The sequence below is a fragment of the Myodes glareolus genome, chromosome 14 (assembly GCF_982192425.1).
Source record: "Myodes glareolus chromosome 14, mMyoGla1.1, whole genome shotgun sequence".
NCBI classification, from domain to species: domain Eukaryota; kingdom Metazoa; phylum Chordata; class Mammalia; order Rodentia; family Cricetidae; genus Myodes; species Myodes glareolus.
Window position 1 is genome coordinate 31,978,318 of NC_142039.1, and position 59,959 is coordinate 32,038,276.

General features: G+C 46.6%; 1 protein-coding gene across 1 annotated transcript; it reads right to left on the bottom strand.

Annotated features, from left to right (window-relative positions):
• Positions 1-3,123: 3,123 nt before the first annotated feature.
• On the bottom strand, positions 3,124-49,865 carry Edaradd (EDAR associated via death domain). The gene is made up of 6 exons (XM_048461140.3): positions 49,303-49,865; positions 38,616-38,674; positions 37,486-37,525; positions 31,408-31,466; positions 14,928-14,973; positions 3,124-10,077 (listed from the first exon to the last, which is right to left on the bottom strand). Exons 1-6 carry the CDS (start codon positions 49,331-49,333, stop codon positions 9,695-9,697), a joined length of 618 nt encoding a protein of 205 aa, XP_048317097.1. The 5' UTR covers positions 49,334-49,865; the 3' UTR covers positions 3,124-9,694.
• Between the last annotated feature and the right edge of the window lie 10,094 nt (positions 49,866-59,959).

Sequence of the window (59,959 nt, forward strand, 5' to 3'; positions counted from 1 at the left end):
GCACACGCCACTTAGATACTTGGAGGTACAGCTTTTAAGATTCCCTTTGAGAGGTAGCCGACATTTTAAAACATTCAGTATAGAGTTAGTATTTGTTGATAACTTTTATTTATTGATTTTACATGTATGCCACAGCATATATGTGCAGGTCTGAGGACAACTTGTGGGAGCTGGTTCTCTCTTTCCACCATGTGGGTCCTGGGGATTGAACTTAGTCTATCAGGCTTGACAGTAAGTACCTGCACCTGAGAAGCCATCTTGCTGTCCTGAGTTAACATATTGGAATGCGTTTTGTAAAGTGTTTCTTTACTCAATGCAATGAGAGGGACCTGGCTCAGTAAACAAACTGCGACTTGAAACTTCTGGGGATAGATTATGAGGCCTGAGAGATCACAGGCCTGGTGGGGCAGCCCTGGGCAGGGACCTCCCTGGACTAGCTCCCCAGAGATCAACAAGGAGCTGCTCTAGTATTGACAGTGGCTTGAAAGAAGTTTGAAGGAATCTGGCCCCATCCCCTCTGAAATCTTCCCAATCTAATATTTAAGTATCAATTCATCATCTCCTTGGTTGTCTTATTATTCCCAGTTAAGGAAGCTTTGCCAGAAAGAGGCAAAACATTGTCCATGATATGCTTCTGTCAAGTGGTGTGTAAGAGAATGGCCTGATCCCATGAATAACACTAAAAGTGAATCCATCATGGACCTGAACAGACTTCTGCTGTGAGGTACCAAGGGCATGTTTTACTTAGACTGCATTTTTTTTCTTAAAAAAAAAAACTAGAAAAATAAAAATAAATAAAAAAAACCTTTTTTCTTTGTTTTGAAACAGAATTTTATATTGAGTTTTGTTTTTTTTTTTAACTGCAATCAGGCAACCGTGATAATTGCTAGTGGGTTTCAAGCTGTGATAGTTTCAAAACAGACACATCTTAGGTTCCTAGACGGATTCACAAGGCGTCCTCCTCATCTAAACGGACAGAGATAATTTTGTTTGGATGGGATGAGAGAATGAGGAGAAGGAAGAATTCAAGCAGGTAACAACTTGTTGGTTTGGATTCTGGGTCGCTCTCGCAGACACCTGAAAGATGAGCTGCAGAGCGGGGAAGGAGTCTAAAGCAGTTCTCAGCCTGTGGGTCACGACCTCTTTGGGTTCCCATATCAGATATTTACATTATGATTCATAACAGTAGCAAAATTACAGTTATGAAGCAGCAGTGAAATAATTGTATGGCTAGAGTCACCACAACATGGAGAACTGTATTAAAGGGCCACAGCATTGGAAAGACTGAGAACCACTGGTCTAAAGAGAGGTGGGCAACTCCCATTATGGAGTAGTTAGATAAACCGCATGGTAAGATGTGGTAATCCTAGTGATTGCCAGGCAGACACAGGGATTTGTTTGTGTGAGGAGGAGGGCGTAGATGTGTGGGGGTGTGGCTTGCTAGACAGCCAGCTCAGTCTAATACCTGAGATTCAGGCCAGGGAGACACCCTGTCTCAACAAGATGTGCTAGGCAGTGGTGGCACAAACCTTTAATCCCAGGACTTGGGAGGCAGAGGTGAGGCCAGCCTGGTCTACAGAGTGAGTTCCAGGACACCCAGAGCTGTTACATAGAGAAATGATGTGGGGCGTCCTTCTGTATGCTGCAAATAGCTGTTGCTTTTATGGGTTGATGAATAAAGCATCTTTGGTCTATGGCAGGGCAGAATATAGCTAGGCAAGAAAGTCAAACTAAATACAGGGAGAAAGAAGGCAAAGTCAAGAGAGATGCCAAAACAGCCACTGAAGGAATAAGATGCATTACTGGTAAGGCATGGGCCATGTAGTGATACACAGATTAATAGAAATGGGTTAACTTAAATGTATGAGCTAGCTAGTAATAAGCCTAAGCCATTGGTCAGACTTTTACAATTAATATTATGCCTCTGAGTGATTATTAGAGAACTGGCAGGTGGGAGAGAAATGTCCAGTTACAAAACTCTGTCTTGAATAAAACCAAAAGACCAAAACCAAAACAAAATATGTCAAGGTGAATGGCACCAGAGGAACGATGCTGGAGAACTGGAGATTGACCTCCACATACATGCATACCTGCATACCATGTATAACTGCAGTCTTATGTGCACATACACAAACACACACACACACACACACACACACACACACACACACACACACATACGAGATCATTGGCCCAGATGGCAGAGGTTGGAGGATTACTTTAGAGTCCAAACAAGACTACATAGTGAGACCCTGTCTAGTTTTAAAAAAACTACCCAAAGAGAAATAGACCAGGAAGAGGATGAGAGTCTTAAGGATGTTAGGAGCTGCTGGTGGATGGTTGACATGGAGAACTCTGGTAGGACACAAAACTATGAGGTAAATCATGGAGCAGGTTGAGTCTGAGGTGTTGATAAGGCACCAATCAGAGATGTCAAGCCCATAGATATTAGAGGACAGACGAGGTCAGAAGAGGCAGGCAGTAACGGTGAAACAGTCCTTCACATACAGACACAGTACAGTGGAGCCCCTCCCGGGAGGCTAACTGCTCACCCTTTATCCTGCTCAGTGCCCCTGGACCACCTTTGCCCACATCCCCAGTCCTCTCAGTCCTCACCTGCAGCAAGTCTACCTGTCGACAGCTCCGGGGTTGCAGGACCGTGTTGTTTATCTTCGCATTTCCAGCATCTGGGACGCATTCCAGAAAACCGCTGGTGTTCAAATAATGGATGATGGGGCTACAAGACATGAGCCAATGACCTACATTGGAATCTATGCAAGTAGGTCTTAAGGGCTGACTCAGTCAGTAAAGTGCTTTTTGTCTGAACATGAGGACCTGAGTTTGATTCTCATAACCTATATAAAAATGCTGGACATTGAGGCACACATTTGTTATTGCCACACTGGGGAGGCAGAAACAGAAAGATCTCTTGGGCTCACTGGCCAACTAGCCTGGCCTAATTTGTGAGCCCCAGGCCAATGAGAGACTCTATCTCAAAGGAGGTGGATGGTATGTGTTCATCAGGCTAACACCCATGGTTGTCCTCCAGCCCCTACATGCATGCACATACATGCAAAACACACCCTTCCCAGAAACACATACACATTAAAAATGAGACATCCATTGGGACAGCGGTTGACATCAGTCTTTAATTTTGTAGCACCCATTATTACAGTAATAAACATCTTTCCTTATCCATAAGAAAACCAGAATCATACAGAAGATGAAAACATAGACAGAGTCAAAAAGATAGTACCAAGGTATACAGATGGTATCCAGGGATGCAGGGATGTCAGAAGCTTTTCCTTCTCGGGATGAAATGTCTTGCATAAACTCCCGAGGGGGTGCTGCAGAAGACAGTGGTCACTGGACTGTCCCGTAGAACGGAAGAGCACAGAGCACTCAGAAAACATTGAGGTGCTTCCTCCTTCTACCCCAAGAGAGCTGGGTGAGTTCATCATTTCACCTCCAGCTGCATCTTTGACTACTTCAGTCCCTTCAGTACATCTGATCACCCGGGGATCCCCTGCCAGACATAATTCCCAAAGACACTCCCCCTGACAGCCCCAGGAAGGAAGACAGCTGGCCTTGCTTCCAGGGTCTTTCAAGTCTAGGTCTTGGGTACCCACAGGTGCTCCATCCTCCAGTACTGAGGCTTCAGTAGCCCCAGCATCTTGGCTTCGATTCTTTCTAAATACAATACAGGCAAGATTCACCCTTCCTTGTGCATACCGAGTACCCCGGAGTCCCAGAGTGGGATTGGTGTCCCAGGCAGCAATGAGACAGCAAATGTTTCTCAGTCGCTGCCTGGGCATATGTAGGTATGTGCCCTCCAAAGGTGTGTGTCTTTCAGTTACAAGAGTTAACATCAGTCTTTGGCTTTGGAGCACCCAGTGGAGAGAGTGGCTGGCATTGCTAGGCCCACAGCATTGCTTCTGTGTGTACACATGAGAAGAAGCAGATTTTGCTGCCAGCTCACAGGAGCAATACTGTTGGTCAGTGGAGGAAGGGGATTTGAGATGTACATGCATTAAAGTCTCTGAACAAGCAGCACAGACAGCAACATCATAGCCTCAAATGAGAGGAAATTCTTAAAGAAGGGACAACAGGATTGATTTCATAATAACAATAATAATAAAAGACAAGGAGGAAAGAAAATCTTTGCTCAAAACCAATGAGATCTGTTTAATCGACTAAAAAGGAGAGGACGGGAGAGAACAATCTGTTCCGTCTTTGTTATTAATCCTTTAGAAGCACATCTTTCTGTGATGCAGATGGTTGAAGACAGATGAGGGGAGGATCACCGCATCGTGCCATCCTTGGGTACCAAATTGGGAGATGAGTGGACCTGACAGACACAACTGTCCCTGTGGAGCTGTCCATCTAAGCGCTGCTAGGTGATTACCAGGCCTCAGAACTCTCGTGCAGCCACTGTGCTGGGCACGTCCTGGATCCAGGAGCCTCCACGTCAGCCACGTCACTCTTAAGAGTGTCTGCGTGTACCAGGTCACGGAACAGTAACACCCTTTCTCTGCCTGACCAAGCCAGGCTCTAACTGGAAACCAATTTAGAGTGTATCAACCAGCAGGGGGCAGCACTGTATTAAAAGTTACTGTTCAGAATGAACCACAAGGTCTTTGCCCAAATTTCCTGTATTACTGAGGAGTTGTATTATTCAGTGCTATAGAAGTAGGTGGTTGGACAGGGTCTTTTAGAATCACAGTTGGGACATCCTAGCACAACTGCAAGCCTGAACTAGTTAAAACCTCGCCATGCTAATATTGTAAGCCATGTTTTTGTCCGCCTCCTCCGGGATGGGTCCCCAGAAGTGTGTAATCTGTCCCTGTGTGTATGACTGTCCAGCATGGCTTTGAGTCCTTCCCTTTTATTTGACCCTTCCCTATTGCAACCAAATAAAATGGACACTATATAAAGCCTCCTCACAGACCACTGCAGATAGGAATTTGGCCTAAGGAAAAATATTTTTTGGAAACACAGCTAAGGGGATTTCGACATTGTAATAGGAAAACAACGTGCGACTTATACTGTGCTCATCTTAACACAGACACCAAGGATAGAAAACTCTTCTGGGTTAACGGTGTCGGGTGGAGAACGACTCATCAGTACGAGCCCATGCTACTCTGGGAGAGCACCTCAGTTCAGCTCCCAACACCCATGTCTGGCGACTCACAGCCATCTGCAACTCCAGCTCCAGGGGATCTGACACCTCCGGTCTTCACAAACACCTATGTAATGTGTACATACTCACACACAGACACGTAACTAAAAATAATAAAAGTAAATATTTAAAAAGTGATGACTAAGCTTTCAAAAGTGATTTACTCAGTCGGCGATAAAATGACCTCCTTCCTCCCGGCTCTCCCTTCTGTGAAGTACCAGGGTATTTATGCTTCTGTTGAATTTGTTGACCATAAGCTAATTTTAAATAAGCTGATTTGTGCTTCAGCTGAGAATATTCCCTGACTTTGAACTTCTGATCCTCTGCTTCCACTTCCAGGTGCTGGAGTTGCAGGCATGCGCCACCACACTGTGGTGCTGAGGATCGAATCCAGGACTTTGGGCTAGGTAAGCACTCTATCAATTGAACTACACTCCCAGCCCTAGCTTGACATTATCTTTTAGAGAGTTACTTCTCTCTCTCTCTCTCTCTCTCTCTCTCTCTCTCTGTGTGTGTGTGTGTGTGTAAATGCATGCCATGTGTGTGTGTGTGAGTGTATGCCTTGTGTGCGTGAGTGCCCCTGGAGACTAGAAGAGGGTGTCAGATCCCCCAGGAGCTGGTGTCACGGGCAGCTGTGAGCCACCCCATGTGTGTGCTGGGAATTAAACTCGGGTCCTCCGGAAGAGCAGCAAGCACTGCTAACTGCTGAGCCATCTCTCCAGCCCTGCCTGACAGTTTTGATCCAACCCTAGAAAGACAAGTTGGTTGGACACTTGCAACCACAGCTGTGCTCCAGAGATGCCGCATGACCAGTTCAGTTTGGTGGCTGAAGTGCTGAAAATTCTTCCTGTGGAAGTGGCGGTCATGCAGATCGGCGGCCCCAGGCCAGACACGAAAAGTATTTGCTCTGAAGTTTGTGGTGTATCGGACTCAAGTTTGACTGGGCATGGTGACCAGTCAACATTCAGGAGGTGAACTCAGTAGGATCAGAAGTTGAAGGCCAGCCTGGGCTACATATCAAGTATGAGGAGGATCTGGGTTTTCTGAAACCCTAATCACCATGAATCAAATTGTGGGGATTTTTATGGGTGGGATTTTTCACCTCAGTTCTTGGTTTAAAATCAGTACCATTAGGAAGATGTTTAAGTTTTAATCGCTTTTGCCACTGTGGCCCATGGGAGGGAGTGAGAAGCCATCATTTCAGCGACTCTGTTCCAAGCCATAGAGACTGGCCTGAAGCTCTCGGTAGAGCAGAGACTCTACTGAGCTAAGGACACGGGTGGAGAGTCAGGAGCTAGCTCATGCCCTTCCTCCTGGGCCTTCTGCTGCAGCTCTCGTCCATCCGGAGTTCCTCCTCTCCCTTCTTTTCTCTAGGAGTGGGAAAGGCAGATTCAGAGGATAGGTATGGGGGAGCAGGCTGATGAAAGGGAACAGAATGGGGGGCTCCCCCTGCACCAATGCCTCAGGGATGCTCACAAATTGGGCCAAAGTGACAAGTCTGCTTGGTGGAGATGGGAGGGAAGGGGCTTTCTGGAAACATGGCTAGACATATGTCAGCCCGGGAACTACCCCTTTCCTCCCCTGCGAGTTCTGGGGTACACTGGGATGCTAGGGCTGGCATCTCCTAATGCTCCAGCCTCCCGCTACCTCTGAGCTTCACCTGCTGAGTTCCGTTTCCTGTAAAGTGATTACCAAAGCCCTCTCATTTCCCTATGGTTGCTTCTGCTGTAAGAAGTGAGAGCAAAACCAGATGTTGTGGTCCAGCACTTGAAAACCAGAGGCAGGCAAATTAGAAGCGTGGGGTCATCCTGTGCTATGCAGTGAGTTTGAGAGTAGCCCGGGCTAGGAGCCTCTGTGAGAATAGCCAGAGCACAGAATGGCCCGTTAATGAGAAAGCTAAGCAACCAATCACATCCGTGAAATAGCAGAAGTTCCCTAGCAAGTTCTGCTGGGAACCTAGGTCAGGACCATGATGCACAAAACATCTGATTTTTCTGAGAAACTGTTTGTAAAAACGTCTGCATTTAGGGGCTGGAGAGATAGGCTCCGCAGTTAAAAGCTGCTATTGCAGAAGTCGTGTTCCCAGGGCTCACATGGAGGCTGAATTCCAGGTCTAGGGTATCTAACACGCTCTTCTGACCTCTGCAGGTACCATGCATGCTTGTGCACAGGCATACATGGAGCAAAACACTCATACAAATAAAACAAATCTGAAAAGCATTTAAATGTCTGCATTTGATCATTAGCTGTCACTTTAAATATAATAAGAGGACATAAATGTGTTAAATCTGAGCAGAGAAGATGTAGGGTGTAATTAAATTCTTAATGAACCAGAAATGATGGGCAAGTCTCACCGTAGACTTGGCTGCTTGGAGGTCACACTCGGTAAGAAGCTGACTTTATTTACCAATAACCTAAGGAAAAACCTATTTGTTATGGGGGAAAAACGGTGGTTTAGAGAATCACCTTTTGAGCTCATCTTAATATCTCTGTCCTATGTCATCAATGTTATTCTTCCTTTTTGTTTATTTTAATTGAACTAGTGTATATGTGTATGGGTCTGTGAGACTATGTGCACATGAACATGTAGAAGCTCCTCAGCACACTTCCACCTTGTGTTTTGAGCAGGATCCCTCACCAGCTTGTAGTTCACCACATACGCTAGACTGGCTGGCAGGTGAGCAACCCCAGGAGCAGCTTAGCTCCACCGTCCCAGCACTGGGATTAATAGTGTGCACCACCATGCCCAGCTCCTGTGCTGGGCTCTCATAAAAATAACAACCAGCCTTGATATGAGGATCTGTGCCTAGTCGTATTGTATCTTGTTATGTCATGTGCGGTTGATATTCCTGGAAGGCCTGCTTTTTTCTGATTTGGAAGTGGAGGAGGAGTGGATCAAGGGGAGAGGAGACATGTGTGGAGGGGAACTGAGAGCAGTGGAGGGAGAGGAAACTGCAATTGGGATGTAGTGTGTGAGAGAAGAATAAAAAATCATGAATAACAGGACTGCAGGTACAGCTCAGTGGTAGAATCCTGGCTGAGCATGCTTAAGGCCCTCAGTTCCATCCCTGGCACCGAAAAAGAAGCATGGATAACAAGCAGGCATTTCTTGTATGTGTATGTGTATGTGTGTGTGTGTGTGTGTGTGTGTGTGTATATATGTTTGTGTGTATGTATATGTGTGTGTATGTGTGTTTGTATGGGTGTGTGTGTTTGCGTGTGTGTATGTATGTGTGTGTTTGTGGGTGTGTATGCGTGTGTATGTGTGTATGTCCGAGGTTGACCTCAGGTGTCTTCCTCAATCACTCTTTACCTTCCTTTATGAGACAATGTCTCATCCTGAACACAAAACTTGCCAACTGGACTCTGTTGGCTAGCCAGTGAGTTCCTGGCTCTGGCTCTCTGGTACTGGGGTCACAGGCACACATTGCTGTGTCTGACTTTCATGCAGGTGCTAGATATTGAACTCAGATTCTCATACTGATAAGCTAAGTACTTTACTCATTGACTGATGTCCTCAGCCTCCCCAAATGGCATTTTAAAAGATTTGTGTGTGTGTGTTGTTGTTGTTGCACGTGGATACAGATGTACATGTACATGTGTGTGCATATAGTTGATGTTGAAATTTTTCTTCAATCAATCTCTACACTGTTCATTGAAAAAGAGTCTCTCAATTGATTCCAGAGCTCACCCATGTGACTAGCCTTGGCTAGTCAGCTTGCTCTGGGAGTCCTGTCTCCCTTCTGAGAGCTGGAATCACAGGTGGGCTGCCACACCATCCCACATTTATGTGGGTTCTGGGGACCAGAATTCTAGTCCTCCTCCTACGCAGTGAGCACTTTAACCACTGAGCCGTCGCCCAGCCCCCAGAGGGGATGTTGAGTACTACTAGTCTTTGCCAATACCATTCCCATGACACTTACTGACCACTCTGCTCACCTACAAACCGTACACTTTGTACTTCTTTTAAAAATACTAAATCCAATGCCAGTATTGATAGCCCATGGATTACAAAAGTGTTTGAATAAAGAAGATGGCTTGTATCCAGGCCATATCATAGAGTATCCTCTCCTAAGCCCTTTATAACAGAAACAGTAACAGTGAACAGGCCAGGGTGACTTCTCCATCCCATCTTCTGCTAGGCTGGGAATGCAAAGGTTCTGCATAGGATGATGTGGAGACGTCCAGAGACATCAACAGTTTGGGATCCCGATGCAATCTTTAGCAGTAACTAAGGAGAGGGTTGTTTTCTTTCCGATTCTGTCCCAACCACAGGCTTTGGTCCTATGCAACCTACAAAATATTCTTCCCCAGTTCCAGATTCGAATATTAAATTAAAACAGATGTGCAAAAAAACACAAATACCTGCCACCAAAACCGAACCCATCCTTCCAGAAGCTGTGAGCTTCAGGGACAACCGCTGCCCATTCCACATCTCATCTGAAAATGAGCAGGTCCACACTCCCTGTGACCCATGCTGGTTTCGCTGCAGAAAGGCCAGCGCCAGAGGGGATCCTAGAAGTGCATGGAACTGTCCGAGGGTCCCCGGTGGGGCCACTCCTCATCCACCCACCTGCGCAGGATCTTCTCCACATCAGCCCTGTGGTAAAGTCGGCAGAGCTCCATCAGCTGGACCACAGTCCTCTGGCTGTTTCGGAACAAGAACTCCAGCGTGGGGCTCTGGGGCCTCTGTTCCAGGAAGCACAGTTCATCATAGGGCATGCCCCACTTGCTGGCAAAATTCCTCCAGTTCTTCACGGTCGGGTGGCACGGATCCAGCTTTATCCTGATCACATCTAGCAAGTCCTGATCATTGAGCAAGTCGCTGATGGTGGGGACCCGGGGTGAACAGGAGAAGCAAGAGCAGCCTTCCTTACACGGCTGGTTTCTGCTGACACCTGCAGGATGACAGAGAAGCCACAGGTTGGCCAGGGGCCCGACATACGCAAGCGACACTCCCTCTATTTTCCTACTGTCTTGGCAACGTCATCGAAGCGTCACACAGCCTTCCCCGGATCATCTAGCACAGTCGTTTCTCACTGCTCACACAATGCTGTTCTGTGCGCATGCACATGTGCACAGATGTGCAGCATGGGTGTGTGGGGGCTAGAGAACAACCTTGCGTGTCACACCCCACCCACACCTTTAATTCAGCATCTCTCACTGGCCTGGAATGGATAGAGTAGGCTAGGCGGGCTGGTTAGCAAGCCTCAGGGATCTACCTGAATCTGGACCCACTTTTCAGGTTACTGCTATGCGTTGTCTCTGAGGTACCTGACTTTTAGATAGGCAACAGCAAGAACTTTGCCCACTGAACCCGTTTTTGTTTGTTTTGTTTTTGAAGACAGCATCTATCTCTGGGCTGGAGGTTATTAAGTAGGATAGACCGGCCAGCAAATCCCGGGGATTTCTTCCTCTTGGGCACTGGAGTCATAGACCTGAGCACCACGACCACAGGGATGCTGGCAATACAGCTCAGGTCCCCATTCTGCAAGGCAAGCACTTTGCTGACTGGGACATCTCGGCAGCCCCTATGGTATTACCTTTTACAGGAAAAGAGAGGCTAGAAGCAGGAGCAAGAGTTGATAAAGCCAACCTCCCTTCCCATCCACGCTTCCCCCATTCCAGCATGCATTTGGAGGGCTCCAGGACCAGATTGAGGGTTCCAGGACCAATTCGTGCTTCTGTGCACGTCCTTCTGCTCATGACAACTTTTAAAATTACATTTATTGTTGTCGGTTGCTGTTGTGTGTGTGCACAGGGGCCTGTGCGCCACATCCCATGAAGGCCAGAGAACAAATTGTGGGACTCGGTGATCTCTTCCATCACATGGGACCTGGGGGTTGAACTCAGGTTGCTAGGCTTGACAACAAGTACCTTTCCCTACTGAGTCATTCCACAGGCCTCCCTGACAGCTTTTAACACCGAACCTAGCACGTGAAGACGGCACTGTGATTGTGCACAGCCCCTCAAAAGTTCTTGAAAAGGAAGAAAACGGGTCCGCCTGCCCCCTGCGTGCATCTGAAAACCAAAAGCATATCTGTCATGGCTAGTGGCAGAAAGATTTCTTGGGGAATTTATAGCCTCCTTATCATTCCTTTGCTTTATCTGTCTTCTTTACTCACAGAGGCTCTGTCTGAAGTGTGGCCAGCAGCCCCCGGGGTGTGCGGGGAGCTGGAGGCGGGCCGAGGAGCACACCAGGCTCTAGCTTGGGCCTCACCCAAAAACCGGTTCCCACCCCAGCTTCAGTCGTCTCAGCCTCCGCGTCATCTATCACCAGGAGGTAAAAGCACGAGTGGGAGGGGAAGTCGGTGGGGAAGAGGTATCGGGAAGTCGCTCACTGAAACCCTCGGTGGTGACACTCTGTGGACACGGCCACTGAGCGGTGTCAACTGCATAATGACGTCTCCAAAATCTGAAATTGGGTTTAAAGGTCACAGGCTTGGAAAGCTGTGGTGGGGGTGACCTTTACTATAGGATGACACATTGTCACACAGGCTGTCACTGAGCAGTGGCTGTAGGAGATTAAGGAATTTGAACAAAGGCGGGGCGAGGAGATGCGCTGTAAGCCTGAGTACTAGGCCAGCCCGGGCTACACAGCATGACTCTGTCTCAAACATAAACGAAACAGCGGCCTAGGGAGAAGGCTCAGCGGTCAAAGCATTCGCCAAACAGGCATGAGGGCTTAAATTCAGAACCCCCACCCTGACCCCAGACCCTCTGTAAATGCTGTGTGAGTGTGATATCCTTAAAGGGAGAGAAGGATTCACAGAGCAAGCGGTCTGGAAAGATTAGAGCCCACCTCGGTGAATAAGGTGGAAAAGCAATACTGGAACCCATGTGAACTGATACATGAGAACATTTTAAACTGCCTGTTAAAATCATAAGCTACGTCAGGCACGGTGGCACACACCTTTAATCCCAGCACTTGGGTGGCAGAGGCAGGTGGATCTCTGTGAGTTCCAGGCCAACCTGGTTAACATGGCGAGTTCTAAGACAGCCAGGACGACATAGAAAGACCCTGTCTAGGAAACTGAAAGGAAAAGCATAAACTTTAGGTAGTAGGAATAATTTCTAAGAAATATATTTAGCCCCCTCCCACACTTCAAATACTTCTCATATCTCATACAGTATTCTATCTGGAAGGACAAACTTTGAGATATCCTGAGGAAGAAAGAGAAACACTGGAGAACAAAGAAATCACTAGTTTTGTAGGAGGACCCGATACCTCTCAAGTGATAGATAGGCCCCAGGTATACAGTAGGCACTGAATAAATGACTTTCTGTAATGACAAGGAACTAGCCCTTACTTCAGTGACAAATTCTCTCTAGAAATTAAAAAAGCAGGGGCTGGCAGGATGGCTCAGCACTTACGAGTGTTTCCAGCCTCCTGTAACTCTGGCTCAGGGGAGCTCATGCCCTTTTCTGTCTCTTTGGACCCTTGCGCTCACATGCACATAGCTCCACCTGCCGCCACACACATACACATAATTAAAAATTAAAAATAAATGATATTTAAGAATAAATTAAATACGTATTTTCCCTAAGGGTGAATAACTGAGGATTCTGCTTCTCCAGGGAAGGAGGTGCAAGCGTATGTGTCGCTTCCCCTGAAGGCATTTCAGAAGTGGAAGGGAGAATTCAGTGAGGGAAGAGGAAACCAGGAAGTACATGTTGCTGGAAAATGGTACCGACTTGGTCTCTAAATAAAAAGATTGTGGGTCAATTCTATATCTGGAAAGAGAGGAGTTGATTGAAAAATATTCATCGCTCTGTAAAAACTCACTTCGATGCTTTAACCACTCTTGTCCTAGGTCACTTCTAGACAAGGGGATGGAGATCAGCTCAGAGTGCAGAGCCCTGGGGGTATACATAGGGCTTGTGCAGCAGACTTGAGGCCTGGATTCAGTTCCTGGCACTGCATAAAACTGGTGCATGCTGGGCAGTGGGGGCACATGCCTTTAATCCCAGCACTCGGGAGGCAGAGGCAGGTGGATCTCTGTGAGTTTGAGGCCAGCCTGGTCTACAAGAGCTGGTTCCAGGATAGGCTTCAAAACTACAGTGAAACCCTGTCTCGAAAAGCCAAATAAATAAGTAAGTAAGTAAGTAAATAAACAAATAAATAAATACTGGTGCATGCATGTCGACCCCCAGTACTCAGGAGGTGGAGATAGGAGGATCAGAAATTCGGAGGCATTCTCAGCCACATAGCTAGCTCAAGACCAACTTGGACCACAGGAACATAGAAAGAAAAAAAAGGTGAGAGAGCATTGCTAGGGAGAAGGCGAGAGAGTGTTGCTAGGGAGAAGGCCCCTGTGGCCAGGCAGGTGGCCTGTTACACAGGTGTGTGCTAAGCCCTTGTCCCACTCTGTGAACACAGGTAATGATGTTGGTCTCAAAAGTGGCTTCAAGGATTAAAGACATCATCCATTCAAGCCTCTTCCTAACACACAACATGGCCCAGTGGAGCTTCACTTGGGATGGAACCCACTGCTCCCCTCCAACCCCTGTGGGAAATCCTCCTCACATCTGGGCCAGCCACCAAGGTCCTATTTTAATTAGTGTGGAGCAGCAGCAGGGCATGGGAGTTTCCCAGCTCCTCCAGAGACTGCAGATGCACAGCTGGGATGGAAGACACAGTCTCGAGGAGTAACTACAGGTCAGTGGCTGTCAGCACAAGAAGTGTGCAGGGTCCACAGACAAAGGAGACCAGATCAAAGAAAAACCTCTCTGAACATTTTCAGGAGTCCTCAGGATATAGGTCAGAGGGAGGGCATTTACCTAACATGTGAGGGTCCTGGGTTCCATCCCCCGAACTGCACTGGGGTGGCGGGGGCCTTAGATGAAGAAACACCTTGCTATGTAGTTGGTTGTGCCAAGGTAGGATGGAAAGTCACGCTATTCTGCACACGGGTTGTGAACAGTTCTGATAGGTTTTCCCCTCCCACAATCCCTTGCCCTCTTCTGCGTAACTTGGACCTTTTAGAAGGGATTCTATAGAGAATGGAAGTGACCGAGAATTCACCATCAAAACACATTCAATAGGTGAGTCCCTCAGGCACTCAAAGGGATTGGGACACGTTCATGAAAGATGGTGTTCCCAGTGTATGTACTGACACCAGGCTCCACGGAGGTGCTTGGATCCCAGGAATAAAGAATGTCCCCTACTGTACCCAGAAGATATAACAGGGTTGAAGAGTCAGTGGGCAAGATCTATGCTTTAGTTACCAAAGCACATGCTATTGTTTAAAAACAGTACAAGTTGGGCTGGAGAGATAGCTCATTCAGTAAAGTAGAGTTGGGGCTGGAGAGAGAGCTCATTCACTAAAGCACTTGCTATGCAAGTCCAAGCATCTGAGTTTGGTTCTCATAATCTACATAAAAAAGCCAGGGGTAGTAACACACATCTGTAGTCCCCGTGATGGGAAGGCGGAGGGAGGAATCCCTAGCCAGATAGCTCAGTCTTATCAGAGACCTCCAGGGCCTGGTGAGAGTTTGTCTCAAAAACTAAGGTATACACACACACACACACACACACACACACACACACACATATATGCATGCACACACACAAGCATGCACACATGCACATAATTATAATCAACATGGATGAATGCTAACTGCTGATTGTCAGAAAGTTATAAAGCCACACGCACAACACAAGGCAATGATACACATATTCACTGAATAACTTTCATGAATCTGCCCAGCTATTCCCGATGCCCAGGAACCTTTATCAATCCTTTACCTGAAAGGGGATCTCCAGTGCTGTCTGGAAAGTCATTTTCTTCTTCCTAAAACAAAAATGAACCTTCATTAAAATCATGGCCACAGGAAAATGACAATGTCAACCTTGCTTGTTAGTTAAATTTCTACCAAGTAAGTATGAGGGTCTGACTGATGTTCAGAGATGGTCCTTCAGTGATGGTGAGCTACAAGAATCATCCCAGAATGTGGAACAAGCCCAGGATGCAACTGCCCCAGGAGACACTGGACAAAGGTGAAGCAAGCCAGGGTCCTATCTCAAATGTCTGAAGGCATACAACCATGGCAGCATGTAACCATGGCTCCTATTATATTTTATCCTTATTATAAGCTGTTTTCTTTGTTTTGTGTAAGCAGAAGTTTTTGTTCTGCCTAGTCCCACAGTCGCTCAATCCCAAAAAACCACACAGAGGCCTACATTAATTATAAACTGGTTGGCCTATTAGCTCAGGATTATTAATAACTAGCTCTTAAAACTTAAATTAACCCATAATTCTTATCTACGTTTAGTCACGTGGCTTGGTACCTTTTATCAGTGCAGAATTTTCATCTTGCTTCCTCTGCATCTAGCTGGTGACTGTGTCTCTGCCTTTGCTCTTCCCAGAATTCTCCTAGCCTGGTCGCCTTGCCTATTGTACTTCATGCCTGGCTACTGGCCAACCAGCATTTTATTAAACCAATACAAGTGACAAATCTTTACAGGGTGCAAGAGCATTATCTCACAGTAGTTTTGTTTTCATTCTGTCTTGGATTAGACCTGCCAGCCTAGGATAAAATGTGTGTGTGTGTGTGTGTGTGTGTGTGTGTGTGTGTGTGTGTGTGTGTGTGATGTGATTGTACATGTGTATGGAGGCCAGGGGTTGATGTTGGTGTCTCCCACCGTCCTTCTATATCTTCCTTCCTTTTTTTTTTTTAGATTTATTTCTTTATTATGTATACAGTATTCTGCCCGCATGTATGCCTTGCAGGTCAGAAGAGGGCACCAGATCTCGTTACAGATGGTTGTGAGCCACCACGTGGTTGCTGGGAATTGAACTCAGGACCTCTGGAAGAGCAGCCAGAGCTCTTAACCTCTGAGTCCTCTCTCCAGCTGCCCTATACATGTTTCTTATCTTTTGAACAGTGTCTCTTACCTCTAACTAGACTGGCTTGTCAGTGAACTCCAGGAGTCTGTCTGTCTCTATACTCTGTCCCAGTCAGTGCTGAGGTTACAGATGTATCAGCCACACCCACCTTTCATGTGGGTGTAGGGATCTGAACTCAGGTTCAGTGCTTGTTGAGCAGGCGCTTGACCCAAGCAAGGATCCATTTCCCCAGCACCCACTCCAGGCCACAATTCTCTGCCTTCCCTATGGATTTTTTTAAGTTCATTTTTATGTGTATTTTGTGTGCATGTATGTCTGTGCACCACATGTGTGCCTGGTGCCTGCAGAGGTTGGAAGAGGGCAAGGAATCCTAAGGAAATGGTGTGACAGATGGTTATAAGCCGCGAGTGCAGCCCGTACTCAGCCATCTCCCAAGCCTCTCTATGAATGTCTTTTGAGTTTTCTTGCAAAGCAGCTAAAACCAAATACGAAACAGTAATGGGAAGCCCTGGATGAGTAGACAGTGCCCTGCCTGTACGACTGGGATTCTGTGTCTACTACCAGGGTCGTGTTGTCTTAGGATGACAATGGCCTTCAGTACGGTTTCCTTTGAGCAAGGGACATGTGCTGTCCATAAAGCCATCAGGGAGGACCAATCCCAGCACACTTTGCCTTTGGGAACTGCATCTTTGTACAACTACAGTCTCTCCATCACCCAGTGTTGCCCCTCCATCCATCATGGGAGTGGGGTCTGCAGTTAGGGCTTTGTCGCTCCAGGCAGACATCACCTTCACTAATCTCCCGTATACATGAGGTTCTGTTGGATTCACACAGCTCCATGGGGCTTTTAATTACCAGGTGTCTGAATTTTGTTTGCAAAGAAGCGCTAACTTGGCCAGACACTGTGGCACATACCCGTAATCCCAGCATTCAGGAGGCAGAGGCAGGAGGATTACAAACTCAAGATGAAGGTTTGATTTAAACAACACACTGTCTTAGGGACAATGGCAGTGTCACTGTTTAGCATATTTTAAGCATTTGCTACTTTTCTCTTAATCCTCCAAGAAGCCATTTTCCTTGCCTGAACTCACCAATCCCAGCTCTGCAGTATGCATAGGTCTGTTAATCCCAGGACTAGCTTTCCACCCACCGTAGGAACATTCCTATTCCTGCCAGCCAGACCTGCCCCTAGGAACTGAGACAATCTTTGCTTTGGCTTTTCTGCTTTCTTGCCTTCCCTGACGCTCCAGGACAACAAAGCCAGCATGCTTGGGAGCCATGGGATCTCTGCAGTGCTTTTTTTCTCCCTTCTCTCTCTCTCTGTGTGTGTGTGTGTGTGTGTGTGTGTGTGTGTGTGTGTGTGTGTATGTGTGTGTAAGAACTAGAAGAAGCCCCTGGAGGGGCCTGAATGCCTCATCACAGCCCTACACAGTAATAAGGTGGAGCCCTGGGAGCCCCATCCCCACAAGTCTACCCTCACCGCCTTGAAGGCCTTGTGGAGACCTGCCCTTTCCTATCTGTAGAGTTTCCACAGGCCTGGGCAGGCCTGCTCCCTCTTATATCAACACAGTCGGCTCTGCTCACTGAATCGGAAGTGTGGTCTGCAAGGACAGAACAGAAACTGCAAGTCATAGAGAGAGACGGGAATGTTAAAGGTTTGTAGATTTTGTGGTCTAGAGGTCCCTGATAAAACACAGTGTTTCCCAGAAGTCAAAACTGCGTGGCCTGGCTCATTCTACTTGAGTTCTCCTCAACTAGAGAATAACAGGCCAATACCAGCTGGTCACATTCACCCTCAGGATATGGGCAGGGAGCACAACTCAGAATTATTGTGCAATGGTTGAAGGCAGAAGAGTGTCCAAGGTGGCCAGGTATAGTAGCCCATGCCCCTAGTCCTACCACTGTGAGAACTTCCAGACCAGCCCAGGCTACATAGCAAGATTTTGCCTCCAAGAATAAAATGAAACAAAAGATAAGCCAGGACCTTCATTTCTAGGCCTGGGAACTGTGCCGCTTGAACGTGAAACTTCCCACAGTGAAACCAGAACAGAGTCGTTTTGTACCTTATCTATTCCTTTTGGTCTTGTTGAAACAACGCTCCTGCCTTTATTCCTCATGTGGTTACTGAGCTGTTCATGTGTTGAAACTGCAGGCAGGAACCCATATCCACAGGTCCAAGGATCTGAACCCTTGACCTGAGGCACAGGAGAAAGAATCACAGGCCTAACCGAAAGGCCAGACTGAATATGGCAAACACTCAAGGAGATGCGATAGAGTCCTCCAGGAAGAGGGCTCCACAGACTGAAAATGCCACAGGGGGCTGGGGATGTAGCTCAGTGAGGGAGTGTGTGCCTGGTTTGTGCAGGCCCCAGGTTCAAGCCCCAGCGTCACAGAAAAGTTAAATAAAACCCAAAACAGGGTGTGGGGATTCACAGCTGTCATCCCAGCACTTGGGAAGCTGAGACAGGAGGATTTGCTGATTGTAGACATCGGTCTGAGCTACAGTGAGAACTTAAAACACACAAACACAAATCAGGGGTGGTGGTGCGTACCTCTATGATCCCAGCTCTTGGGAGCTGAAGGCAGGAGGATCAGGAGTTCAAAGCCAGCCCCTGAGCAGTGACTGCTGGAGGAGCAGAAGTTCAAGGCCAGCCTGGGCTACACGAGACCCTGTCTCTGAAAAACAAGCCAAACAACAAAAACACAAATAATCATACCACAATAAAGCTATAAATAATAAAATAAATCAGAGGTCATTTCCCAGACACAAAGGTGGCTGAGACTGGTCCTGCTGAAGGTCTGTCACAGTGGATAGTTGCAGAATGGGGCATTTGCCTAGAGCCCTCAGAAGCTGACAGGGACACAGAAAAGCAGGGAAAGACTCGGAGTCACGGGGTCTTAGATATGAGGAGCAAGATAACAGGAAGAAGGGAATGGTTGATGCCCTTGTAAGTGCTGGACTTTATCTCCAGACAGTAGGGCTCACCGTGGGATTTCACTGGAAGAAGGACATGTCCACCCAAAACAGTGAGAAATTAGCAGCGGAGATACCTGACTGGCTGTAGGCACAGGAGACATGGAAGGCAGGGGCTGAGTCTGGGATACAGACTCTCTCTCTGGGAGGGAGAAGGAAGCAAGAAGACTAGAGGTGAAGAAGTCACTCAGAGATGGCAAAGTAGGTGGAGAGAAGGCAGAGAAGGCTCTGAAGGGGTTACAGACAAGGAAGAGGTCAAGTCTACATGTGATAGCCCCTAGAAGCTGAGAGCAGCAGAAATACCGCTTCCTGAAAGGAGAGTGCAGCAAGTGATGGGACCAGGGATGCTGAGCAGAGAGCAAGCTGGAAGGTCCCAAGCTCCAGCAGTGCCCAGATCCCACACAGTGATGGTAGTGGGAGGAAAGCAGAGTCAGGGCCGGAGAGAAGGACCCTCAGGAGTGCTGGAGAGGCAGCCAGGTCTGGGGGCCTCACTTGGCCACAAGCAGTGGAAAGGAAAACGTCTCTCTGGGTGGGCCGTACTGCCACAGATATGGCTGGAAAACACGGCCACGTCTGTCTGGAATGCTCCAAGGTACCTATATCTCTGTCAGGTTCCCATCCTGCCCCCATCAGGCCTCAGCTGACACATCACTTCCTCATGGGGGCCTTCTCCAAATGCCCCATGTGGGTTCTGTGACCTGGGTCCTCCCACAGTATCCTGTACTATCACCCACAGCGCTGGTGGCATTGGGTTTGGAGTTTGTCTTCAGTCTTAGGCTGCATGCCGCATGGCAAGGACATTGTGTGTGTTGTACAGGGGGGGGGGGTGTCACTGGGCTCTGGAGCATCAAATGTCTGTGGAGGGAGGGGGAGAAAAGGAAGGAGGTCACTGTGGACACAGAATGCAGCCCACGTCTTCAAGCCCATCCCACAAGTTGCCCTTCAACACGAGTCTTCTTACTTCTCCTCCATCCCCACCCGCTCTGTGGCATCAACCCCATAAGGCCCCTTGTTTCTCACCTCCATTCCTATACACTTAGTCATCGCCCGAGTGCTATGTTTTCTCTTGTGACAACTTAGAAGTGACCCTCAAGATCAGGCCTATCGATCTTCCCCATAGCAGGAAGCGGTGGGAAGGTCCTTAGACTCTCACCTAAGACCGAACCAGGCACTCTGCCCTGCATGCCCTGGCAGCTGTATGTAATTCTGCCCCAGGACATGATGGATCATATAGAGTGTGGGAGCTTAACTGAGGGGGGCTCCATCTGTGCAGCTTTGAGGATGTTGTCATTCATGTTGGGGTGAGACTTTTCAGTGATCAGAAGCTTTGGGGTCACCCACACTCCTGCAAACAAGCCCTCATTCACGTTCTCATCGGTAAATCCAATCTCCTCACTTTACCAAGCTACTCTCGGATGAAGACATTGCTTTGGTCAGTCTTTGCTGCCCTATCTGGAGCGAGCAGATGTTTGTCTATGTCTCCCCAGGACAAGCTCACACGACAGCCCTCATTCCTAGATAAGTGCGGGCCCCTGGTCAATCCGCGGAGTCTCCTACACTCCAATCCAGCTTGCTCTAAGCTGCTATGCTTTGCTGGAGAAAGGAAAGCTACAAACCTCATACACTCATGTTATCTGATCTCGCTGTTCCCTGTTAGTCCTAGGATCCTCCTATGTGATGGCTAACACTGTCAACGTGACAGGATCTAGACCACCCATGAGGCAAGCCTCTGGGCACACCTGTAAGGGATCTTTTTGATTAGGTGATTTGAAACAGAAAGGCTCACCCTTCATGTGGGCAGGACCTTCCACCTGTGGTCCAAATAGAAGCAGGATTAAGGGAAACGCTTTTGTTTCTCACCTGCTGGCTTCGTATCTCGTCGGCAAGTTCATCCACTGTGCTGTTGCTCCTACTGGGCACGCTACCTGTGGCCATCTTTCGCGGACTTCAATCAATGACTTCTTTCAACAAGAAGCCCTGGGCCTCTCCAGGTATCCTTCAGGCCCTCAGTACCAGATGGGGACTGCTGAGGCCTCCAGCCATTGCTGAACTACCCAGACCATTTCCTGTAAGTCAATCTGCTAAATCTCCTTTTGCTATGTATTCATTCTGCCAGTTCTCTTCCTCTGGAGAACCCTAACTAATACACCTACTGACTATCCTGAGTCTTAGCGGGTCCTGATGCAGACCCTGCACTCACCACTGAGGTCCCTGTGTCCCTCTCTCCCCTGACTTCCTAAGGTACAAGCTGAGCCAGTGGATTCCTTTCATCCTCAGGAGTCTCTGCATTTGCCCTAAGTCATGGTCCTCTTCACTCCAATCTCCAGAGAGATGGCATCATTGTCTCCAGTGCTCCTTGGGCTATGAATTCTGTGCACACTTCTGTTATAGCGCCACCATGAAGGGTGGCAACTGTGTCTTATTCATCTTTATATCTCTAGGGTTGGAACACAAAGGCTATGTTCAAAACAGGTTTAACTGAGTGCTGAGGATGTAGCTCAGGGGGTAGAGTGCTTGCCCAGCACGCACACGGCCCAGAGTTTGATCCCCATCCCTGCATAAAATGAGCATTAGCAACGCGCGCGTCTGTCTGTAATCTAAGCACTCAGGAAGTGGAAGAGAAGAATCAGAAGTCTGAGGCTAGCCTGGGTTACACAGAGAATTCCAGGCAAGACAGAGTCTGTCTCAAAATAAAATAAAATGAAAAAAATAAAAAAGTTGGCTAGCTAAGAGCGGAGGTGCTGGGAGGTTAGAGGCACAGACGTGGAAGAGCTCCTCAGCAGAGTGGGAAGGTCTAGAGTGAATGCCCCCCAATAAAGCAGGAGAGAGGATAGTGGGGAACGCAAGAAGGGGCCCGTTGGGTTCAGACAACTAGAAAGACAAAAATGATGCATTCAAGAAAAAGAATTAAGTAAACGTATTTAAAAATTAAATAATAATATATACCTAATTTTAGTCTCCTGCTGGTGGAGGTTCAGTTTTACCAACACCATTTATTAAATAGGCTATCTCCCCCCGCCACTGTGCATGTTTGCCTGTTAAGAATTAGGTGGGCATAGCTTTGTTGGTTTATTTCTGGGCTCTCTATTCTTCTCCATTGGTCAATCTGTTCTTGCACCACCAATCCCAGACTGATTTTGTCACTCTAGCTCTACAGTGTAATTTGAAGTCGGATATTGTGGTACCCCCTGCTGTATTCTTACTCCTTGGGGCTGCCTGGATATCTGTAGTCTTTTGTGGTTCCATGTGAATTCTTGTATTTTTTTTCTTGATCTGTGCAATGTAACATCAGAAATTTGATAGGTATTTAATTAAATCTGTGGGTTAATTTTAATAGTATAGTCATTTTCACAATATTAATTCTGACAATCCATGAACATGGAAGGTCTTCCCACCATTTAGTATTTTATTTGATTTCCTTTTTCAGTGTCTTGAAATTTTCATTGGGAAGGTCTTTTTCTTTAGCTGGGTCTTTTTTTTTAATTTGAGTGGGATATTTTTCCTGATTTTTTTTCTTGGTGATATATTGTTTTAACATATAAAGGATATTGCCTTTATTTTTATATTGGTTTTGTATCTTGCAACTTTACTGTGTTTATTAGACATAGGAGCTTTCTAGTAGATTTTATAGGGTCACCGAAGTAATGTCATGCCATCTGTAAATAGGGAGAGTTTGAATTCTTTCCCATTTTCATTCCCTTTATGCCTCTCTCTTATGTATTCGCTAAGACTGAGCACCATATTAGCCAAGAGAGGGAGCGTGGAGTCTTGGTTCTGATTTTAAAGGAAGTGCTCTCGGTGTGTCTCCACTGAACATACTGTTGACTGTACATGTAAAGACCAACATCTCAGGAGTCCTGTGCTAAAGGCTCAGATACAGCAAAGACCACACAAAGGTGAGCAGGGATTCAAGGGAGGCCGGGGCCAGGGGTCTCTTCCCTGTGGATGTAAAGCTAAATACAGAAGTACAAAAACTTGAAAGAAATGCCACGGTTGTTGCTCAGATGAGAACAAACCTACAGATTTGCGTACACTTAGCTCTTTCTTCTCCTCAGTGGGTTTTCTAAGCAATGGCATAGGCCTGCCCCAGCGGGGGTTGAAGTGTGGGTCAAAAACCTTCGCTATTGCTAGAACTGGGAGGCTGGGGAGCTGAGTGTGATTCCAAACCCACGCTACAAAGACTGCGGGTTTTCCCTTTATATACGGAGTAGAGATGGTTTTGTTCAGAAATATCACAGAACAACACTTCACAGACGATTATGGTCGGTGCACGCAAACACAGGTAGACCACAGGACATGGAAATTACAGGGTGGTGGGAGCTGCTCCTTGGTCTTTTCATTCACAAACCCCAGGCTTGAGTCCCAGTGATGCTGGGAACAGGCTGGTCAGCCATGCAGTGACTTTTCTGAGATGCATAGCAGTATGTGAGCCCAAGAAAGGTCATGCCACTCCACATGTTAACATGGAAAAGTTTACATGTGAATAACTATTTCAATGTATTTTATTATTTAAAACATTTCCTTTTTTTAATTTGTTTTTGTTGTTGTTTTGGTGTGTGTGGGGATGGATTTTTTTTTCCTTTTTGAGACAGTGTTTGTCTGTTTCTGTAGCTTTGGAGCCTGTCCTGGAATTAGCTCTTGTAGACCAGGTTGGCTTCGAACTCACAGAGATCCGCCTGCCTCTGCCTCCTGAGTGCTAGGATTAAAGGGGTGTGCCACCACCTGGTTTAAAACATTTCTCATATTTAACCCATTCATGAAACCCAAGAGCGTTACAGTCAGCAGAGCTCTGAAGAGTGACAAGAAGAGAAGCCTTGACATTACTAAGGAAAAAAATTTGAGTGTCAAAGGAAAACAGCTAAGTTATAGAAACCTTTGACTTGCCCATGCCTTTCCATGAATATATGCCTGTATACATACATGCATACATATACATGTATATATGTGTATATGCACAAAATATGTTTGAATATGTACATGTATACATACATACATTTATACACACATGCATATATGCACATGTGTAAACACACAATACATGTGTGTATGATATATGCGTATGTACATCTGTCCACATATTTGCATAATTTTGAGAACAAAGGGATGAACCTAAGGCCTTACACATGCTAGGTAAGTGCTCTACCATTGAGAAATATTCTCAGTATTATTTTCTTCACTTTTAAAACATTTTAAGGGTCTCACCAAGTTGCCTAGGCTGGCTTTGAATTCATCCTGTAGCTCAGGCCAAGCTCTGACCTTTCATCCTCCTGCACCAGCCTCCCAGTTAGCCAGGATTACAGGCCCTAACAAGGCCACAAATATTTACCTTGACTTGGTTAAAAAAAAAACGGTAATAAGTCAAAGCCATTGGCTTTAATATGCCATATCAAGTCAAAATAATACAATTTTCTTTTAGATGTTTTTTTCTGGAGAGATTCATTCCAGAAAAAAGTTATCACAGCCTCAAATGTGAGGGACATTGGAGAGCATGGGTTTGCTGTGGCACCAATGGCAACCAAGGTTGACACTCCATTATTCCTAATCATCAAACATAGGGGCAGTACGCCACAGAAGTGACAAGGCAGATCCCTCAGAAACGTTAGTGAAATTATCACCAAAACGCCTGATCAGGACGTTAACCTGGCTCAGCACCAGGGCATCTATCATAGGGTTGTAGGGGTCAGGAATGACAAGAACATCTTTCTACAGCCGCGAGAAAGCCCAGCAGGGCAAACAAGAAGATGTAGGGAGGGGAACCTGCAGAGAGAGGCAAAGTTGGGGCAGAGAGGAAAACCTCATCATATGGGCTGCAGGGTTTGTTCCCAGTAGGGACACAATCCAGGACAAGACCCTCCAGTGGGCAGTACACAGGGCGGTGTGTGTGTGTGTGTGTGTGTGTGTGTGTGTGTGTGTGTGTTATGTAGGAACTGCAAAGTCAGGGTCTGGGATGCACACCTGCAGCCTAGAAAAAGTAAGCTGGTGTTCTGAGGGAGTCAAGTCCTGGCAGGAGATAGAATCAGATGGCTACTGGTTTGAGAAGGATTGTCTCTGCCTATCAGAAGATGAAAAGAGGAACTCTATTATTCATTTTTTTTTCTTTTCAAGACAGGTTTCTCTGTGTAGCCCTGGCTGTCCTGGAACTTACTCTGTAAAACAGGCTGTTCTGGAACTCACAGAGATCCAGCTGCCTCTGCCTCCTGAGTGCTGGGATTAAAGGTGTGCGCCACCACCCCCTGGAGTGTTATTCACTTTTAGTTGCTTTTTTTTGAACAAAGAGTTATTTTTATTGTTTTTATTTACATGTATGTGCATGCGTGTCTGTGAATGTATGCTGCATGTGTATGCCCACAGAAACCAGAAGAAGTCATATGATCCCCTGTAATTGGAGTTACAGATGGTTGGGAAGCATCATGTGAGTGCTGAGAATCAAATTAAGTCCTCTGGAAGGGCAGCCAGTGCTCCTAACCACTGAGCTGCCTCTCCAGCCTCTATTTCCTTTCTTTCCTTGTTTTGTAAAGACAAGGTTTCGGGTAGCTTAGGCTAGCCTTGAATTGACTATGTGTCTGAGGGTGACCATGAACTGAACATCCTACCTTTACCTCCCCGGTGCTAGGATGTCAGGTGTGAACCATCACACCAGCTTTGAGAATTTTTATTTATTTAATTTTTAAAAGTATCAATAGTTATATGTATTTGTGTGTGTGTGTGTGTGTGTGTACCTGTGTGTGTCTGTGTGTTCACAAATGCCATAGTATGAGTGTGGGTGTCAGAGGACGATGTCTGGGTTCTCTCCTATCATGTGGGTGCCAGGAATTGAACTCAACTCATTAGGGCTGGCAGCAAGTGCCGTGCCTACTGAGCCATCCTCCCATCTCAGCCCAAGTATTCTTAACATCGAAGTGTCTATTCAAAGGTAGCATCTTCGATCTGGCATGAACTGCTTGTCAACCCCAAACAACTGTTACAGGGAGATGTCAACACCATGAGCATAGGACCCAGCAGGTGACTTCCAACCCCTTGAAATTCGTTCCAAGATTGCCCAGACAACTGCATGTTAAGAGACCATTTGGGGCCGGCTTAAGGAAAAGTGTGGTCTATTTGGAGTGACAGGCTACAGCAGGCATCTCTCTTATAAGAGTCAAAAATACCGTATGTGCATGCTAAGGAAATCTGAAGTCTTACCTGGCAGTGCTGGTTCCTTGTCCAATAAACTTTACACTAGGGGTAAAGTAAGAAATTGCCAAATACACCAGAGCTATCTGCTTTTCCCTCAGAGAAGAAAGCTCAAGGACCTGCCAATCTATGAAACAGGTCTTGTTGGAGCTTGTAAGGATTGCTGCGTGTCCAGAATCGCAGGCAGGGGCCTGCCAGGCTGACTAATGGCAGATAGCATCTGCAACCCTGCCGGTCCCTGACATGCCCTGTTATTACCATGCACTTAATGACTTCGGATCTACATATCTTCTGGTGAGCCCATTGCTCTGCCAAGACAACGAGGCTGCTGGTTAACATCCTACCCAATGCCTCACAAGCCAGCGCAAAGAAAGGAGCAAGCCCTGAGTAAGGGCATTCAGTCTGAAATGTCGCCTCCAGGCTCATGTGTTTGAACACTTGGTCCCCAGAGGCTGGCACTGTTTGGGAAGGTCATGGAATCTCTGGGGTGTGAGGCCTAGCTTGAAGGACTGAGGTCACTAAGGGCAGGCCTTTGTCCACCCACCTCTGCTGCCGGGTCTTTGCTTTCTGGTCTACCGCGATGTGAGGAACCACCACCGTGTGCTCCCACCACAAGGAAGTCCACCACGTCTTCCCCACCACAATGGACTGTATCTCTGAAACTGTGAGCCCAGACGAATTCTTCCTCTCTTAAGATGCTTCTGACGGGCTTTGAATCACAACCAGGAAGGAAACTCACAAACTCCACATTTACCGGGAGAGTTCTGGTAGCACCCACAAAGGTCGTGCTTTCAGCCCAGGGCCCCTCAATCCTCTAGGTTGATGTGCACGGTACACCAGCTGCTACCAACTGGGAAACGTCAGGCCTCTGGGGGCAGCATGGGAATGGCCAAGACAATCAGGACGGCCATCTCTAAAGAGCTCAGGTCAATCACAGGGCATTGCTAACTCTTTGGGTCATATCTACAGAAAACGGGTGATGTGCTCAGGTAAAGAGCAAAGAGGTGCCGCTGTCCCCTTCCTTAAGGAAGAGAGGAGGGTAACAGGACACGTGGGATGAAAGTAGAAGGGGAAGACTGGGGTGGGGAGGCACAAAGGGGTAAAAAGGGATGGGGGAGAAAGAAGGAGGATCAGCAGAAACAAATCATGTTTTAAAATGCCTTCCTAATCCTACCATTTTGTATACTAACTAAAAAATAAACAAAATATTAATTAATCCAAATGGCCTGGCAAGCACCTAGATATGTAAATGCCCTCCAGGAAAGCTGTATGTTCTAGAGGCTTTTTAAATAAGATCATAAAGTAAGTCTACCTCAACGTGGAGGTTGGCACGGTGGTCTCCCTGGCCATGTCCACTGCCACACTGTAAGAACATTTGCCTACTCAGTGGTTCCTAGGGACTTCGTTAAACATAATGTCTGTCCTGTTATAGGCCCTGTCAAAAAAACAAAAACAAAAAACAAAAAACAAACAAAAAAAGAAAAAAGGAGATGACCCACAAGCCAGGAGAGAATTGTTTGCAAAAGATACTTTGAATTAGGAACTACCTAAAATATGCTGAGGACTCTAAAAACTCAATAAAAAGGACACAAAGAACCAATTTAAAAACAGGCAAAAATGGGCTAGAGAAATGACTCAACGATTAAAAGCACTGGCTGCTCTCGCAGAGAACCACATGGAACAACTCAGAACTGTAACTCCAGTCCAGGGAATCCTACGCTATCCTCTGACCTTTGCAGGGACCAGGCATGCCTATGGTACCCTTACATACATGTAGGCAATACACACATAAAGTAAAAATAAATACATCAATATATCTTTGAAATATAAACAAAATCCCTAAACACTCCTTGTAAATAAAATATTCAAGTAGAAAGTTAGCATGTTAAAAGACACTCCATCCAATCACCTGCCAACACAGAGATGGAAATTAAAGCAACCACTATACACCTATCAGGAAAGCCAAAAAAATCCAAACAGAGAGAGCACCAACTGCTGGAGGGAGCGTGGTGCAGGCGGCTCCTGGTGAGAACTCAGAATGGAGCCGCCACTCTGGAAGTCACACTGCGCTGTCAGCTTCTTACAAAGCTGAACCTTCTCACCCTGTGAGCCGGCAGGCGTGCTCCCGGACACTTACGCATGCCCAAACCTGCACACGGGTGCTTAGAGCTGTTTTTTCTTAAGTGCCAGAAAGTTGAGGCAGCCATCGTAACACACAAGACCCAATTCTGCAGAAACTGACATCAGCCTAGAGAAAAGGCAAAAGTGGCTAGCACCGCTGACCGAGGACACACGTGGTTTTACACACGTGGTTTTTACAGTCCCCGATCTCCAAACCTTCCTGCCTCTTTTGTCCCAGAGTCTGGGATGTCGGAGAGCTACAGTCTCCATGCTCACTTAGCATACTCCCCACTAAATTTTCCACCCTGGAAGTTCAGCATGCAAAGCTTCATCTAACGTATACCCACAGGTTTAAAATTCCTCCCTTTTTTGATTATGGCTCAGCCATACAGCAGGCTCCCTGTAACTTTTCAACCCAAGATAAACTGCCACCATCTAGACAAGCTGGCACCAGTGGCCAACTAGAGGAAAGAAGGGCCGAATGCCTCCTACTGATCTTTGATTCTTTGATGAGCTCTGAACATACCCCATATTGAAAATGGATCAAAATGAGTTGTTTCTTCCAATCATGATATCCTTCAGTAGATTATCGGTGGTATATCCAGATAGTGAAATATTACTCAGCACAAAAAAAAAGCAATGAAATGCCAACCATTGAGAGACACAGAGGCTTAAATACATATAACTAAAGAAGTCCTGTGGTATGATCCCAACCCTGACATTCTAGAAATGACAGAACTATAGAAATGATAAAAAGATAAGATTGCCAGGGGCTGGGGGAGGGAGGGGTGAGCAGGAAGCCTTTTTAGCACAGCAGCGCTACCCTGTGTGAGTCTCTCATGGCGGGCGCATGGCATTGACTATTTGGTCAAAGCCGCAGAATGTACGCCACCCAGAAGGAGACTAAATGAACACATGGCCTGTGGCTGATGATGTACCAATGTGGGCACACCAGCAGTAATATCTGTGCCACTGTGGTCGAGGATGCTGGCAACGTAGGAGGCTGTGTTCGTGAGGAAGGTGTTAGGTGGGAAATCTCCGCACCTCCAACTCGATTCTCCTGTGAACCTAAAACTACTCTGTCAACAAATGATTCAGTTCTAGAAAAAGAATTGATCGTGGGTTATTTCTAAGAATGGAAAAAAATGCCAGAGTTAGCTAATCCACCAATCAGGTCCTCCATTCTCAGAGTGTAGGAGGCCTCAAAGTCTTCAATTCCTCTAACACTTCCTTTTCCCACTACCAAGAGAAGCCACTTCCCTGTCTAACGGTGGCCCCATCAGCAGCCCGAACTCTAACACACATCTTCAGTCTATCTGAACTGAACCTTTAGTCCTTCACTCGACAGGTCCTTTTCCACTTCTGCCTCCAAACATAGTCTTGTTTTTAAAGGATTCCTAAGCAGAACTTGCTAGGAATCAGCTTGGTGTGCGAAGGCATAGGCATTAATCAGCCTGTCTTAAAGGTATGCTTTCTGAGACACTTAATGCTCTAACTGTAGCTTAGGAGATTTGATGTGGGATTCCCCTCTGTATACTGTGCATATGTTTTATTACCATTGATTAATAAAGAAGCTGCTTTGGCCTGTGGCAGGGCAGAATAGAGCTAGGTGGGAAAACTAAACTGAATGCGGGGAGAAAGAAGGCAGAATCAGGAGACGCCATTTAGCTGCCAAAGAAGACGCCAGAATCTTACCGGTAGGTCACTGCCTCGTGGTGATACATAGATTTATAGAAGTGGGTTAATTTAAGATGTAAGAGCTAGCTAGAAATATGCCTGAGCCACCAGCCAAACAGTGTTATAATTAGTATAGTTTCTGTGTGGTTATTTGGGTCTGGGCAGCTGGGAAACTAACGTACAGTCTCCTTTTACAGAGATTGAACTGTAAGCAGTGTTGCTAGTGAGCACTGAGAAAGTGAGCAGATGTGGACCTGATAGGACCCGGCCCTCCCCACCTTAGTTTCAATGACAGGGTCTCTCACTGAACCTGGAGCTATCCCATCCACATGCTTCTGCCTCCCAGAACCGGGACTGTGGGCACACATTTCTGTGCTTGGCTTTTTCCATGGGTGCTGGGGTCTGAATTTGGGTCCTCAAACTTGCATGACAAGCACTTTACTGACCAAGTTTTCTCCCCAGCTCCTGTTTTTTGATTTTTGTTATTAAAATGTTTAATATTTTAAAGTTTAGCTTGTATGTACAAGACAAGGAAAGCAGAGGAATGGCAGAGAAGTACCTGTCACTCCCTGTTTACCTTTAGACACTCACCCTTGTGTTGTTATAAGGCGGCTTGTGTTGTTATAAGGCCCGTTTGGCAGCTCAGATCCGAAATAACCACACAGAAACTGTATCAATTAAATTACTGCTTGGCCCATCAGCTCTAGCTTCTTATTGGCTAGCTCTTACATATTAATTTAACCTATCTCTATTAATCTGTGTATAGCCACATGGCTGTGGCTTATCAGGTAAAGTTCCCAGTAACTGTCTCCGGCAGGGCTACACGGCTTCTCCCCGACTCTGCCCTTCTTCCCACAGCATTCAGTTTAGTTTTTCCCACCTAGCTAAGTTCTGCCCTATCGACAGGCTAAGGCAGTTTCTTTACTCATTAGTGGTAATCACAGCATACAGAGGGGACTCCCACATCACCCTTGTGGAGCATTATTGAGTGTGTGTGCAGGTCAGAGTCTGACATTCAGTGTCTCCCAACCGTCACTTGTACTCAGAGCTTCCACTAGTCCATCTAGCTGCTCCTGGGACCCCTGTTCCTGCCTCCCGATTGCTGCAATTACAGGCAGGCCACCCCACATGCGCCTGCATCTACATGAGTGCTGGGAATCTGAACTCAGATCCTCATGTTTGCACAGCAAGCATCTCCCAAACCAATTCTTGTCTTTTGAGAAGGGTCTCACACAGCACAGTCTGGTCTTGAAGCCATGATTCTTGTGTCTCCGCCCTCTGGATGGAGGGATTCCAGGCATGCACAGCTGTACATGTGTTCATTTTTATTTTTAAAGCTCTTTCTTAATAAAGAAAGAGCTTAATAAAGCTCTTTCATTCTTACAAAAGTCCTGGGTATTTGAAGTTGAACAAATAGCTAATATTATTCTTACCCGATGTTGCTCATCAGAATTTGGTGGACAGTTGGAAACGACTGTATCACACTCCTTGGCTGGGGAGCAAAAAGAACAATGAACAGTTTGGTAAAGAAAGTACACACTCCAGTCTAAGACCTAAAATTAGAACTCGGAATTAAGAGCTGCCTTGACATCTGGTAAAATTGGGATGGATTTGAATGAGGACAAGTTCAGGTCCCAACTCTTCTCTCCGGCCATGTTCTTCTTGGGAGGGGGAAGGGATTAAGCATGGTTTTGTTGATTTTGGAGAACCAGGGTCTCTTTCACTGCCAACAAATAGAATTATTCAAACAAGGCTATAGCCTTACCAGGGGATCCAGAGACACCTCACCCTGTAAAGACACCTCACCCTGTAGTTCCCACAGAAGCTGTACTCTTTCAAGTGCTCCATTTTCCTAAATGCATCCTGGTGTGGCTCTGTACACTATGAGGTTCCCCAGGGTAGAGGTGTAGGTGACTCTATAGCTGCACCCCTATTTCATCTGTTCAGGACTAAACACCATGTGTTTGGCCAGCCCCATCACCTTAGGGTAGCATCCTGTCTTCATCAACAGGATATAGAGATGGCCATCAAAACTACTTCCTGATCAATGCAGTGGCCAGGCCATGGTCAAGGCCATTTGATGAGAATGAATTATCTGTTCTTGGCTAACTAACTTCACTGGTGACAGCTGCCTGGGGTGGACTTGAACTTGGCCTATGTGGCTCAATGAGCCCCCCCCCTTTGGTTTTTCGAGATAGAGTTTCTATGTGTAGCTTTGGGGCCTGTCCTGGAACTCTCTCTCTGTAGACCAGGTTGACCTTGAACTCGCAGAGATCTGCCTGCCTCTGCCTCCCAAGTGCTGGAATTAAAAGCTTGAGTCACCATCGCCTAGCATGAAGCCATCTCTTGTCCCAGGATGAAACCACTGTTAAGTGGCTGGAGAGGATGGTGGCAGGTTAGTCTCTGGACACACACTTGTCCCAGCAGTGAGAGCACAGTACCTTGGCTGACTGTTGCTTGGGTTCCACTGACTAAGGGGATTCTCTGGTGCTTTGTGTGCACAGTGACCATGTGAGCCTCCTGTGCTTGGGTCTGTTCTAAACATGATCTGTGCATGTACAGCAGCAGCACAGATGATGTGTGGCTCTTCTTGGGCTGGCAGAAGGAAAGGGGCTTTCCACTCAGGGAGAACCCTGTTCGGCACCTTGGTTGATGCAATTCAGGGTAGTGACCTGCCTGCCCCTTCATGGCCTTTTCCCTTACCACTGCCTATCTTTCTCTTGACCCCTAAGGGCAATGAAGTGGTCAGGCAGGGCAGGGCTGAGGACCCTGTGCTGATCAGTAAAGACAGGAGGCAGAGCATTGACTACCATTGCTCCCCCAGCCAGTGCACCTGCACTTTGCTCAGCATTGCTGCTTCCTGTACCCGAAGAGTAAATCTTGCCACTGGGGAGTTGGAGGGCCCCACCCAGGCTACAAACAAGAGCACTCAACTGGATGGAGTCCAGACCCCCAGGAGATCCATGACTAGTCCCTGGAGGAAGGGCCATCAAGGGTTTGTGTAATTTGAACATTCCATACAGCAGGCTATGTGCAGGTGATGCTGAAGTTGTAAAATGAACATTCCAGAAGCTGGGAGAAAGTAACTCAGCACCAGAGTGTTCGCCTAGCATACACAATGGTCTGGGTTTGATCTCCAGCATCACAATTAAAAAAAAATTGAAGTGAAATGTGTATTCTGGGTGCTTAAAATAACAGCAAAGTTCAAATTCCTGGGGCTAGGACTATATCTCAACATTAAAGCAATTCCCCAGCATGCATGAATGCTCAGATTCATACAAAGATGAACAGGATCAATCTATATCACTTTTCTTTGCATTTTAAATATTTTAAAATATTTTATTTTATTTTAATTAATATGTGTATATGTGGGTGCCCTTAGAGGCCAGAAGAGGGCACCGGATCCCCTGGAGCTGGAGTTACAGGCTGTATATGGGTGCTGGGAGCCAAACTCAGGTCCTCTGGAGGAGCAGCACGTATTCATAAACCTTGAGCCATCTCTCCGGCCCCTGCAGCTTAAATTTACTATGAGATGTTTTTGAATCTCATAGTAGGAGAGAGGCACTCCAAAGGAAATTTAGGTTTTTGTATGTATGTGTGTATGTATGTATGTATGTTTGTGTTTTCAGGACTGGGTGTTGAACTAAGCTCCTCACACATACATAACAGATGATCTACCACTGAGCTCGTCTCTGGGTTCCTTTTTGACTGTCTGGTGTCAGGGTCTTGCCTAGTTGCTTAGGATAGCCTCATTCTGTAACCCAGGTAGGCTCTGAACTCCCCATCCTCCTGCCTCAGCCTTCCCAGTAACAGGCCTGTACCACCAGGACAGGCAAAGATGAAATGTTTCTTTAATTTACATGAGGGCTCTCCTCTGTGTACAGTTGCCTCCTGCCGTGAACGCTCACTCAAAAACCAGCACTGTTTTCCCCAAGCACATTCGCAAATGTGACAGGAAGACACATCCTCTTCAGGATGCTCAAGCTAGCAGCTGCTGGGAGAAGTCAGGAGATTCGTGATGGAAGTGTACTGAGCCCCTGCAAGGTAGCATAACAGCTTCATCAGCAGCAATCACCATGGCAACACACCTTTAAGTGTGTTTATGAGAATTTGTCTAGAAAGGTCTGAGGAGGGAAGAACAACCTTGAATGTCAGCACCACCACCCATGAATTGGGGTCCTGAACCAAAATGAAACGAGAAAAGAAGCAGGCTAAGAGCCAGAAGGTCTCTCTCTCTCTCTCTCTCTCTCTCTCTCTCTCTCTCTCTGCTTCCTGACTGCAGATGTCATGTGACCAGCTGCCTTGCGTCCCTCTGAAAGGACGGATTCTGAAACTTTAAGTAAGATAAGTCCTTCCTTAAGCTGCTTTGTTTGTTTGTTTGTTTTGTTTTGTTTTTGGTTGGGGACTTGGTCTCAGTAACTAGAAAAGTAACTAATCCATGCCCATCTCACGCCCCCCAAGCACCTGCAGGGTCACAAAGGAGCTGCTGGGGAAGATGCCCTGCAGAATGCCCCCAGAAACCCCTGAGCCTAGGGACAGGGACTGGCTCCAGAGGAAGCGATGCTTTTGCCCCTGATGAGAAGCAGGTGTGATAAATCATATGCAGACCACTGAAATTACCCTAGATTTCCACATGACTTACAGCAAAACCACATTGTCCAAAAGCGCTCGAGCTTGCCCCGCACTAAAAAAGACCTCCAAGCCGCGCACAAATAACGTAGGGTTCTCACGACAGAAGGGCAGAGGCTAGGAAGCTTGCCTAACCTATTTAAGAAAATGAGCCTGGAGTCCTTTCTCAACCATTGGGAAACTGTGAAAGCTAATTACCCATGACTACTATATTAAGTAAACTAGACAGCCCAGTTCACAGGAATGCTGGAATTCTAGCTGATACTTAATATAATTAGATTGCAGCTTAGATTATTTTTAGTTCCACAAATTAGCCTCTTAAATTATCTTATATGGATTTTATATTCCTAAAATAACTGTTGCTAAATATTCATTTGTTTGTTTGTCTATGTACTTATTTATATATTTGTGGAGGCCCAAGGTCAATGTGAAGTGTCTTCTATCCACCTTACTGCTTTTGAGACAAGTTCTCTCACTGTTTCAGCAAGGTTGGCTGACCACTGAGCTCACTCCACCCCCAGAACGAGGTTTGCAGACCCAATCCCCATGCCTGTCTTATACACAGTGCTGGGGATCCGAACTCTGGTCCTCGCGTTTATGCAGCAGGCACTATGTGAACTGAGCCATCTCCCCATCCCCATTCAGGAACTCCTTCAGTCAGCATATAAAGTAACAGGTTACAGTGTGGCACATTTTCAGACACAGCATCATTATTCTTTGTTCTTATTCCCCTCAGGCTGGCCGCCTCCACTCCCCCGTCTTAAAGCACAAATTCCACGAGAAAACTATCCAGTGATGGATACATCCTCTTCAAGAAGGTGAAGGAAAACACTATCAGACATTAAATCACCTTATTATTGAATTCAAATTTTAAAACTTCTAACCAAGATTCATTTGCCTATAAAACGGTGCATTTATTTGGAGTTTTAAAAATGATGGACTTTATCCTATCCCCTGGGACACAGGACAACGGGAAGGCCTGCTGCATGGTTTCCAAGTCATGCTTCTTATATTGGACTTGGAGGAAAGACGTGCAAAGCTCGGGTTCTAGGAGCGAGCTGACCACGTTTCCAGCGCAGGATCAGGTCGCTTAGCAGCAATCTTTTCCTTTCAAAACAGGAAATCACATTCAAGGGCAAAGAAGAAAACATCTTAATGACATGTATCCAAAGTGTCCCCCTTGGCCAATCTACTTAGAAGTTTTTGACCGTTCCCAAACTGATTTCTGTGGGGTTTGGGCCAGCCTTCCCTCCATCCCCGGGGGATAAAAGGATGAATGAAATACGTGTGACATGAAATTGGGAGGGAATATCTAGGGGAAGAAGGTGAATTAGCCAGAGGGAGCAGGGGCTGAGACTGCAGAGAGGGGACAATTAGAGTAAAGGATAATGACACGTGTGCAAGGCAAGGCCAGGATGGCAGGCATCACTTTGGATGCTAACTTTAAAATGCAGTTAAAGAGGCTAGAAAAGAGGAACTCTAGATGAGGGACAATTTACCTGTGGAAAGGGTTCAGGGAAAGGCAGCTTGCTGGAAATCTCCCAAGCACAGGCATGGTTTACACTCAAGCCAGGCTCTGGCCTCCTCCTCAATCCCACAGTCCCTCCAGGAACATGCAGAAGACTGACATGTTAATGACATCACTCTAAGGGACAGGAGAGTCTGGGGCCAGGGACGGGACAGAGCAATGCCTTGGCTAAAACCTGAACTTATCCACTGATGGCCCTGGGACTCTCTCCCCCATTCCCACCACCGGGGGCATGTCGGGAAACCCACCCGGGCAGGGGCTCCACCCCTCGGCACAGAAACCAGACAGCCGCGTGCCCTGCCTTCTCCATAGACTGCCCCTGTGCCCTCATCTCTGGGCTGCCCACAGGGTACAAGGTCAACGTTGTGATATAACAAACAGCGTGCTGGCTTTGCAGACACCACACAGGGCCAACGAAGGCTAGGATTTGACCACTTTTGACCCTTACCTTGTTTAAACTTGAGGCTACGGGATATAAAAGATAACTGTTGGGTTGACTTTGGAGCCTGACAAGAATCCCTTGCTGTTTGGCCGCAAAACACTGCTGGGTTTTAATGAAACCTACTCCAAGCCTTCCCAGCCAGAGCTCAGGGCTCACTCATTCCCCATCTTCTTGATGACAACTGATTCAGGGCTGGCCATGTGACCCATACTGCCTGCATCATGGTGCTGGGGAGGCTCCTTGCCCGCCACCATCTTGAACAGCATGGTGGGATGCTGGCAGTGCTGAGACCCTCTTTCCTTTCTCAGCAGAAAGTCTCACCCAGGAACAAGGGCGGTACTAAGGACAGCAGAGACACAGGTCAAAGGCTTGAGCCAAAATCACCCCTAAATGTGTGGATCCAGAGCCCCTTGAGAGCCCTGAGCTAATCAATCGTTTCTTTCCTTCTTTCTCTCTTTCTCTATTTTTTTCCTCTTGGTTTTCTTGAAGCCAAGTTTCATCCTATAGCTCAGGCTGGCCTAGAACTTATTGTGTAGCTCAGGCTGGACTTAAATTCCTACCAGTCTTCCTGGCCTGGCCTTCCAGATCCTAGGATTCTAGGCATGAGCCATGACACCCAATTCTTCCCCTCCTTCTTAAACACATTTGATTCAGTTCAGATACTTGAACACAGAACCCGGCTAGCTTTATTTCATGCCTGGTCAAATACAGTTTATAAGCTGGCATGAAATGATTGGCACATTTTAATAAGGAAACTCATTTCTGAGGACAATTGTGTAGCCAGTCTCGAGCCAAGTTATTGGCCTCTTTCTGTTTTACCATCTTCAGTAAGGAGAACTGTGTTCTGAGTGGCACTTTGTTCCAGAGCTCCAATTAGTCACAAGCTGAAGCCCTTACACCAACTGCTCTTACCTTTAGGGAGGCCGGTGTCTTGAATGGGATACTTGTCTGACTGCAGAAACGGACAAAAGGAGAGAGTTGTTTTTAAATGTCAGTTCTGAGATCAAAGTGAGAAGAGAGCTTTGTGTTGGGTTTCAGTTTAAAACCTTGGGAGCAGGCTGGGGTGTAGCTAGCTCATCGGCAAAGTGCTTGCCTAGCATGCAGAAGGCCCCAGGTTCCATCCCCAGGGTTGGGATATAAAGCAAAATGAAACCTTCCAGGTCTTTAGCCTCAGGCTTATCAGCAGGCCTGACTCACTGCTTTTCTTCTGAGCTGATAGGAACGAAATCAGAGTCGACAGGTTAATGTTGGAACTTGAAACAGAATAACCCCCTCTTAACTTCCTTGGCTCTGACCGCTAAACCACACTTCCTCCCTCTGGGCTGGGCTGTTTTCCCTCTCGACTTCCTGCAGCCTTATGCTCAGATTTTGTCTTTGTGCATTCTGGGAGTGCATGCTTCTTCTCGTCATTTCTGTGACAGTCGTTTGGGTCAACATGTACATGTTCTAGGCAATATTCACTGTTGTAGGACTCTGTCCTGGGCTTGAATCCTGGGACAGGACTCCATGTCAAATATTTTGAATGTTAAAAGAAGGTTAACTAAAAATAGATAAAAGTTAAAAAGTTGACACTCAGCAAAGACCTAGGAACATCTAAGAAGGTCTCTTTGGTATGCATGAAGCAGGAAGAGGACCTAATGCCACTTTGTTGCTATTTCAGAGAAGGTCTCATGTAGCCCAGGCTAGCTTCAAGCTTGCTATATAGTTGAAGATGACTTTAAAGTCCTGATCCTCCTGCCTCTACCTACAGAGTGCTAGGATTACAAGTGTGCACCCCCTTACTCAGTTTATGTGGTACTGGGGATCAAATCCAGGGCTTCATGTATGCTGGGCAGGCACTCTATCCACTGAGCCACATCCCCAGCTCAGGATCTAACACTGTTTTTAGTCTGAGGATTGATGACGCCACAGAGGAGCCCAAGAGAAAGAAGTGTATCTTTGGAAAACCTTGCTTTGGGGTTTCTGGGATTTCCTGGAAATGCTTGGTGACTACAGTGTCATATAAGAAGACCTGGAGAGGCAAAATAAAATGTGCCACCTACCATGGCAAAGGATAAAGTGCTGGGGTCTGTGTCCTCCACTGGCTCCTTGGCCATGTGATCTGGGGAGAGACAAAGAGACAGGGCTGTCTTTGAGACAAAAGCACAAATAAGGCCTCCCCTGTCATCTTCACATCTGAATAGGCTTTCTTTTCCAGGCAATATAAATGGACCTCAACTATTCCTGTGACCTAAAGACCTCTGCAAGTTACTTCAAGGAAGACAGCAAGGGAGAGAAACAGAAAAACAAAACCATGATACTCAGGACTTCAAAACAAACACAAGTTATTTATACATATGTTCAAATACTGGGAGTTATAATCGATCACAAATCATACAAACATATGATCCCCGCAAGTGTGTGCTATGTATTTAGGCCAAGGGACAACCTGAGGTGTTGTCTGCAATAGTCATCTGCCTTCTGTTTATGAGGCGCGTTCTCTCATCAGCCTGGAGCTCACCAAACAGGTGAGGCTGACTGGATAGCAAATCCCAGGGATATGCCTGTCTCTGCCTCCCTGTGCTTAGATGGCAAGTGTGCGCTACCACACCTGGCTTTGTACAGTGGTTTTGGAGAGCCAGTTCAAGTTCCCATGCTTACAAGGCAAGCACTTGCTGACTGAACTATCTCCCAGCTACTAACAACTCTACCTGTTTGATTAGGTATAACTTTATTTAAGGACTTTATTCTGAGTCCTGTATATTTACTTATTTCCTAGTCTCTGTATGTGTGTGTGTGTATACACACACATATATGTATATACGTATACGTATGTATATATGTATATATACATATATATGTATATACACACGTATATATATAACCAAGGCTGGAGAGATGGCTCAGTACTTAGGAGCACTTGGGGCTCTTAGAGTTTGGTTCCCAGCACCCACTTGGAGGTTCACAGCCATCTAAAACCTCCAGTTCCAGGGGATTTGACATACTCTTCTGACTTAGGCAGGCACCAGGCACACACAGGGTGAACATACATACATGTCTTAAAAACACTCACACACATAAAATAAATCTAAATTTTTTTTAAAAAATCACTTAAAAATAATAAGATTCTTGGACTGGAGAGGTGGCTCAGTAGATCAGTCATTTGTCATGCAAGCATGGGGACCAGCATCTGAAGCCCCCTCACCCGATAAGCCAATCAGGTGTGACTGCTGGCTAACTAGACTTACTGGAACCGGCAGTCTGCAGGTGCAGCAAGAGACTGCCTGCCAATGAGGAGACGGGAGACCCTCCCTCAGAGAATACTGTTGAAGAACAAAGGAGGACAGCTCTTGGCATCCACCTTGAGCCTCCATATGCATACATGTGCACATGTACCTGTGCTCACACATGAAAAAAAAAAAACATGGATACACACAAATACCACATACACATGGGAGAAAACAGCTTGCTTCTGAGAGAGGCTAAAATGGCCTAGACGACGCATGCATCAACACCTGCACAAGGATTCTCCTATAACTAAACCAAAAAAATTAGATGAGGAAAAGAACCAACTTTTGATACTGGTGGTGTGTGCCTATGATTCCAACATTTGAGAACTGAGAAAGGAGGATGTAAGATTGAGGCTAGTCTGGGCTAAATAGTGAAAAATAAAAGTACAAGAAAAGAGAAAAGAAAAGACATAAGAGGGGGCAATGGCTGTGACGGCCGGGAAAGGACCAGTGTCACCACCACAGCAGCAGCAAGCAGCCATGTTAGAGCATCAGTCAGTTGTGGCAAAGGTCTGGGCCCTCATCTGTGTGCCTGCTAAACGTGGGCAAACCTTAAGGTGTGGCCTTGGGGGAGTCTCTAACTGCCCTCGGGTGAGATGCTGCCATTAGAAGGGCTTTCAGATGCTTACGCCTTAGAATGTCCTCTGAGACGTGAGATCAAATCCAGCCCCTCCGTCCCTGGATGCCACATGGCTGCTAATCACTAGCTGTGCTAGCTGTGGAGGTCACCTGGGCAGCTGCTCCTCAGAACCTCACTGCCAGCTGGGATACCAGAAGGCAGGTCCGGGAGAGCTAGGGGGCGGCCGGCAGGGCTTTTGATGGTTTGCTTTCTGAAGCACAACCAGGTTCCAGCAAACTCGGGAAAGTCGTGTTGAGAACTGGCCCAAGAGGCGTGCTTAGGTCTTTATTGCTATTATTTTTGTTTTGTTTTTGAGACAGGCCTCCATGGAATCCAAGCCGGCCTTGAACTTTTGCTGTAAGGGAAAATGGCCTTGAACTTCTGATCCCCCCCCCTGCCTCTGCCTCCCCCATGCTGGGATAACACGTGTTTCTGGTTTCTGAGGTGCTGAGGAGGAAACTCGGGGCCTCATGTGTGCCCGGCACTCTCTCCCGGCTGAGCTACACCCTCGCCTCTGCGTGTTGAGTCTGTTTTCACCCTAAACACTTGACTGCCCTGGCCTTTGCTACTCATGAGCTTTAGATTAAGTTCTTACTCGTCTGTCTGTCAAATGCGTTCACAGACCTGGGTCCGTGGCGGTGCCCCACATGCTACCTCTGATCCAGTGCCTTCTCCTGGCAGCTGTTTTAGGTCAGGCCCAGCTGCTTTTGTTCGCACAGGCCCAGAGCTGTGTGTGCCAAGGAGGTTGTAGCGGGGCGGGCTGTTCCTGCTCACCAGAGACAGAGCTAGAAGTAGAAAGTTTTCTACAAGCCTTACCTGGGGGCCTTGAAGTTGAATGTTTACAATACGATTAAGTATAAAATCAAATCATTTATCTAAAGCTTGAAAATGTTTGTTTTTACAAGCCCCAGGTATCAGCAGGTTGAGCCCACAGGCAAAGTTCCAGTGCCAGGTGGGATGCAGGGCAGCAAGGGGCCTGAAACAGAAACAGGAGGGGCATGTGAGCCCCAAAGAGGGCAGAGCCAGCAGCTCTTATCTGGGGTGATGGGGACATTCCCCTGCCCCCAGCGGTCGCCCACCGTTGGACCAAGTTTCCCTCCCGAGAGCTGCCTCCACCGCCCCAAACGGGTTCAGCTCACCGTACATCAGCTGGCAGCTGCCTAATGCAATAACTGATGCCCCGCCCTCACAAGCACCTTCTAGAGAGTTCTCCCTGGTGAAGCCATGGGGGTCCCTGACAGGGTACCAGCAGGCTCTCAGCACCCTGACTCAGATCAGAATGAGCAGGCTACACCATCATCCAGATCTCTGGACCACATTAACCTGTAATGCTAGGAGCTAAAGAGAGCCAGGTGTGATGGCACACATCTGTACTCCCAGCATTCGGAGGAGCATTCTGGAAATGGAGACAGAAGGTTCACAAGTTCAAGGCCCGCTCAGACCAGTGAGTTACGTGCCACCCTGGGCTACAGAAAAAAAGATTCAACAGTGACAACTTAAGGACACCTTTGTCTCCTTCACACATCGGTCTGCGACAGTGACTACGGGAGCCCCACAGTGACAAAGTCCCCAGCGCTGGCACCCAAAGTGAGAGTTACAATTTCTCCTTCCCTCACGTTCACTCTGCAGGGCACACATGTACAGCCTCTGTGATATCTTGACATACCTGTGTCGCTTTCTCTCCTCGGCACCTGCTTCAAAGTCCCTTCCCGAGGCAGGCCATCCAACCCCAACCTCCCCTACCTCTGTCTGGGGGTTGTGCATCAAAAACTCTCTGAGATACCTCATCTTGTTTGTGTTTGAGAAGGGTTCCATATTGGAGAGGGGATGGGGAAGGTCCAGGAAGATGTGAGCTGAAGCCTCACTGGGACCCTTTCTGGCTCTTTGTCTGGTCATATTTTCTACACGCCGGGTCACTCGGGCTTCAATCAAACCCGCAATGAAACCTCCACATGCACTTAGAATAAGGAGTTGGAGGCGATGTCTCAGCTGGTAGAGCACTTGCCTAGCAAGCGTTCGCAAACCCCTGGGTTCAGTTTCCAGCACTACATAAACCCTGTATAGTGGTGCACGACTACAATCGCAACACTCAGGAGGTGGGAGCAGGAGTTCAAGGCCATCCTACATACCTAGCTGACTGGAGGGTGACGTGACCTGGGCTACTTGAGATAGTATCTCAGTTTAAAAGAAAAATAAAAAAGGGACTATGTTCAAGGAGCTTCTGGTCAGCCGAGCGCGGGAACACCTGGGTGGTGGCACCCAGAGAGGGCTAGGAAGCTTCATAGCCTCATGCCCCTTCTTTGCCCACCCCTAACTCTGAGCCTCTGTTTCTTTATGTGTCTCCTTTGTAGAACGCTTTAAGGGCTGAAGGGGAAGGATAACTCTGTGCTGGCGCCCTGGGTTCCACCCTCAGCACCACAGAAACAAACAGAAAAACGAGTAAAGGTCAGTAAACATTTTCCTAAGCCGATTGTCAGACGCACAGGCTCACCGGCACAGACATGCAATCTTAGGGGAGGTGGCAGTACAGGGGCAGGCGCTCAAACCTTGAGATCTTCCACCACCTCCTTGTAGTATCAGATGAGGGGAACCCCTGCTGGCGCCTGCTTGCTGAGGAAGAGACCCCATTAGTGACTCCTGCAACAGAACCTAAAGCCTTGTGACCATCCTGAGAAAGGTCTGAGGACCCCTCTCCACAGTGTGTACTCAGGCTCATGAATACATGTGAGAGGCAGGCTTGAGTCTGCCGGGTTCCTAGCCCCAGAGGCTTCTAGAAATGGCTCAGGCCTAGCTCACCAGGCAGACTCAGCTGGGGACGCCATCCTGCCCAGACTTGTCCTATTTGTTTATTTTCAATCACGCTTTTCATTTTAAACATTTCATTTATTTGGGGTATGTGTGTGTGTGTGTGGGTGCAGATGTGAAGGTCAGAGGACAGCTTTGTGGAGTGGTCCTCCCTTTTTCTGTGGGCTTAGGGGGTCACACTCAGATGGTCAGGCTTGTGCAGGGAGCTCCTTCGGCCCCTAAGCCTATATGTCACTGGCCCCATTTTCCCTTTCTATGAAGACGTCTTCATATTGGTTAGCAATCTGCTCTTAGGACCTCAGTTTAACAAGATTACCTTACAAAAAAACTCTGTTTTCAGAAAAGGCCACATTCTGAAGAACTGGCTATTAAGACTTCAACATAACGTTTTCCGAGGTGTTGGGGGTTCGAGCACTATTCATCCATAGTCCCCTCCCCATTTCTGTTCTTCCTACTTGCAGAATACTCACCGTCCCCTTACCCTTAATCCTGTGACATCAACTCTAAATCCGAACCCTCACCTTCTCAGCCTCAGCTCAGAGATCCACCCTTCTCCCTCCAGAGTCAGCTTGAAGGGGGAGCATTCAGCACCCTGGAGCCTCTGCACGATGAACCAGCTGCAGGGCTCCAGCAGGACAAATTGACATCTCCCTTTACCTAGCACATTCTGGTCCGAAGCAGCAGTTTAACCCAGAAAGTTTAAATATCCCCAAAGATGTCTGTTCAGAGGAAATAAAGAGGGAATCGTGTTCCGCTCCCAGTTCCCCAGGCAAGAGTGGGGCCCTTTGTGTGTTTAGAGCCGAACTGAAGGAGACTCTTTGAACTTGCGATTTCAGAGGTAAGTTGTTTTTCTTCTTTTCTTTCTTTCTTTTTTAACAACCCCCCCCTCAACTTTCTCTCACCCACAGCTGTTTTCCTTCCTCCTTGCAAAACTTCAGGATCACAGACACTCTCAAAGCCGCAGAAAGGCTGCCGTTGGCATGGACGGCTTCTTTCTCTCCTGTCATGTGACTGAACTAGCTGGGGAAGGGGCCTGTGTCAAACAGGTGTGTTCCTATGGGGTCCTGGGAGAAGGCCTTCCCTGCAGACCCGGTGGCAAGAATCAAAACAATCAGGGAAGAGATGAGAGGGTATGAGGGGAGACGCAGAAGCAGGAGAGGATAAGGAAGTTAGGAAGCATTCTACATAAGAAAAGCAGGCCTCGTAGCACAGGCTTGTCATCCAAGGCTGAGGCAGGAGGGTGGGAAATGAAGGCCCTCCTGAGCTACAGCGTGAATTCAAGGCCAGTGTGTAACTTAGTGAGCCCCTGCCCCAAAACAAAATGTAAGCAGAGGACTGGGGTGTAGTTCAGTGATAAAGCACATGCCCAGGAGAAGCAAGGCCCCAAGTTCCATTTCTAGTATCCCAGTATTATAACAAAAAGAAAATAAGATGGAGGGCACATTGGGAAATGGCACAGAGAAGGAGATGGGAAATTACAGATGCCCACCCCCTCTGCTCTTGCTCCTATGGTAGTCACGCAGACATAGCAGGCTGGACCAGCTTTGCTGCAAGTGGTTTGCCCTGGATTTGGCCTATAGGAGGGTAAGGGAGGCTGAGGACAGGTGAGGCACTTTCAAAAGCACAGTCCTAGAGTCCTAGGCTGATGACTAGGACCTGGACAAGGGCTTCCACAAAACATCCAGGTTCTGCAGAGAAAATGGGACCTTGAAACAAAGGGAAAGTCACATGATTGTACTAAGCCACCAGGGGGCTTAGGTAACAAGGTATCCACCTCCTCACTTGGTCATTCTTTGTTAGGTTTTGGTATCCAAATAAACAGGAATAGCCAGATTTTAGCCGCATTTGGCAGACAGTGGTAGGTCAGTGAGGGAGGCCGAGAATGACGGCTGGGTATCCCCTCACCATCACTGCCATGTCTTCCCTGTGACCTCAAGCATTATGTGAAGTTTCTTAATATGCAAGTTTTTTTTTTTAAAAAAAATTAACTTCATGGAAACTGGAGAGATGGTTCCGTGGTTAAGAGTGCCAGTTGTTCTTCCAAAGGACCTGGGTTCAATTCTCAGCACTCACATGGTGGTTCACAACCATCTGTAACTCCTGTTCCAGAGGACCCAATGCCTACTTCTGGCTTCTGGGTACACCAAGCACACAAGTGGTACCCATAAACAAAAGCAAAACACCCATACACATATACATAAAACACAAGTTGAAAATTAACTTCATGGCCTGGGGAGATGGCTCAGTGGTGAAGAACACTTGTTGTTTTTGTAGAGGACCCAGGTTCAGTCCCTAGCATCCACATGGTGGCTCACAATTATCCATAACTCCAGTGGCAGGGCATTTGATATTCTCTTCTGACCTCCACCAGTGATAGGCACATACATACATGCAGGCAAAACCATTTATACACATAGACTAAAATTAGTAAGTCTAAAAAAACTTCAGTTAACTTCACAATGCAACATAATGTGTGTGTGTGTGCGCGCGTGCGTGTGTGCGTGCGTGCGTGTGTGTGTGTGTGTGTGTGTGTGTGTGTGTGTGTGTGCAGGAGAGGGAACAGAGAGAGAGAGAGAGAGAGAGAGAGAGAGAGAGAGAGAAATAATTGGACCTTGAGTCTCATGCATACCAGGCAAGTACACTCTACCACTGAGCTATGTCTTCATTATGTGTGTGAGGGATGAGGGAACAGGTCTCTCCCTGCCCCCTTTGCAAGATGAACTTGGTTGACATGTTTCACTTGATGAATAAACTCCTCAGGAACCAACACAGGAAGAATTTTTTTCTCTCACAGTTTGAAGCAATTTCATTAAATTCTGTGTCATCCATTCATCCATTCACTTCCACATTCGCTGAGGTAAAATATATTTACACAGGGCTTTGTGTATACCGAGTACTGTAGTGGCTGTTAGGGAGGAGCTGCGGGCAAGACAGACTCGGGTTCTAGCTGGAGCTCACTTGCCAATGGAGAGAGTGATGCTGGCCAGATGGAATCTAGAAACAGCTGAAAGAAGGTTCCAGGAGAGCTGAGAGAGTGATCGTGGACTGGGCTGGTTCTTTGAAGTCTGGAGAAATGGGGGGATCGGGAAGGAAGGATGCACTCTTCCCTGGTGGAGGGGGTGTACAGCAGAAGGCACAGAATAGGGAATTTTCAAAGGAAAGAAAGAAGGTAGTGTGGCCATCATGCCAAAAGCAAATGACCAAAGATGCTGAAGGGACAGGTAAAGGTAAAGATGGATGACTCAGAAGAAACCTTCCAGGGTCTGAGAATTTGTGGAGAAGTGAGCCTAAGCAGGAGGGTGACAGACATGACTGATCAAGAATTCGCTCTGACCACCTTTTGGAGGACCCTCGACAGGAAGTCTGCATCAGTGTGGAAACCCCAGTCGGGAGGTGGGGGCAGAGAGCCAGGAGGAAGAGCGTGGTCTAAGTTGGAGAGCTGAAATTTTCAGTCAACCGGCTGTACCCATCAACACCACCTGTGTTTGCACTTCAGAAACGGAAGGGCCAGGTGGGGTGTCTGGATGGAAGTGCTCATGTGTCAAGACATGTATTACATAGAGGAACGTCTTTGATTGACAGATTGCCAGGATAGGAAAGGATATTCTTAATATCTCCCAGGCCCGAATATGATCTTCACCATTCCCTGCCAACAGGATCCCTGAAGGAGGCCTCCTTCCCCTTTGTGGGGAGCCCCAGTCCATCTCTCCCCGAAGAGTTCACATAGAGGTTTGGGTTCTACCTCGTGAAGTGAGAGACAGACTGACTACAGGACACGCTCCGTTCATACCATTCCACACATACAGAGATCTGATGGTTCCTTTACTGCAGTTTTAGGCATCTATTCTATATGTACCAAGCTAATTAAGACCATAGCTACAATACTAATCCTATAATACTGTAACTGTCTCCTAAGATCATTTATCTACCTCCACATACACGCAGCTTTGTGTAGGGGTATACATTCATGTTCATGGGGGTATGTGCACGTGTGTACAGACCAGAAGTCAACTTGGGTGTCTTCATTAATTACTCTCTGTCGTGTGTGTGTGTGAGTGTGCACATTGTATACACACGTGTGTGCAGGCATATGCACCTGTGTATGTATGCACATAGGCCAGAGGAGGATGGGAGCACCCTACTCTCTCACTCTCTACCCACTTGAGACAGGGCCTCTCCTTGAACCTGGAGCTAAGCTGGTGGCCCACAGGCCCCAGGGATCTTCCTGTCTCCATCCCTTCTCCACAGCTGTAGGGTTACAGGCATGGGTGCCATGACTAGGTTGAGAATTTAGAATCCAGGTTCTCACACTTGAGCTGCCAGCTCTTTACCCACACAGCCTTTTCCCTAACCTCTCTCCATATTTTCTTCGAGACAGGGTCTCTCTGAACCTGGAACACATCCATCTGCCTTGGCTGATTGGTCAGTGAGCTCCTGGAATCTATCCTCTGTCTGTCTCAAACAGTCCGTCCAGCCCTGAGGTTACAGGTGGATGACACCGTGCCTGGCTTTTAATATGAGTGCTGGAGATCAGAATGTACGTCCTCATGTTTGCTTGGTAGGCATTTTACCTGAAGCTTCTTACACTCATATTACTGCTGAACTGGCTTCCAGCTTCCCTACACACACACACACACACACACACACACACACACACTTACACACCTTCTCTGGTGCCAGTGATGTTGGGGTGCAGCTCAGGCAAATGTTACCTGTATCCTCATTCAGTGAATTCCCTCTCTCCATCTTTTAAGTCCCCTGCCAGTACCATTTAATAAGTCTGGAACCATTACGACTAAAATTAGCCCCAAACACCCCTTGGCATCTTATCAATGAGGTTCTCAACATAGGAGGGGTAGTGCTAGGAGTAGGACCAAGATGAGAGAATTGTTTCCTTCATTTCTCATTCTGTTCTTGCAAACAATGGGAGGGATGGCCAATTCATTTCAACTGATAGCCGGTTGACCATGCCACACTTGAATAACTTAGTTCTCTCTTCGATGTCACCAGTAAACAGCCTCCTCCCCAAATCAGTCCTTCAAGATGTCAACGTAGTCATTGGTCTTAATCTTCTGGCCACTGCCAGGAACACAGTATCACCTCAGCCAGGTCAAGCCGCTAGTCGGGGCTGAACAACCGAACCCTGTCCCTGCTCCAGCTCGAGAAATGAAATATGAAACACAAGCAGTCACATCCAACCCAGCAGCCCAGACCGACCTGGTTCTGGGTGGCTCTCATCAGAGCTTCCAACCTCAACAAAACCAGAGAGACCCAGTGCATTCCGAGGGACACACCATCCATTCATCCTGCGAGTCCCGCAAACACCCAGGAAGTTTTTAGCTAGGTTGCAGGAGGACAGAGGGAATTCCTGGAAGATGAAGTTTAAAGAGAATTTTACTTACATGTATGCGGGGAGAAGCGATAGAAAAATCTAGATGCTGGCCTCAGATACAAAAGCACAACGTTTTTATGTACTAATGGGACTAGGGGGCCTCCACAGGTGGGGACTGCGAAGGTGGGCTCGGCTTCCTGGCTCTGCCGAGAGTATAATAGTTTATAGAATGGCTCGGGGAGAGGTAAGACTTAACCAGAAGCAAAATCGTCTCTGCAAAGTGGAGCCAGGGAGGAAGAAGGGGAAGCAAGAAGGCGAGTGAGTGGGAGCAAGGGAGAGTCTGCGAGGGGATGCAAAATCCTATGTTCTTTTCTGCCAAAGGTTGACTAACTTGTTTCAACCTGGCACCCGCGTGGCTCAGAACAAAAGCGCTCGGCTGGGCCTCCGCGTGGGGAGAGGGACCACGCATACCTTGCAGTGTGTAGGAGGAGAGCAGGTCAGCTGCCGCTCACAGAGGGGAGGAAGCACAGAGGTGGGATTGGGAAAGGTTGAACAGTGTACCACCACTGTCCCCATCCAGCCTGGCACACATCTGACACAGGCCCTGGTGTCCTGAAACACTCTCAGGGGTGACTGAGGTTCAGTCACAAGAATCCAGCTGGTAGTCACGCTCCAAGTGCGGGCGCTGCACGGTACCACTTTACCTGAGCGCAGAGGGTCATCCGGAGAAGCCATGAAGACCGGGAGAGGACAGACGAGTGTCTGAGCGGGGTTGGGCAGCCTCTGGGACCCCAGAGAACAGCAGGATCGCCGAGATCCAACCTCTTGCTGTAGCAATGCGCGACTCTACAGCTCTGCAGTCTGCCCTGCCGCTGCTGCTCCTCCTCCCTTCCCTCCTCTTCTTGATCTCTGCCACTTCTTCCTCGTGCTCACTTCCTGCAATTAGCAAAGCCCCTGCCCGGCGCGAGCGTCTCTCCAGAACTTTGGAGAGGATTCCGTGGTTGCGGTTGGGCACTAGAGGACCCGGGGGGGCCCAGAGCACGTGTCCTGCCAGTACCTAGAGCCTAGTGCACACGTCCCACCACGGGGACACACGCGATCGCAGCTGAAGGGTCTTTCAGTCAGCCTGGCATCCGCTGCCGCACGCGCGGATGGCTTTCCTGGTTCCTAATCTCGCCCTCAGCTAGGACACCAAAGCGCTCCCAGCGTGCTCCTTGCACAGGCCCGGGCTGAGACGCCTGCCGGCGATCTGATGTTTGAACAGTTTCCTAATCTTCAGGCAGCCTGAAAGGCTGCATGACCGCACACGCTAGCACTTTCTATTTTGATGTTTCTTTGGCATGAGTTACTGCCTGGCCTCCTGAGTGAGCGCTACACAAAGGAGAGGGAGGAAAAGTCAGTCGCAAAGTCTCTTGCTCTCTCCTCTGGTGGAAAAAAAAAAAAAAAACCCACAAAGTAGGGTTCTGTCAGAAATGAAGAACCCATTGACCTTTGAGCAAATTAAATTTTACTTTAAGTGGGATTTGATGCTAAGTGAGCAGAGAACGTGATCGTTTAAAATGGCTATATTTTATTTTATTTCAAATTTTTAAAAAGTTATTTTTATTATTTTTAAACGGTCTGGGTGGTTGTATACACGTGAGTGCAGTGCCTGCAGAATCAAGAAGAGGGCATTGGGTCCCCAGGAGTCGTAGGTGGTTGTGCCATTCTAGGAACTGAACTTGGGTCCTCCGCAAGAGCAATAAGCACTCTTAATGCTAAGCCACCTCTCCAGCTCAAGCGGCTATATTTTCACTAACTATATCTGCCTTATACAAAGGCTACAGATAACTTAAACTTAACAGGAATCTCTGAAAGGTATCACATAATCGATATGTGCCCTTGGGCATAATCATAGACCCATAAAAAGGAGTTTAAAGGAGACAGCAGCCAGGGATGTGGTTCAGTAGCAGAGCGCATGCCCGGCTTGTGTAGGCCCTGGGTTTAAAACCTAGTACGGCAAAAATAAAAATTTTAAATTAAAAGTTTATTTTAAGCCCTGCCTGATGACGTACACTTGTAATCCCAGCACACAAGAGTTTGAAACCAGCCTGAACTTTATAGTGTGATACTATCTTAAAAAGGAAAAAAAAATGTGTGTGTGTGTGTGTGTGTGTGTGTGTGTGTGTGTGTGTGTGTGTGTGTGAGGGGGTGGGAAAACCCGGTCTTCAGAGAGTTCAGAGATAAGGCTACAACGTGGGACTGTGTGGAAGGGAGGGATCACAGTCCTCGTCAGAGCTCACGTAGGAAGGAAGTTATTTTAGAAAGGGTATTTTCTCAGGGAATCTATTTTGAGGTTTGGTTTGTGGCTCCTTCTGTACTTCACGTAGAGATGGAATTTGTTTCTGAGGTTTGATTGTCGGGAACCACATATCAAGTTGGGCTGTCTTGTTAACACAAGATCAAGTGGTTAGTTTTTTCCCAGATGAAACTGTAAATAAGTCTTCTGATGTCACCCACCCTTCATTGAATGGAAGACGATTCTAGAAATGTGTGTTGTCTTCTCCCTTTCTCTGTGTGTGCACGTGGGTGAGTGTGTGCCTGGGAGCCAATGTAGAGGTCAGAGGGTAACTTGTCCAAGTCAGTTCTCTCCTTCCACCATATGGGTCATGGGGATCAAACTCAGGTCATGAGGCAGGGCAGCGAGCATCTTCCTTTACCTGCTGAGCCTAGCTCATTGTTTCTTCTTCCTCCTCCTCTTCTTCTTCTTCTTCCTCTTCCTCCTCCTCCTCTTCTTCTTCTTCTTCCTCCTCTTCCTCTTCCTCTTCTTCCCCTTCCCCTTCCCCTTCCCCCCTCTTCCTCTTCCTCTTCTTCCCCTTCCCCTTCCCCTTCCCCTTCCCCTTCCCCTTCCCCTTCCCCTTCCCCTTCCCCTTCCCTTCCCCTTCCCCTTCCCCTTCCCCTTCCCCTTCCCCTTCCCCTTCCCCTTCCCCTTCCCCTTCCCCTTCCCCTTCTTCTTCTTCTTCTTCTTCTTCTTCTTCTTCTTCTTCTTCTTCTTCTTCTTCTTCTTCTTCTCTCTCTCTCTCCCTCTTCTCCCCTCCTTTTTCTTCCTCCTCCTCTTTCTTTTTTGAAAAGGTCTCACTCTGTAGATTAGACTAGCCTCAAACCCATGATAATCTTCCCAAACTCTTAAGCCTCAAGAAACCCGGGATTGCAATGAGCTTCCACATCAGACTAAAGTTAATTTAAATTATTTTAAACTGTATGTGAGGGGTATTTTGCCTGTAAGTATGTCTGTGTACAACACGTATATAGTGTGTTCAGAGGCCAAATGAGGGCATCTGATCCCCTGGTACTCCAGTCATAGTTGTGAACTACCATGGGGAGCTGAGACTCAAACTTGGTCTTCCGGGAGAGCAGTCAGTGCTCTTAACTGAGTCATCTCCAGTCCAGAGGGTTTTTTGTTTTTTTAAAGAAAGACGGATCTGATATTTTGGTGTGACTGACTCTTCAGCTTCCTTTCCTATGAACTGCAACTGCTGCCATCATCCTTTACCCTTCCTGACACGATTTATGATCAATGAAGTATAACACAAAAGGATCTATTATTGTTTTAGTATACAACATAGTAATTAACAATCTTTCTCATCCTCCGAAGTTCCCATGCAATCCATTTGTTGTCATATTAGACTTCTCCTGGAGAATGCTATGCTTGGTAGTGGTGCTGGTAGGGCAGGAATCACAGGACCCTTTCAAAAGTATTCAAGACTTAGTTTTTATAATTAAATTTATTTTTTATTTATCCATTGCACACTAATCCCAGTTCTTAAGACGTATGTCTATGTGTGGGTAAGTGTATGTGAGTGCAGGTACCCCCAAGTGCCAAAAGAGGTATCTGATTCTTCAGAACTGGAGTTGTAGGCGATTGTGAGCCACCCAACCTGGAGGCCTGTGAGCCAAACTCAAGTCCTTTGTAAGAGTAACAAGTGTTCATCACTGCTAAGCTACCTCTGCAGCTCTTAAAATAATAGTTTGTTACATTTGCTGATTTGTTATGTGTGTGTGAGCTTGCATGTATGTGTGCACATGTGGAGGCCAGAGGACAGTTTCCAGGAGTCAGCCAGTGCATCAGAACTCAGGGCATCAGACTCAGCAGGAAACATCTCCATCACTGAACCATCTTGGTGGCCCCTACCCTTGTAAAATTGGGCATTGTTGACATTTTCTTATAATGCCCCAAACCAAATCAATCTTGAAGTATCATATTTCCCTTACTTTAATACTTTTTGTTTTGTTTTTGGTTTCATGTGTGTATGGTTTATTTATTTGGGGGTTGACATTGCATGTGTCTTAAGTGCTTGGACATGACAGACCAGAGAAAGAAGTCAGGTTTCTTCCTCTATTGCTCTCTCTTCCTTCCTTCTTCCTTCCTTTCCTAAGATAGTATTGTGTCTGACTGGTCAGCAGGCTCCAGGATCTGCCTGTTTCCATGGTACTTGTCGCATGCCCAGCTTCTACGGGAGGGCTGGAGGTTTGAATTCAAGCCCTTTTGTTTTCATGGCAAGTGCTCTTAGCCACTGAACCCATCACTCCAGCTCTTGGGTTTTCTAAGACAGGGTTTCTTTGTTTAACCTTGGCTGTCCTGGAACTAGCTCTGTAGACCAAGCTGGCCTCAGACTCATAGATATCTGCTTGCGTCTGCTTCCCAAGTGCTGGGATTAAAGGTGTGCACCCCCACTGCCCAGTTATGTTTTGGGGGGAGAGTTGTTTGTTTGCTTATACATAGAGAAAGGGTCTCATGTAGCCCAGGCGGCCTTGAACTCTCTGTGTAGTTGAGGATGGCTTTGAGTTTCCAGTCCTCCTGCCTCCTCCTCTGAGATCACAGGTACAGGCTACTATGTCCAATGCTGTTGATTTGGAGCTTTTCATTTGACCTCCATCTGTCCTGTTCTGACTTGGTCATCTCAGAGCCAAACCAGCGGGCTTTGACTCTTGGGCATGAAACCACAAGCAAGAAACCTACTCTGAGGTGGTTTGTACAACTGTGAACATTTACCAAAATAACAAACATAAGAAAATATCTAAGGACAGTGGATGTGACTCAGTGGGAGGACATTTGCTTAGCATATTGTAGGCTGTTGGTTTGATGTCAGCATTGCGTGAAAAAGAAAGGAAAGACGGAGGTAGAGAGAGGTAAAGGGAGAGCGAGAGAAGGGAAGAACAGCAGAATAAGGAAGATGGAGGAGTAACCAGTGACTGTCACACAAGGAGGTGACCGACATACCATGCGTGTTTTCCTTACAATTTAGACTACTCTGAGCAGCTTTTGTTTTCCTCATTTTAAAAAAATTAAATATAAATATATTATTTTCCCTTCCTTCTCCTCCCTACAATCTCTCCCCTTCCCATTCTCCCTTTGCTTCCTTCCAAATTCATGCCTCCAATTATTATTGTCACATATATATGTGTGTACGTATGTATGTACATATGTACATATGTATGTATTACCAGACGAGTCCTTTCAGTGTTGCTTGAATGTATGTGATTTCATGGGTAACCAATTAATGCACTTATCCCTGGGGAAGACTATTTCTCCTAATCTAACCATTTCTTAGTCGCTAACAGTTCTTTATCTAGGGGTGGAACCCTGTGAGATTTTCCCCTTCTATATTAGCAGATCTGTTGGCGTTATCTTTGTTCAGGTCTTGGTTAGGCAGCCATGTTGTTGAGGTATCAAGGGTGTAGCTTCTTTGCCATTTTTAGGAGATACAAGCTTACAACAGACTTAAGCTTTTATTGTCCTTTTCCAATAAATGCTTCTGTATATTTTGTTTTTACATGGCAGGGACCAGAGGCGTAGATGATAGCATTCATTTTGAGATTTTGAGAGAGACTGAGCCTAGGGCCTTACACTGAACTTGTACCTCCAGTCCTCATCCGAGTTTTTATTTTGAGATAGGACCCTGCTGAGTTTCCCAGGCTGGCCCTGAACTAATGCTGCAGCCCAGGCAATGGTCCTAAACTCGCTGTTCTACTGCTTCAGCCCTCAGAGGAGCTGGGGTTCTGGGATGACAGTCCTATGCCACCAGACCTGCAAATATTGTCTTAAATATTCCTTGATTCCATGCACCAAGCAAAATGCCAAGCCCTGAGGCTAAAGATATGGCTCACGATTTAATAACATGTGTCGCCATTTTGGAGAAACCAAAGTTGGTTCCTAGCACCCATGTTGGGGTAGCTCACAGTTGACTGTAGCTCCAGCTCCACTAGGACCCAATATCTCTGGGTGCATGAACTCTCTCTCTCTCTCACACACACACACACACACACACACACACACACAAACACAAACACACACACAGGGAGAGGGGGAGAGAGAGAGAGAGAGAGATTAAAAAAAAACAACAAAACAAAGCAAAAATCCAAGAACCAAGATGGTATTTTGTGGCAGAGCACTTGCCTGCCAAATGCAAGATTTGCGATTCAGTTCTTAGCACTGTCAAATAAGTATCTACACTTTAAATTCTAATTCATTATAAGATGGAAGTGTTCCAGCCCCGAAGGGAAAGGCTTCCTCTCCAGAAATGTTGCCGCTCTGCTGTAGCTGGGAAGGTTTCCCCAGTGGAAGTGTCCCAGCTCTGAAAGAGGTAACCTGGCAATCAGGAGCCCAGGATACCACAAAGTCACACCGCACAACAAAGGGTCTTGGTGATGGTGTTCTATCACAGCAACCGAAAAATAACAAATTCAGCCACCTCCTAACTGATCTAAATAAATGTATCTTGGGCTGTAAAAGGCAGCATATGACTAGAGGGACATAGAGACTTCCCTGTATCCTACAAGGGGGAAAGGCTTGGGACACCCTCCTGGAGTCAGATAGAGTGGGAAATACTCCAACAAGAGGGTGCAGTGTCTCCTCATTTGGGGGGCATTCATCCGCTCAGTCTCACCTGGAGCACTTCACAGCACGCAGAGAGTCCCCTGTCACCTCGCCACCTGGCTTTTCATCACAGTGGCCCAGTTTCCTCCTGAAGAGTCTCTGTCCCGTTCAGCTCACGGCTTTGATAGTCCAGATGTCACTTGTCAATTACCACAGCCTTGAGTCACCTGGGGAGAGCTAGCTAGATCAGGTTGGCCCGTGGCATGTCCATGAGGGCTTTTCTTAGCAGGGTTAGTTGATGGGAGAGGGCCCAGCTCACTGTGGGTAGCACCATTTCCTCGGCAGGTCATCCTGGACTGTAAGAAAGGAGAAAGCTAGCTGAACACCAGCATCTAAGCAGGCAGGCGTTCGTTTTCCTCTGCCAGCTGCTGAAATCAACCCCTTCTCCCCTAAGTTGTGAATTTTGTTTTGTTTTGGTCAGGGCATTTTATATCACAGCAGCAGAAATGAAAGTAGGAAGGACACTGCTGGACAGTATCACCTCCGACCACTGACCCTAAAAAGTGGTAGTTGACTTTGTCATTGCCTCTTAGAACATGGCTATGGAAGACATCTGTGGGGAACTGGGGATGACTTTTTGGTTAATCAGTCCAGGACATGGAGCTGGTGGTGGAAAAAAATGAAAAAGAAGGGAACATTTGGGAGGATCTATGCTCTAGAGAGCCTTGAGCACCAGCCAGAAGCATGCAGGCCTAGTTTTTAGACAACAGGAAGTCAGGGAGCTGGGACTGGAGTGGCAGAAGAAAATTGATGTTTTGGAAAGATTAGTTTGGCAGCTGTGCGTAGGGGGAACAGAGAAGAGAAGGTAGGTGGGGAACTCATCTTTCAGTACACTGTAATTTTAAAAAATTGTGTGTGTGTGGTATCTGTGCCTGTGTGTAAGTGCGTGTGCACACAGGGTGCATGCAGAGGCCAGAAGGCTCTGCCTTAGAGTCTCACACTGACCCTAAAGACAGGCAGGTCACCAGCAAGCTTCGGTGGTCCCACTGTCTCCACCCAACACAGTCCTGAGGGTACAGGTCAGCACACAACTATATGTGGCCACACCACACCTGACTTTTTTTTTTTTAATAGGGGTACTGGTATCTCAGGTCCTCATGCTTATGCAACAGATGCTCCTACCCACTGAGCCATACTATCTCCAGACCCTCAGGACACTATAGTTTCTTAAAGCAAATTTATACCTTACCTAAATGGGGCTGTTAGGATCTGAACGTGGGATGTCCCTCACAGGTTCATGTTTTGATCACTCGGTCCCTAATCTGTGGCACTATTTGGGGAGGCTGTGGAACCTTTGGGACATGGCATCTGGCTGGCATATGGAGGCAGCTGGTCTCTGAGGTATACAATCCCACCCACTTCCAGTGCAGTTCAACCTGTGTGGTTGTGAACAAGCCACGGCAGAAGCTCCTGTTCTCGTGGATAGAGCCACCCCAGCCGCTGTGCCTTCCCTGGCCTGACGGAGCATACCTGGTGAAGCCAGGAGCCAAGATCAGGCTGCCCTCTCTGAGGCTGCTTCTTCAAAGAGTTCTGGAGAGTGGGTTCTGAGAATAGGTGCTGGTGTATGGTGGGAACTCATCTGAAAACCCCAGGTGTCCTGCTGTTTCTGTAAGCAGCCATAACTATATACCAATTTGCACATACCCATAAAAGTAATCTGGAAAATCTATATTCTAAAATGTTAACCAAGGACTAAAAACTTTAAACTTATCTGCTTTGCTGGTTTAATTTCTGACTGGGAGAAAGCACACTATCATTTTAGCATAAATAATTTTCTCATTTTTATTTTTTTTAGTGACTTTTTGTTTTCTTTTTATTTGTTTGTCCAAGATAGGGTTTCCCTGTGTAGACCTGGCTGTCCCAGAACTCATCCTGTAGACGAGACTGACTTACAACTCAGAGATCTACTTGCCTCTGCCTTAAATGCTCAGATTAAAGGCGTACGTTGCCACCACCTGGCTTCTTATTTTTCTAGCATACAAAATAATTGGTTTCAGTATGACATTTTCTTAAATGTCTGTCACTGTACTTCGTTCATTGTGCTCCCCATTATCCTTTCTGGTCACACTCCCAAGTCCCATTCTTTCCCCATAGTATTCCTTCTGTGTTCATGTCATGTATGTGTGCATGTATGCCACATATAAAAGAAAATATGTAATATTTGACTCCATTCTCTCCATTGCCGTCAGTTATTCCCTCTCTTTAGATCCTTTTTTCTGTTTTTTAAAGTTTTATTTTATCATTTATTTTGTGTGTCCATATGTGTGATTGTGTGAATGTGTGTGTGCATATAAACTACATGCATGCAGAGCCCAGAGAGAATGGTGGATCCCCTGGAACTGGAATTACAGGTGGTTATGAGCTCCTGATGTGGGTACTAGAAACCAAACTCAGATGAAAAAGACCTCTAAATGGGTCACAGTGTTGGATAAATGTACGTAGGCTTGGGGGAAAAAAGGAAAAAAAGTATAGACAATTATAAAAGGAAGTAAATGGTTTTAAAAAACAAAACAAAGTCTTTAAAGAGACAAAGTACAGACAGTCATAGATTAAAGGAGTAAAAAAATAAATATTAAGAAGTAATAGAGTAAAAGTAAATAAGCCACAAAAGATGTGATATACATAGAGAGTCTGAATTATATATATTATTGTATTTTCTTTGAATTTTTTGACTGTGAAAGAGCTAAGTACAGAGAGACATTTCATTGTACAGGCTGCTAAGCTAAACCAAGGTAAAGGTATCTTGACTTTAAAATTTGAGTCTAAGGATATGTTACTTTGGAAAAGAGGTTCTTCTTTTGTTTCCATAGAGGATGAGAACCTGTGGAATCCTTCCAGACTAATGTGGTTTGATAGACCAAGACCCCCCCAAAGGTCACCATGAACACTCCCCAAAATTACTTTGCCCAACAAAAAAACAGGAAGCAATTTGGAGAGAACTATGCCCAAATTCCCTAAATGATTGTTTATAAATGTTTGTTTATATTTAAAGGGGGATACGCTATAGAGATTTGCATTGGTATGGATCTTGGTTTATTGATACAAATTTAAGGTCAATTTTGTTATACTGTATTAAGGTAGTGTGTTTGTATAACTCATTTAAAAATGCAATGTATAATTGAGAAATATAAGTTAATAGATAATCATTTCTAATAGTCAAGCTTGTAGTCATGTTAGTTAGGTTTTCTAATGGACAGATATGTATTTAAAATGGGTAGGCATTCTTTTAACCTTTCAAAGACTACAGAATATGGCATTTAAATGTTTTAAGAAATTAGGACTTTTCATAACAGTGAGACACATCTGCTCCTAGCAGCAGCAATTCTTTCAAGAGTAAGATGGGCACCGAAGAGGCTCCTCATGGAGTTTGTTAGCCATTTGGGTAAGAAACTGCACTTGCCTAGGCTGCTTGATGCTGCGCTATATGAACTGGACATGCAGGACCCACAGAGAAATGACTGCTGAACTTGCCTAAAAGTGAGACGATCCTTCAGGGTTCCTGCTTCATGAAAGAGTCTAACAGACATTCTGCAGGACACAGAAGAAAGTGACTAACAAACTGCTGATATAGATGGAACTGTCTTTGAAATTTCCTGCTTTGTGGAAAAGTCTGGGATATTATGGACCTATAGGCTGAAGATGAATGTTCCAAAGGTACAGAAGAACTTTGGGTAACTGTCCAGGCAGTGAGACGTCTCTATCAATTCTAGAGTTTTAGAAGTTGCTTACAATGCACTTCCTGCTTACTTACGTAATATATCCCTCTGGAGTCTTTGATGGAGTTGAAGAATAAATAGTTATAGTTTTCCTTAGATATGATAAAAATAAAGTAGACACAAATATCATAACTGTAATTCTTGCTTGATACCTGTTTTGTTGTATGTAATTTTCCTATGTTAAAGTTAAAGCCTTCCTTATTTAAACAGAAAAGAGGAGGTGATGTGGGATTCCGCTCTGTATGCTGTGAATACCACTGGTTAATAAAGGAACTGTCTTAGGCCTGTGATGGGGTAGAGTAGAGCTGGGGGCGGGGGAACTAAACTGAATGCTGGAATAAAGGAGGTGGAGTCAGGGAGAAGCATAGAGCTGCTGCCAGAGAAAGACACACTGGAACCTTGCTAGTAGGCCATGAACATCATGGTAAAATATAAAATAATGTAAATGGGTTAAATTAAGATGTAAAAGCTAGTCAATAAAAAGTTAGAGCTAATAGGCCAAGCAGTAATTTAATTAGTACAGTTTCTGTGTGTTTATTTCGGAAGTCTATGCAGCTGGGAAATGAACTAGCAGCCTCCTACAACACTAGTGTTTTTGGTGACCATGATCAACACATGTGGTTTCCTGTACCTTGTACCCCAGGATGTTGACTGCAGGCTTAGATTGGTGATAGGAGTCTGCAATATCTTTAACAAATGGTTGTTTGGAATTTATACACTGCTGGAAAG

Coding starts and splice junctions, on each gene's coding strand:
- Edaradd (XM_048461140.3), bottom strand. CDS start 49,333: ATGGCTTCTCCGGATGACCCTCTGCGCTCAG. Junction 38,675..49,302: donor GGATGACCCTCTGCGCTCAG/GTAAAGTGGTAC, acceptor GTCTCTCCCCAG/ATCACATGGCCAAGGAGCCA. Junction 31,467..37,485: donor AGACACCGGCCTCCCTAAAG/GTAAGAGCAGTT, acceptor TTTGCTCCCCAG/CCAAGGAGTGTGATACAGTC.